Here is a 60,327-nt window from a genome sequence, read left to right on the forward strand (position 1 = left end):
CTTTGATTCCCCACTCCTCTCCCTGAAGCCTGCTAGGTGATCCTGGGCCAGGCTCCACTTTCTCTGTGGGGAGAAAAGGGCAAGAGGCCAGAGCAGCCGAAAGACTCACAAAATTGGGGGCAGGGAAGAAGAGGCAGTTGTCAGCTGCTTTGAGACTCCTGAAGGCAGCGGTGGCCAAACTTGCTTAACATAAGGAAAGGAAAGGTCCCCTGTGCAAGCACCAGTCGTTTCCGACTCTGGGGTGATTTTCACGGCAGCTTTTTACGGGGTGGTTTACCACTGCCTTCCCCAGTCATCTACGCTTCCCCCCCCCCCCCCAGCAAGCTGGGGACTCATTTTACTGGCCTCAGAAAGATGGAAGGCTGAGTCAACCTCGAGCCGGCTACCTGAAAACCCAGCTTCCACCGGGGATCAAACTCAGGTTGTGAGCAGAGCTTAGGACTGCAGTACAGCAGCTTTAACACTCTGTGCCACGGGACTCTTTATGCTTAACACAAGAGCCACGTAGAATAACCATCAGATGTTTGAGAGCCACAAGACTGGAAGGAAGGAAAGCAAATAGATGGGGGGCAGGAAGGGAAAAGGTGGAAAGAAAGCAACTTTAACTTAAAATGCATTCTCCGAGCTGCTGACTGGCTTGGTTTGAAGAAACGATTTAGAGAAAGAACTGCCTTCTCCAAGCCGGCTGAGAGGGCAGGGGGGCTTCGAGAGCCACACAACATGGATGAAAGAGCCACGATTTGGCCACCCCTGCCTTAAGGTAAAGTAAAATAGACTACAACAGCCAACTGTTCTTTGGTTCCCCATCCCTCCTCCCCATGATGCCTGCTGGGTGACCTTGGAGCAGTCCCCGTTCTCTCAGAGCTCTCTCAGCCCCACCTGCCTCACAAGGTGCCTGTTGTGGGGAGAGGAAGGACAGGAGATTGCAAGCCACGTTGAGACTCCTTAGGGTCAACGTGGGGCATAAAACCTAATTCTTCTCTAAGAATATAATAAGAATTCAGCTGCATCAGAACCAGTTTGGTGTAGTGGTTAAGTGCATGGACTCTTATCCGGGAGAACTGGGTTTGATTCCCCACACCTCCACCTGCACCTGATGATGTGATCTTGAGTCAGTCAAGAGCAGTTTCTGTCAGAGCTCTTTCAGCCCCACCTACCTCCCAGGGTGTCTGTTGTGGGGTGGGGAGGGAACAGAGATTGGGAGCTGCCCTGAGACGCCTTCAGGTAGTAAAGTGAGGGGTGTAAATCCAATCTCTCTTTTTCCTTCTTCTCCCTTTGATTCCTAGCTGGGATTGATTGATGCTACTCAATACCTTTAAGTCAGAGGAAAACAGAAAGAAAGCATCAAACCAGTGGAATGTCTGATAAGAACATAAGAGAAGCCCTGTTGGATCAGGCCAGTGGCCCCTCCAGTCCAACACTCTGTGTCACATAAGAACATAAGAGAAGCCCTGTTGGATCAGGCCAATGGCCCCTCCAGTCCAACACTCTGTGTCACACATAAGAGAAGCCCTGTTGGATCAGGGCAATGGCCCCTCCAGTTCAACACTCTGTGTCACATAAGAACATAAGAGAAGCCATGTTGGATCAGGCCAATGGCCCCTCCAGTCCAACACTCTGTGTCACATAAGAACATAAGAGAAGCCCTGTTGGATCAGGCCAGTGGCCCCTCCAGTCCAACCCTCTGTGTCACATAAGAACATAAGAGAAGCCCTGTTGGATCAGGCCAATGGCCCCTCCAGTTCAACACTCTGTGTCACATAAGAACATAAGAGAAGCCATGTTGGATCAGGCCAATGGCCCCTCCAGTCCAACACTCTGTGTCACATAAGAACATAAGAGAAGCCCTGTTGGATCAGGCCAGTGGCCCCTCCAGTCCAACCCTCTGTGTCACATAAGAACATAAGAGAAGCCCTGTTGGATCAGGCCAATGGCCCCTCCAGTCCAACACTCTGTGTCACACATAAGAACATAAGAGAAGCCCTGTTGGATCAGGCCAATGGCCCCTCCAGTTCAACACTCTGTGTCACATAAGAACATAAGAGAAGCCATGTTGGATCAGGCCAATGGCCCCTCCAGTCCAACACTCTGTGTCACATAAGAACAGAAGAGAAGCCCTGTTGGATCAGGCCAGTGGCCCCTCCAGTCCAACACTCTGTGTCACATAAGAACATAAGAGAAGCCCTGTTGGATCAGGTCAGTGGCCCCTCCAGTCCAACACTCTGTGTCACATAAGAACATAAGAGAAGCCCTGTTGGATCAGGCCAGTGGCCCCTCCAGTCCAACACTCTGTGTCACATAAGAACATAAGAGAAGCCATGTTGGATCAGGCCAGTGGCCCCTCCAGTCCAACACTCTGTGTCACATAAGAACATAAGAGAAGCCCTGTTGGATCAGGCCAATGGCCCCTCCAGTCCAACACTCTGTGTCACACATAAGAACATAAGAGAAGCCCTGTTGGATCAGGCCAATGGCCCCTCCAGTTCAACACTCTGTGTCACATAAGAACATAAGAGAAGCCATGTTGGATCAGGCCAATGGCCCCTCCAGTCCAACACTCTGTGTCACATAAGAACAGAAGAGAAGCCCTGTTGGATCAGGCCAGTGGCCCCTCCAGTCCAACACTCTGTGTCACATAAGAACATAAGAGAAGCCCTGTTGGATCAGGCCAGTGGCCCCTCCAGTCCAACACTCTGTGTCACATAAGAACATAAGAGAAGCCCTGTTGGATCAGGCCAGTGGCCCATCCAGTCCAACACTCTGTGTCACACAGTGGCCAAAAAAGCCAGGTGCCATCAGGAGGTCCACCAGTGGAGCTAGGACACTAGAAGCCCTCCCACTGTACCCCCCCCCCCAAAAGCACCAAGAATACAGAGCATCACGGACCCAGACAGAGAGTTCCAACAATACTCTGTGGCTAATAGCCACTGATGGACCTCTGCTCCAGATGCTTATCCATTCCCCTCTTGAAGCTGGCTATGCTTGCAGTTGCCACCACCTCCTGTGGCAGTGAATTCCACATGTTAATCACCCTTTGGGTGAAGAAAGACTTCCTTTTATCTATTCTAACCGACTGCTCAGCAGTTGATCCAGCATCCCACTTCACCCAGTGACCCAGTTCCTCTGGAGGGCCAGCAACAGCCTGGGCAGAGAGGCTGAGACTTCCCCTTGCGGTTGCCTCCTGGCTCTGGGATTCAGAGGTCTAGTGCTCCTTGAGGTGGAGGTTCCCCTCAGTCCCCTTAATGGGCCCCCTCCTCCCCAAACTGGAGCTGGCATCCCTAGGACCCCACGCCAAGGGCAGGGTACTCGGGGTCCTGGAGCGGCCCCTCCCCCCTCCCCGTCATTTGCAAGCGGGCTCCTGTCTTAGACTCGGGCCCCCCACAAGGAGCACCAGTGGGGCTGGGGGGGGGGAAGGTAACGAGGCTCTCTGGTTGGGGGGAGGGCGAAGCGTCCGCGACAGCAGCCCTCAAGCCCCTGCCCTCCCCCCGGGCCAAGAAGGGAGGCAGCAGTTGGTCCTGCCCCGGCCCCCCCCCCCGCCCCTACCTGGAGAGAGGCCGGGATGCGCTGCACGCACACCTGGCTGACCGGAGCAGCGCCGCGCCTGCCAAGAAGAGCAGCTCAGCGGCCGGCTACAAGTTTCGTTTCCCCAGAAAGCGAAAGCGAAACTCAGGCCGGCTTCTGCGGGCGCCCCTCCCTCTCCCCCTCCGCGGTCTCCTCTGGGGTGGCCCCGGCCCGCCGGCCGTCTTGGGCCCCTGCAAGCATCTCTCGGGCGGAAGAAGCAGCCGGGCGGGGGCTGCTCCTCTCGCGCTCCAAATGCCCTCCTTCGACGCGTTCTGCAGGGGGAAAGACCCGCCCGGTTTCCAGGGGGCGGCCGCGTTGGCCCGAAGCTGCGGCTGCAGCACCAAGTTCGAGCCCCGGCAGCCCCTCCAAGACCAGCCAAGTTTTCTTCCCGACATGAGCTTGAGAAAACCTGGGCTCCCGGGTGCCTGCCTGGACTCCCCCTGGAGCCAGCTCCCCCCGGGCCCAGTCAAGGCGCCTCCGAGCCCCCAGCAAAGGCGCCGCACTCAGTCTGGCAAACTCGGCCCCCGGACTGGTGGCATCACCCCGGCTCCCCTCCGAACCTGTGGTCAGGGGTGGCCGAGCCCGTGGGGGGCAGCAGAGGGGTTAAGAGCGGGAGACCCGGGTTCGAATCCCGCGTTGTGTCGCAGGGCGCCCTGGCCCCAGCCCCGCTCTCGCAGCCCCTCCGCCCCCTCCCAGGGCTGCTGGCCAGGCAGAAGGGAGGTGAGGAGGGCGAGGCCAGCTGCTTGGCGCCCCGCCCCGACCCCTTTGCAGAGAAAGGCGGGATTCAAAGGTATGAAAGAAAGACGTTTATGACAAAGAAGATGGGGGGGCTGGTTCCAAGGGACAGGCGACGGGGTGTGGCTCAGGGCAGCCCAAAGCTTATTTGGGGGCACAGAGAGGGCATCCAACTGCCCCTCTCCATTCCTTTTTTAAAATTCAAACTTTATTACAAGGATAAATACCAAAATATACATCTTTCTTCGTATACCAACCATTGGCAGCCCCTCTCTGTCAAGCATGCCATTTCTATATGCTATTTCCAATGGCGTTCTGCAGACAAGCCAGATACAAAGCAGAACATTCTTCATGCTCTCTTCCCTCCTCCCCCCACCCTTTCTCCTTCTAACCAACGGGTGCATAATAAATCCATCTGGACCCAGGATGTTTAGAGTAACCTTGTGTTAATGATGTAGAGTGCCTCTCCCCCAGATTCACACAGCCAGGTCTTATCAGTTCCCAGAGAATGTGTGAGAAAGGGCGATGTTTTTTATTAGCTGACAGTCCTTCGTCGCAAAGAGATACTAGTGGTTAGTGTTTCAACCCTGTGGTGTATGTCCCTTTAAGAGGGTTATATATAAGTTAAGATAGGGAGTAGGGAGTGAACCTTGCAGCTGTAGGACGTGGTTTTATGTTGTGTGTGTTGACTGACTTGGAGATAATAAAACAAACTTGAAGACTGACTGACCTGGAGGCTTCATTTAAGAGACATAATAAACCCTCAACTCAATTTGCATCTTTATGTTATCCTTTTGAAGTTATCTGTAACCTTTCCCTTTGAAGCATGCCTATAAGTTACTATGACATGCTATGTATGTCATTACTTCCAAGGAGTCCGTCCTTGGCAAGCTATGGAGTTTTAACAATAAAGCAACTTTTGATTGAAGAACAAAAGCTTGATTATTGCGAAATGTCGATGCTTGATACTCTCCATCATTCAGTGCCTCTTCTCATGAGAACCCCACAGACTTCTGGAGGGGCCCCCTCCCCAGGGAAAAGCTCTTGGAGCCTAAAGCTGTCTTTGGAGCAGGAGGGAGGGGCCCTGTCATTGGCACGGGGGAGGTCCAAATCTCTTCGGGAAGTACAGATGCAGATTATTTTATCTGCATTTCTCCAAGGGGCGCCCCCTTGGAAGCAGTGAAGGCCCAAACTAGGCTTGGGATTGGAAAGGGCAACGATCTCCTTGTAGGGCAGAGTCCAGAGAGATGGTGGTCCAGAGATCAACTGGAGCTGGGACAAAACTCCAGGCTGGCTTGCTGCTCTGATGCATTTGCAGGGTGGGACCCTTTGCAGCTCAAATCCTTTGGCCACCCAATGAGAAGGGAGCACTCCCTGGAGAAGCCCCTGATGCTGGGAAAGACAGAAGGCAAAAGAAGAAGGGGGCGGCAAAAGAGGAGATGGCTGGACAGTGTTACTGATGTCACAAACATGAATTTGAGCAGACTTCGGAGGATGGTGGAAGACAGGAGGGCCTGGCGTGACTTTGTCCAGGGGGTTGCAAAGAGTCGGACTCGACTGTGCGACTGAACAACAGCAACAACCCTTTGCAGACCACAACCAACAGGTTGAAAGTAAATCAGAAGCGTTTCTGACTCAACATTAGGAAGGACTTCCTGACTGCTAGAGCAGTTCCTCAGTGGAAGAAGAAGAACTGCAGATTTATACCCCGCCCTTCTCTCTGAATCTGAGTCTCAGAGCAGCTTACAGTCTCCCATATCTTCTCCCCCCACAACAGACACCCCATGAGGTGGGTGGGGCTGAGAGGGCTCTCACAGCAGCTGCCTTTTCAAGGACAACTCCTGCCAGAGCTACGGCTGACCCAAGGCCATGCCAGCAGGTGCAAGTGGAGGAGTGGGGAATCAAACCCGGTTCTCCCAGATAAGAGTCCTCCAGGCACTTAACCACTGTAGCAGGTTTGGCCAACGGTAGCTCTCCTGATATTTTTTGCCTACAACTCCCATCAGCCCCAGCCATCATCCATGCTGGCTGGGGCTGATAGGAGTTGTAGGCAAAAAACATCTGGAGAGCTACCTTTGGTCACCCCTGCTCTATACTAAACTGGAACAGGCCCCCTCCTCCGGAGGTGGTGGGCTCTCCTTCCCTGGAGGTTTCTAAACAGAGGCTAGATGGCCATCTGACAGCAATGTGGATCCTGTGAATCTAGGGAGAGGTATTTGTGGGTTTAGAGAGGTTCTTCAGTGGAACAGGCTCCCTCCTCGGGAGGTGGTGGGCTCTCATTCCTTGGAGGTTTTTCAACAGAGGCTGGATGGCCATCTGGCAGCAATGAGGATCCTGTGAATTTAGGGGGAGGGGTTTGTGAGGTTAGAGCGGTTCCTCAGTGGAACAGGCTTCCTCCTTGGGAGGTGGTGGGCTCTCATTCCTTGGAGGTTTTTAAGCAGAGGCTAGATGGCCATCTGGCAGCAATGAGGATCCTGTGAATTTAGGGGGAGGGGTTTGTGAGGTTAGAGCGGTTCCTCAGTGGAGCAGGCTTCCTCCTCGGACGTGGTGCGCTCTCCTTCCTTGGAGGTTTTTCAACAGAGGCTAGGTGGCCATCTGACAGCAATGAAGATCCTGTGAATTTAGGGGGAGGGGTTTGTGAGGTTAGAGCGGTTCCTCAGTGGAGCAGGCTTCCTCCTCGGGAGGTGGTGGGCTCTCCTTCCTAGGAGGTTTCTAAGCAGAGGCTAGGTGGCCATCTGAAACCAATGCTGGTTGTGTGAACTTTGGCAGATCGTGAGAAGGAGGGGAGGAAAGGTTGCGTCAGTGTCAAGGGCTTAGTTCTTGTGGCCCTTTCTTACATACCCAGGGAAATGCTGATGGCCACCTTGGAGCCAGGAAGCAATTTTTCTCCAGGCCAATTTGGTCAGCTGTCTTGGAGGGTTTTTGTTTGTGTCATCTTCTGGGCCTGGAGCTTGCAGGGGTCACTGGTGTGGGGGGGAGGTACTTCTGAATTATCCTGCCTAGTGCAGAGGGTTCGAATAGATGACCCAAGGGATTCCTTCCAACTGTCTGATTCTATGATTTCGCTCAGGTGAGCAAAGGGAGGTGATGGGAAAGACTGGCTCCGCCTGAGGCCCTGGGAAGCCGCTGCCAGTCCGAGTTGACAAGAGTCTACTTAGGTGGATGGATCGAGGGGAGTCTGGCAGTTTTGTGCGTGCTCCCCCTACACTCAGCAACGCAGATCCTGTGAATCTGGGGAGAGGGGTTTGTGAATATCCTGCATTGTGCAGGGGGGTGGACTAGGTGACCCTGGAGGTCCTTTCCAACTCTATGATTCTATGAACTTCCTGACGGTTAGAGCAGTTCCTCAGTGGAACAGGCTTCCTCCTTGGGAGGTGGTGGGCTCTCCTTCCTTGGAGGTTTTTAAACAGAGGCTAGATGGCCATCTGGCAGCAATGAGGATCCTGTGAATTTAGGGGGAGGGGTTTGTGAGGTTAGAGCGGTTCCTCAGTGGAACAGGCTTCCTTCTCGGGAGGTGGTGGGCTCTTCTTCCTTGGAGGTTTTTCAACAGAGGTTAGATGGCCACCTGACAGCAATGAGGGTCCTGTGAATTTAGGGGGAGGGGTTGGTGAGGTTAGAGCGGTTCCTCAGTGGCACAGGCTTCCTCGGGAGATGTGGGCTCTCCTTCCTTGGAGGTTCTTCAACAGAGGCTAATGGCCATCTGACAGCAATGCAGATCCTGTGAATTTAGGGGGAGGGGTTTGTGAGTTTCCTGCATTGTACAGGGGGTTGGACTAGATGACCCTGGAGGTCCCTTCCAACTCTATGATTCCTGACACTTAGAGCAGTTCCTCAGTGGAACAGGCTTCCTCCTTGGGAGGTGGTGGGCTCTCCCTCCTTGGATGTCTTTAAACAGAGGGCTAGATGGCCATCTGGCAGCAATGAAGATCCTGTGAATTTAGGGGGGGGGGGCGTTTGTGGGTTTCCTGCATGGTGCAGGGGGCTGGACTAGATGGCCCTGGAGGTCCCTTCCAACTCTGGGATTCATCTGACTTCCGCTGCTGCTGGAGGGCACGTAGGGGGAGAGGCGGCCCGACTCCTCGAGCACGGAAGGAGGGCGTGGGAGGCCCCCCCTTTGCGTCGTCTCCCGCGGGTGACTCAGTGGAAATCTCGACCCGACCCGTTGCTCCGCTCCGGCCCCGCCCTGGGAACGAACGGCGAACTACAACTCCCGCAAGGCTGTGCCCGAGAAGGTCGCTTCTGATTGGCTCCCGGGATCCGGGTGCTCGGGGTTCCCGCCCCAGCGCATTCATTGGATAAGAGCTCTCGCTCCCGGAAGCGGGTCTGCACGTGGGGATCATGGAGGAGTCGGTAAGGCCCGGAGGCTGCTGCCTGCCAGCGCGAGTGCTCTGAGCGGCGCCTTCTTTATGATATTGGATTGCTGTCCCGCCCGATACTTTGAATCTCAGCGGCTCACAATCTCCTTTACCTCCCCCCCCACAGGCACCCTGTGAGGTGGGTGGGGCTGAGAGAACTCTCCCGGAAGGCGCCTTTTCAAGGACAGCTCTGCGAGAGCTATGGCTGACCCAAGGTCATTCCAGCAGGTGCAAGTGGAGCACTGGCCAACCCTAATATAAAAGGTGTTGGGGAAAGGGGTCCTGGTGGGGCTGAGAGAGCTCTCCCAGAAGGTGCCCTTTCAAGGACAGGTCTGCGAGAGCTACGTCTGACCCAAGGCCATTCCAGCAGCCGCAAGTGGAGCACTGGCCAACCTTAATATAAATGGTATATGGGAAAGAGGACCTGGTGGAGCTGAGAGAGCTCTCCCAGAAGGTGCCCTTTCAAGGACAACCCCTACAAGAGCTATGTCTGACCCAAGGCCATTCCAGCAGCCACAAGTAGAGGAGTGGGGGATCAAACCCGGTTCTCCCAGACAAGAGTAGGCGCACTTCACCACTACGCCAACCTAGCTCTCTTTCCCTCCTTCCTTGCAGGTGGCGGGTGAAGCAGGCGTTGTGGACGAGCTGCTGGCCTTCCTGGGCGTTGGGAACCGGCCAGACGTGAGGAGGGAGGCGGTGCAGGGGCTGCTGGGCCTGACAGGCGGTGCGGAGGGCAGGAGGCTGCTGGCCGGGCGGCCGGAGGTGGCGGCATCCTTGCTGGCCTTGGCGGGCGACCCCTATGCGGCCCTGGCCCTGGACGCCTCCCGCGCCCTTGTCAACCTGGCCTCAGAACTGTCCGCCCACAAGGCCCTCCTGCTGGGGCTGCCCGTCCTGCTGCACCGTGCCCTGCTGGAGCCTCCCGCCGCTGCCTCTGGCGTGGAGGAGGAGGAGGAAGACGATGACCTGCTGGCTGCCTTGGCTTGTGCCACCCTTGCCAACCTCTCCCGGGACGAGGCCTCGTGCAGGGAGCTCTGGCGGGTCCTGCAGCAGGAGGCCAGCAGCGGGCTGGCGCCACTGGTGGAAGAGGCCCTCCATGTCCGAGGGGCCGGCGGCACCCGTGCCCCCCTGCAAGGTTACCTGGGCCCCCTGCTGGCCAACCTCAGCCAGCTGCCCGAAGCCCGAGTGGACCTCTTGGACAGATCCAGGCAGGTGGCACCTCCAGGCAGGTGGCACCCCCTGTCACCTCCAGGCACACACCCCTCCCTCCCTGGCTTGAAGGCCTCCTCTGCAGCATCCACTGACTTCTGCCCTCCTCTCCAGGTGTGTGGTGCAGAGGCTGCTGCCCTCCACCCAGCACATGGGCTCCTCCCTCTGGAGAGGCGGGGTGGTCGGGACCCTCCGGAACTGCTGCTTTGACTACGGTGAGGAGGGGGTGGGGTGGGGGACTCGGTCTGGGTTCCCCTCCCTCGAGTTCTGTCCTCCTGAGTACTGCTGGTGCCGGGAGCGTTCCCTCCCCTTCTTTGCAGACCTTCTGGAGGAACAGAAAGGGCTCTCTTTGCCCTGCTGCCTTGGCCGTGGGCTGGGTTGGGTTTTGTTCTTGTTGAAGAGCCTCAGGCCATTAGAATCATAGAATCCTGGAGTTGGAAGGGACCTCCAGGGTCATCTAGTCCAACCCCCTGCAAAATGCAGGAAACTCACAAACTCCTCCCCCCAAATTCACAGGATCTTCATTGCTGTCGGATGGCCATCTAGCCTCTGTTGAAAAACCTCCAAGGAAGGAGAGCCCACCACCTCCCGAGGAGAAAGCCTGTTCCACTGAGGAACCGCTCCAACGGTCAGGAAGTTCTTCCTAATCCTAAAATCATAGAGTTGGAAGGGACCTCCAGGGTCATCTAGTCCAACCCCCTGCACAGTGCAGGAAACTCACAAACCCCTCCCCCCAAATTCACAGGATCTTCATTGCTCTCAGATGGCCATCTAGCCTCTGTTGAAAAACCTCTGTTGTGCCTTGGACAGCCCGTATGGTCAAGAGTGTTGGACTAGGATCAGGAAGACCCAGAGTGGATTCCACTCCTGCCTTGGAAACCAGCTGGGGAACCTCTGAGTCTCACCTACCTCACATGCTTGTTGTTGGAGTCTTATGTAAGCCACTGGGGAGAATTAATGAAATGTGTATCCTGGTGCTCACTGACAGATTCGGATTCAGTCTCCTACGGCCCTTGCCAAGTAGTCCTGAGAGCTGTTTGAGTATTCCCATGTGTGCATTGTAGCCAGGAGATCTTTCGAATGTGAATTTCCTGCCTTGTCTGGCAGCCAAAAGTTCTAGTTCTTGGAGAGGGGAGACAAGTGGAGGGCCTTGGGGATTGGTCCTGGGACCTGTTTTGTTTCATATAGAAGCAATTTGGATGAAGGAATCAAAGGAAGGCTTATTAGAAGTGCTGATGATACTCAATTGGGAGGGGTCGCAAATATGGTAAAAGACAGAATTAGGATACAGGATGATCTTGACAAGCTGGAAAACTGGGCAGAAACAAAAAGAATGAATATTAGTGGGGATAAATTGATATGATCATCTTCAAGAACTTGCTGTGGCCCCAGAAAGTCAGACCAGAACCAATTAAAAGAGTTTCCGGCTCAATATTAGGAAGAACTTCCTGACTGTCAGAGCAGTTCCTCAGTGGAACAGGCTTCCTCCTCGGGAGGTGGTGGGCTCTCCTTCCTTGGAGGTTTTTAAGCAGAGGCTAGATGGCCATCTGGCAGCAATGAGGATCCTGTGAATTTAGGGGGAGGAGTTTGTGAGGTTAGAGCGGTTCCTCAGTGGAACAGGCTTCCTCCTCGGGAGGTGGTGGGCTCTCCTTCCTTGGAGGTTTTTCAACAGAGGCTAGATGGCCATCTAGCAGCAATGAGGATCCTGTGAATTTAGGGGGAGGGGTTTGTGAGTTTAGAGCGGTTCCTCAGTGGAACAGGCTTCCTCCTCGGGAGGTGGTGGGCTCTCCTTCCTTGGAGGTTTTTAAGCAGAGGCTAGATGGCCATCTGACAGCAATGAGGATCCTGTGAATTTAGGGGGAGGGGTTTGTGAGTTTAGAGCGGTTCCTCAGTGGAACAGGCTTCCTCCTCGGGAGGTGGTGGGCTCTCCTTCCTTGGAGGTTTTTAAGCAGAGGCTAGATGGCCATCTGGCAGCAATGAGGATCCTGTGAATTTAGGGGGAGGGGTTTGTGAGGTTAGAGCAGTTCCTCAGTGGAACAGGCTTCCTCCTCGGGAGGTGGTGGGCTCTCCTTCCTTGGAGGTTTTTAAGCAGAGGCTAGATGGCCATCTGGCAGCAATGCAGATTCTGTGAACTTAAGCAGGTCATTAGAGGGAAAGTAGGAAGGGCTGCCTCAGTGCTTTGTTCCTGTGGCCCCTTCTTACATGCCCAGGGAAATGCTGGTGGCCACTTTGGGGTCAGTCAGCAATTTTTCTCCAGGCCAGATTGGCCGGGGATCCTGGAGGTTTTTGCCACCCTCTGGGCCTGGAGCCTGCAGGGGTTGCTGGGTGTGTGTAAGGGGGAGGTACTTGTGAATTTATTGCATCGTGCAAGGGGGGTTGCACTAGATGACCTTGGAAGTCCTTTCTAACTCTTATGGTTCTTTAGCATTATGCAGGGGGCTCCAAGAGGCAGTGAGGTGGAATTATTTGTTACATGATTAAACAATAGCGATGGTGCCCATTTTCGGGAGTAGACTAAGCTCTATCTCTGGGCAGCGGATGGCCTCTTCCACCTGGGCCTAGGAGGGGCGGGAGTGTGGCATGCCCCCCTCTCTTCCAGGGCACCATGAGTGGCTGCTGAGTGATGACGTGGATGTGCTGCCCTTTCTGCTGCTCCCATTGGCTGGTCCTGAGGAGCTTCCCGAGGACGAGATGGAAAGTAGGTCCCATTTGGAAAGGGGGAGGAGGAGGCAGAAGTGGTTGGAGCAGGGACAGCACCATTTGCCTTGGGGCAGGCATGCTGGGGCCTCTGCCTGACTGTGGCCTGGGGATTGGGGCCCCTGTGCTGTGGGCCATTGTTGACCTCCCTCCCTCTCTGCTCTTGGCCGCAGAACTGCCCTTGGACCTGCAGTACTTGCCCCCCGAGAAGCAGCGGGAGCCGGACCCTGAGATCCGGAAGATGCTCCTGCAAGCCATCTTGCTGGTGAGTCCTCTTCTCAGTCCTCCAGGCTGCTGATGGGAGTAGGTGTGGCTCGGGCGTGCAGGAGGGAGGGAGCGCACCCAGTCTGCTCCCCGTGGCAGTTGGGTCTCTCACATATTGCGGGTTTTCTTCCTGTAGCAAATTACTGGTGAGCCTGATGGGATGGGGAGCTTGGCCCATCCTGGCTTTGGCACCAGAAAGGGGGTGTAGGCCCCACCCCACCCCACCTGGAGTGAGTGCTCTTTCCTGTATCCCTGGGCAGCTCACAGCCACCAAGCCAGGGCGGCAGCTGGTGCGGGAGAGAGGCACCTACTTCATCCTGCGGGAGCTGCACAAGCAGGAGGCAGACTCGGGAGTTCTGACGGCCTGTGAGAAGTTGATACAGGTATGTGGGGGGGGTGCTCAGAAAATGCACTCTTTGCTGGGCAGCTGTGCCTCGGTGTGGGGTGCCTGCTGGGGGGCTGGGAAGCGGGGGTCCTCCCCTCCCCTCCCTTGAGCCTGGGGTCCTTTGCCCTGAGCAGGTTCTGATTGGTGAGGAGCCAGAAGCTGGGATGGAAAACCTCCTGGAGGTGGAGATCCCTGTGAAAGTTGAGGAGCAGCTGCAGCGTCTGGATCGCGAGGAGGAGCAGCGTGAGCAGCCTGCCCCTGGCTCGCCAGCCACGCAGGCATAACAGGCCTCCCCTCTAGGAAGCCGCAGCCCCCCTCATCTCCCTGCTGGGTGACTCGGACTGAAGGAACCACATGAAACAGAGGCAGGATTTGCAGGACCTTCTGAACGGCTGGTTGGCACTTATTCTTGGGTGTGACCTGTGAAGGGTTGGCAACGACCTGGAGAACTCAGGAAAAGGAGCAGATGTGCCCGTCTGGCCCATGCTTGCCTGCCCTCCGTGGGTGGGAGGTCAGTGGCAAAGCCAATTCTCAGGCACTCAACCCCTGGAACAGGAATGCAGAACGAGGACTGCTGCGGCCCCAGTGACTGGCAGAGGAGGTAGTAATTCAGCACAGAAAAAGAAACGGCCAGGAAGAGAGGCGGGGAAACAAGGAGGGTGTGCTGGAGAACGTGCTGGAATGTTTGGCAAACCATACTGCCTCATACAGCCCAGATCGGAGGCTCCTTCAAGGCCCAGCAATGACAACTGGAACCAGGCCATCAGATATTTAAATGGTGCTGTTTTAAACTGAACTTTAGCAAATTGTATCTATCTGATGTTTTGAACCAGGCGTGGTCAAACTTGCTTAACCTGAGAGCCACACAGAAGAAATGTCAGAAATTTGAGAGCCACAAGAAGTGAACATCAGATGTTTGAAGGAAGGAAAAATAGATAGGAGGAGAGAGGTGGAAAGAAGGCAGCTTTAAATGCATTCTCTATGCCGCTAGCTGGCTTGGCCTGGAGAACTGATTTAAAGAGACAAAGTTGGCCAATGGGCTGGAGGGGGCTTCGAGAGCCACAGTTTGGCCACCCGTTTTAAACCTTCTTGTAATCCACCCGGAGTCCATTTGAGGAACATAAATTGAAATAATGAAATGAAAGGGCTGCCCCTCTTTCTTACTCAGTTTGTGGCCTCGTTTTTCTGAGCCGGGGGTGAGAATCGCTTTGTGGACCTTGACTGCTACCAGACTTTTGCCAAGGTGCTTTTCTAAGCACCGTGAGGCCTGGAGATCACAGAGGAGGCTGCCCCTTGTGGAGGGGGGGGGGCTCTGTGGGGTTGGAGCGAGCTTGTGGTCCTTGGAGCCACAGCAGCTGCTCTGCACCAGTGGAGGAAAGGAGGGCTGTGCAAAAAGCTTTAAAGCTGGAAGTTAGCTGGAGAACGGAGCTGGAGCAAGAAATTGAAGAGGCACACAGAGTCCGTGGGCAGGTGACTTGGTGCTCTTCTGCAGGGACAGGATCCATTGTCGTGGGTGTGTTTCTGTAGCAATGTAGGCTCCAGCTCCCAGGAAGGGAGGTGGTTGTTGGCAGGGCCGGTTCGCCCACTAGGCAAACTAGGCACTTGCCTAGGGCGCTGGGGGGATAGGGGTGCTGAATTGGCCTCCCCCCTCCTCCAGGTGCCCTAGGCAAGCACCTGGTTAGCCTGCTTTGCCTACGTCACCCGTCCCTTCCCGGAAAAGAGGGAGGAGAAGCGTCCTCCAGCGCCACCTTCGAAGAAGGATAAGATGCATGTCACATTACAGCCAGGGGGGCTGAGGCATGGCATGCTCTGATCATGTCGGAGGGGGAACAGAAGGGATGGGATGGAAAGGGAGGGGGCGGGGGCGGTGCGTTCTGATGGGGGCAATGGAGGGGGGCGACAGAGCGCTGCAGAGGGGAGGTGGTGGCAGGGGAGCCTGCCTGGAGCGCCGTGCGCCCTTGGGCCTGTGCTGGTCATTGGATCTTGGCCAGCCAGTGGACATGGAAGGCAGCCCCCGTGATGAGGCCAGGAAGCGATTGGGGTGTGTGGCACAAACACCTGAAGCTGCCTTGTGCCAACCAGACCTTCAGTCTACCCAGATGGGCAGCAGCTCTCCAGGGTCTTCTGTCGAGGTCTCCCACATCACCGTCCCACCTGATCCTTTTCACTAAAACTGCCGGGGGCCTTCTGCATGCCAAGCAGAGGCTCTGCCCCTGAGCTGCCCCAGCCCTTCCCCTTCACCTGCAAGTTTGACTTTGAGCTGAGCCCCTGAGGAGGGTGGAGACAGCAGCTGCAGGGGGCCACTGGGGGCAAGTGTAGAAAGCTGGAGAGCCCAGGGACCATCCCTCCCCACCTGATCAGCTGATGGGCAGGCCCTTGGAATGGCATGGGTGGGGGAGCCGGCTACTCCTGCAAGCCCCCCCCCCCCATGCAATTTAAACCACACTGGAGGGGGGCGGCCCTACACCCCCCCCCCCTCCAAATTGTCAGAGGGCCGTGCCCTGTGGGCCCCTGGTTAGCTACGGGCCTGGGTGGATGTTGAACACTGCTTTCCTTGGCGGGAAGTTTGGGGGGAGGAGAGTGCCAGGCTGGCTCCTCCCCCTGCTGGGTGTGGCCCCGGGAAATCCCACCCCCCCCCTGCCCCGGGAGGGGAGCAGCCTTCTGCAGCCCAGGGCAACGAGGCATGAGACAGGCACGCAGCACGCAGAGCAAGAATACACGGATGTATATCGCGAAACAGAATAACAGTGCTGGGGCCGCCGAGGCAGCTGGCTGAAGGGACCCCACTGCCGGCGCTTCCGCCTCCTCCTCCTGCTGGGCTCCACGTGTCTGCCGGAGGGCCGAGTGGGTCAGCACAGACAGGCCAGCAGGCAGCAGCCCAGGACTCGGAATAAGCTTTAATGGCGCTCCCACCCACCCTCCCCATCCGTCCGTGCGTGCGTCCTCCAGGGGAGGGCGAGGGGGCTGCTTGGCCGGCCGGCTCACGGGCAGGGCGTCATGGTGTAGAGGGAGTGGACCTGCTTGGAGAGGCTGGCGGAGGCGCCGCCACCCCCCAGCGCCGCTGCCCGGGCTGGGCCCTTCTCGGCTGCCCGCCTGCTGGCCACGTAGGCGCTGGCCGAGAGGGCCGAGCCAGGCTTGCGGAAGTTGGGCAGGTGGTGGAAAGGCTGCAGGCTGGTGAGCAGGCTGGGCCGGTAGAGGGCGAGGCGCGGGGGCCGCTCCGTCTTCCGCGGGGAGGGCAGCTGGAGGATGCAGTGGGCGGGGCCAGCCACCACCTCACTCTTCTTCTCCACCTTCACCGGCCGGGCGGGGAAGGCGCCGGAGGCAGAGGAGGCCCGCGGGGTGGGCAGGACTTGGCTGTCCTTGGCTGCCCCCTCTGCACTCTTGGTGGGGCTCTCCAGGCCTGGGAGCTGCGACGTGGAGCCTCCAGCCTCGGCTGCAAAGGTGACAGACAGACAAATGGGGGGCGGGGGTTACATTAGTCCCAAGCAGCCCCTCCACTGGTTGTAAAGTTCTCAGTCTGGATGGAGGCGATTCAGTGGGAGGCCTTGAATCAATCAAGACCTTGAAGGCGAAAGGCCTCAAGAGGGCAAGCCAACATTTCTTCCCTGGCGCGGCACCCTTCCTGAGTGCCAGCGAAGCGGGCAGGATCGTTGCCAGGTAGGGCTTTTGGATGGCATGCGATTCCCACTGCTAGAGGGACTGGAGGGTGGGTAGGCGCTGGTCCTTCCTGCAGAGGCCTCTCCACATCCCACCCATCTCTGAGCACCGGGGCAGCAGCCAGGGGAGCAAGCTGGCTGCGCAGAAGAGAAGAAAGCCACTGTGGGGTGGGAAGGGGGCTGGCCCTCCCACTAGGCAAACTAGGTGCCTAGGGCACCGGCCTTATGCGTGTGCCGAATTGGGCATCCCCCCACATGACTTGGTGATGTTATCAGTGGGGGGGGGCATCAGAAATTAGCCTTGTCTAGGGGGCCAGACAGTCTTAGGCTGGCCCTGCCCCTGGTGTTTTGTTGTTTCTTTGCTCCTTCCTCTGACTTTGTCCCTTTCCCAAGAAATTGCCCCCCCCCCCCCGCTCCAAACACCGCTGCCTGGGATTGAAAACTAACCAACCAGCAGAGATCCTCGGGAAGGAGATTAAACCAAAAAAATAATCCAGAAGCACCATGAACAAATAACTATAGTAATAATCAGTATATCTCTCAATTATAAATACTCCATTCACAATTTCCATATATTCACTGCACTTACCATTCATAAATATTTTTGTACAGCAATCAGTAATCCAATTCGTATCAACAGTCCATGCTCTCCCACTTCTTTGAGTAGGAATGATAGACTATTGATAGGAGGAAGCCGTAGGCAAGTTTCACCTTCAAGACCAACTAAGTTTTATTCAGAACGTAAGCTTTCGTATGCTCTTAAGCAGACTTCATCAGACAAAAGGGGAATGGCAAGCAGCAATTCTTAATATAAGTGGGCAGTGTGGAATCATGGGAATGTTTTTAGCAGATTAAAAGGATCGCAAATAGGGGTCTGTGTTTGTTAGTGTTAGGACAAAGCAGGGCTGAAACAACACTGGAGGGTGATAAAAAGCAGACTGCTGTTGTAGGTGCGAAGTGCCATAAATCTAGGTAACATTCTGGCTTTGTTAGTTTAAATAGAGGGCCTGGTTTCTCAAGAGGTTATAACATACATTATAGTTTGCCATTAGAAAAAAAAAGGAAGACATTAAAATACAGTGGAGGATGGATTAGTATATGCAATAAGACAGCCAATATCCCCTATTTGAATATTGATAGGAGGAGTAGAGACTGGCTCCAATGAGGTCTCCCTCAGAGGCCTTTAGTGATATCTTTCAGACCAACGCTCACTCTGATAACGTTGGTCTTAAACACAGGACTTCAATCTCTCTTTCTCACTTTCCCTCCCTGTCTTGCTCACTGTTTCTGGTCTGCTGCTACGGACATCCATTCCCCACCCCTCCCACCTTCTCTGGCTTTTCCCCTTCCTCCCTCAGCCAATCAAGGGAGGGCTTTCTCTGGCTCTTTCCCTCCATCTTCCTTGCTCAGCCAATCAAGGGAAGGGTTTCTTTCTCATCTGCAAAGCAGTGTGATGGGCAGCTCAGCCAATGGGAGAGTACGGAGAGCCAGAAACTGCCGGAACCAAGCTTGGTTGCCTTTCACTGACAGAATCAGCTCAGCAGACAAGTACTCTTGATTGATGGTTTGGTGGGCCAAAGATTGATGGAGTGCGCCTCCAACCAATGGGAGAGCTCTGTTTTGGAAAGATGAGAGGGCTTTTATATCCATAGGATGATATGTGTGTGTGTGAATATATGGAAATTGTGAATTGAATATTAATAATTGAGATATACACCAAGGATTGTTATAGTTATTTGTCCACAGTGATTTTTTATTCTTTTTGGGGATTGGAGAATGGCTGCACAGAGGGGCTGAGTGCGCTATGCCAGGGGTGGCCAACGGTCGCTCTCCAGATGTTTTTTTCCTACAACTCCCATCAGCCCCAGCCAGCATGGCTATGCTGGCTGGGGCTGATGGGAGTTGTGGGCAAAAAACATCTGGAGAGCGACCGTTGGCCACCCCTGCTCTATGCAAACTCCCGCGGGTATCTGGAGCACTGAGGCTCCCTGGGTGAGAGAGGCCCTGCTTCTCCCCTTCCCTTCCCTCGGCCTCCTTTCCTTGCAGGAGAGGTGGGGCTTTGCAAGGGCAACCCCCCCTCCTGTACCTTGTGCTGCTATTGACTTGTCCTGGCTTGTGCTGCACTCCGGATGGGCCCCAATGGAGCTCATCACTCGGTGGAAGATGGCAGAGGTGGCGGGCAGCATCCAGCGGTGGGTGGCCACTTGCTGTAGCCCCAGGCGAGCTGCCGGCTTCAGCTGGAGCAAGCCCTCGATGAGGTTCTGACATTCTGTAAGAGGGGATGAGAAGAAGAGCAGGCTGGAATTCCCTTCCCTGGGCAACAGAAGGCTTGACCGCTGCTCAGCTTTCCTTCCCTGGCTTCACCTGCCAAAGGGGGATTCTCCACCCGCCCCTGCTCTGCCAGGAACCAGGGCAAAGCTGATTGGGCCAGAAACTCAAGGACGGCCATGGTCTACGTCTGGGCTAGAGGGGCTGCAAGGCACTGCAGTCAGGGTGGCCTCCAAAGGAATTCTGGGCCCAGAATGCGGCAGCGGTGCTGCCAAGGAGTGAATGTATTTTGCTGGTGCTTTATAGGGCTTTGTTTCTTGGCCAGTTCTGGTGCTGGATCCAGCTTCTTAAGGGGAGGGGCTGCTGCTCAGGGGCAGAGTCTCTGCTTGACATGCAGAAGGTCCCAGGTTCAATCCTCAGCATGCCCTGTTTAAAAAAGGACCAGGCAGAAGGTGATGTGAAAGAACTCCGCCTGAGACCCTGGAGAGCTGCTGCCAGTCTGGGTTAGCAGAACAGATGGACCAAAAAGGCCTGATTCAGTAGGAGGCAACTGCATGGGTGTGTTTATAGAGCCAGTTTGGTGTAGTGGTTAAGTGTGCGGACTCTTATCTGGGAGAGTCAGGTTTGATTCCCCACTCCTCCACTTGCACCTGCTGGAATGGCCTTGGGTCAGCCAGAGCTCTGGCAGAGGTTGGCCTTGAAAGGGAAGCTGCTGTGAGAGTCCTCTCAGCCCCACCCACCTCACAGGGTGTCTGTTGTGGGGGGGAGGTAAAGGGGATTGTGAGCCACTCTGAGATTCTGTCGTAGAAACGGCAGCTGCTGTGAGAGTCCTCTCAGCCCCACCCACCTCTCAGGGTGTCTGTTGTGGGGGAGGGAGATCAAGGAGATTGTGAGCTGCTCTGAGACTCTTGAGTGGAGGGCAGAATATAAACCCAATGTCGTCGTCTTTGCAGGCCTTAAAGGGTTTGGGGCCAAAATAGCTGAGGGGCAACTCTGCTCCTGTACCTACCTGCCTGTCCATTAGAACCACAATCAGAGGCCCTCTTTGGCCACTCCTGCCTTCACCAATTGGGTATTTTCCCATGGTTGGACCCTAATTTGGAACTCTCCCCCCCACCCCACAAAGGATGTCTGTCTGCTGACATCTCTATGAGTTTTGAGGCAGCAGGCAAAGTATGTCCCATTTTGTTTTGGCCTCTGGTGGATGGCTATTTGTTCCTTCCTCTTCATGAGTTCATATGACATCCTAGGTTTTTTTAGTGGGTGTGGCTCCCATGTGGCTTTTTTCAATGTCTCTGAGAGTCGGTGGTGCTGTCTTTATTGACTTACATGCTGTTTTAACTTTTTATCCTGACTCTGAGCATGGGTGGGAAGCAGAACGAAAGCACATGCGTCTGAAAGCACTGAATCAGACCCTCTGTCTGTCCGAGGCAGTCTTGCCTACTCAGACTGGCAGCAGCTCTCTGGGGTCAGAAGCAGAGGAAGATCTTTCTCATCCCCGGCTTCCTGGTCCTCTTAACTGGAGGTGCCACTGGGGATTGAACCTGGGACCTTCCGCATGCCAAGCAGAGGCTCTGCTACTGAGCCACAGCCCACCTGATCCTCTTAACTGGAGATGCGGGGGATTGAACCTGGGACCTTCCGCGTGCCAAGCAGAGGCTCTGCCACTGAGCTGCAGCCCACCTGGTCCTCTTAACTGGAGATGCGGGGGATTGAATCTGGGACCTTCCGCGTGCCAAGCAGAGGCTCTGCCACTGAGCCACAGCCCACCTGGTCCACTTGACTGGAGGTGCCGCTGGGGATTGAACCAAGGACCTTCGGCATGTCGAGCAGAAGCTTTTGATAGAGCCACAGCCCATCCACCCCCATGTAATGGGGACTGCTAATACATGAACACAAGGGGGAGTTTGGTAGAAAAAGTCCAGCAGGAACTCATTTGCCAATTAGGCCACACCCCGATATCACCATTGTTTCACACAGGAACTCATTTGCACATTAGGCCACACCCCCTGATGACATGCCAGCAGGAACTGTGTTCCTGTGCGTTCCTGCTAAAAAAAAAAAAGCCCTGCATGAACACCCTGGAAGTTGCCTTGTGTGGAATGAGCCCCTTGGTCCATCCCAGTGGGTCTTGTCTTCTCAGACTGGCAGCAGCTCTCTCTCCAGGGTCTCAGGCAGAAGAGGTTTTTTACATCACCTACTGCCTGGTCCCTTTTATAACGAGGTGCTGCTAAGGGTTGAACCAGGGACCTGCAAGCCGAGCAGAGGTTCTACCACTGAGCCATGGCCCCATTTGGCATCAGCCCAAGGCTGTAGCTCAGCTGGTATCTCTCCAAGCTCGCTCCTGTCTCAGATGTATCCTTCCCATCCCTCCTCCTTATTGGGCAGCCAGATCCGACCTGCCAGCTGGAAGAGGCGGGAGAAGAGGAGCCCTGCCCATACCGCGGCCACGTCTGCTACTGTACCTGGTGAGATGGGCTGCCGGAAAGCCAGTCCCTGTTTGATCACGTGGATCATCTTGTGTGGTTGGCGCTCCTTGAAGGGGAGCTTCCCTGTCACCATGGCATAGAGGATCACCCCACTGTGCAGGAGAGGAAAGCCACCAGGGAGGGCTCAGGCCAGGCCCAGCTCCGGCTGCAACCACTGCCTCCCCCTCTTTGAACGTGCCCCAGGACAGCCAGGCCATCCGAGCCCCAACCCAGAGGAAGGCTTGCTGGCCAGCCTTGGGCAAGAGTCTGCAGCCCCAACAGCTCGGCTGCTCCCTCACTCCCCGGGCTGTGCCCCCCTCCCTCCCCCGCCTGCCTGCCCCACACTCACAGGCTCCACAGGTCAGCCAGCTCCCCATTGTACTTCTTGCTCATGAGGATCTCCGGGGCCGTGTAGGCCACGGAGCCGCAGAAAGTGCTCATGAGGGAATTCTTCAGGGAATAGCGATTGGCAAACCCAAAATCTGCAAGGAAGGCAGGTGGGGTCAAGGAGATGCGGCTCGTATCACACCACAGGCATAACAGTGGGGACGGATCTTGACATGCTGCCTTACTCTCTATGTGTCAGAGTAGTTTGCGAAAACATCCCCCTTGCGTGTAGAGCAAGTTTGGAGAAGTGTTTAAGTGTGCGAACTCTTATCTGGGAGAACCGGATTTGATTCCCCCCTCCTCCACTTGCAGCTGCTGGAATGGCCTTGGGTCAGCCAGAGCTCTCTTATCTGGGAGAACCGGGTTTGATTCCCCACTCCTCCACTTGCACCTGCTGGAATGGCCTTGGGTCAGCCAGAGCTCTCTTATCTGGGAGAACCGGATTTGATTCCCCCCTCCTCCACTTGCACCTGCTGGAATGGCCTTGGGTCAGCCAGAGCTCTCATATCTGGGAGAACCGGGTTTGATTCCCCACTCCTCCACTTGCACCTGCTGGAATGGCCTTGGGTCAGCCAGAGCTCTCTTATCTGGGAGAACCGGGTTTGATTCCCCACTCCTCCACTTGCACCTGCTGGAATGGCCTTGGGTCAGCCAGAGCTCTCTTATCTGGGAGAACCGGATTTGATTCCCCCCTCCTCCACTTGCACCTGCTGGAATGGCCTTGGGTCAGCCAGAGCTCTCTTATCTGGGAGAACCGGATTTGATTCCCCCCTCCTCCACTTGCACCTGCTGGAATGGCCTTGGGTCAGCCAGAGCTCTCTTATCTGGGAGAACCGGGTTTGATTCCCCACTCCTCCACTTGCACCTGCTGGAATGGCCTTGGGTCAGCCAGAGCTCTCTTATCTGGGAGAACCGGGTTTGATTCCCAACTCCTCCACTTGCAGCTGCTGGAATGGGCTTGGGTCAGCCAGAGCTCTCTTATCTGGAGAACCGTGTTTGATTCCCCACTCCTCCACTTGCACCTGCTGGAATGGCCTTGGGTCAGCAAGAGCTCTCTTATCTGGGAGAACCGGGTTTGATTCCCCACTCCTCCACTTGCACCTGCTGAAATGGCCTTGGGTCAGCCGTAGCTCTCTTATCTGGGAGAACCGGGTTTGATTCCCCACTCCTCCACTCGCACCTACTGGAATGGCCTTGGGTCAGCCAGAGCTCTCTTATCTGGGAGAACCGGGTTTGATTCCCCACTCCTCCACTTGCAGCTCCTGGAATGGCCTTGGATCAGCCAGAGCTCTCTTATCTGGGAGAACCGGGTTTGATTCCCCACTCCTCCACTTGCACCTGCTGGAATGGCCTTGGGTAAGCCAGAGCTCTCTTATCTGGGAGAACCGGGTTTGATTCCCCACTCCTCCACTTGCACCTGCTGGAATGGCCTTGGGTCAGCCAGAGCTCTCTTATCTGGGAGAGCCGGGTTTGATTCCCCACTCCTCCACTTGCACCTGCTGGAATGGCCTTGGGTCAGCCAGAGCTCTCTTATCTGGGAGAACCGGGTTGGATTCCCCACTCCCCCAAATTCACCTGCTGGAATGGCCTTGGGTCAGCCAGAGCTCTCTTATCTGGGAGAACCGGGTTGGATTCCCCACTCCCCCAAATTCACCTGCTGGAATGGTCTTGGGTCAGCCAGAGCTCTCTTATCTGGGAGAACCGGGTTTGATTCCCCACTCCTCCACTTGCACCTGCTGGAATGGCCTTGGGTCAGCCAGAGCTCTCTTATCTGGGAGAACCGGGTTTGATTCCCCACTCCTCCACTTGCACCTGCTGGAATGGCCTTGGGTCAGCCAGAGCTCTCTTATCTGGGAGAACCGGGTTGGATTCCCCACTCCCCCAAATTCACCTGCTGGAATGGTCTTGGGTCAGCCAGAGCTCTCTTATCTGGGAGAACCGGGTTTGATTCCCCACTCCTCCACTTGCACCTGCTGGAATGGCCTTGGGTCAGCCAGAGCTCTCTTATCTGGGAGAACCGGGTTTGATTCCCCACTCCTCCACTTGCACCTGCTGAAATGGCCTTGGGTCAGCCGTAGCTCTCTTATCTGGGAGAACCGGGTTTGATTCCCCACTCCTCCACTTGCACCTACTGGAATGGCCTTGGGTCAGCCAGAGCTCTCTTATCTGGGAGAACCGGGTTGGATTCCCCACTCCTCCACTTGCACCTGCTGGAATGGCCTTGGGTCAGCCAGAGCTCTCTTATCTGGGAGAACCGGGTTGGATTCCCCACTCCTCCACTTGCACCTGCTGGAATGGCCTTGGGTCAGCCAGAGCTCTCTTATCTGGGAGAACCGGGTTTGATTCCCCCCTCCTCCATTTGCACCTGCTGGAATGGCCTTGGGTCAGCCAGAGCTCTCTTATCTGGGAGAACCGGGTTGGATTCCCAACTTGCAGCTGCTGGAATGGCCTTGGGTCAGCCATAGCTCTCTTATCTGGGAGAACCGGGTTTGATTCCCCACTCCTCCACTTGCAGCTCCTGGAATGGCCTTGGGTCAGCCAGAGCTCTCTTATCTGGAAGAACTGGGTTTGATTCCCCCCTCCTCCACTTGCACCTGCTGGAATGGCCTTGGGTCAGCCAGAGCTCTCTTATCTGGGAGAACCGGGTTGGATTCCCCACTCCTCCAAATGCACCTGCTAGAATGGCCTTCGGTCAGCCACAGCTCTCTTATCTGGGAGAACCGGGTTTGATTCCCCACTCCTCCACTTGCAGCTGCTGGAATGGCCTTGGGTCAGCCATAGCTCTCTTATCTGGGAGAACCGGGTTGGATTCCCCACTCCCCCAAATTCACCTGCTGGAATGGCCTTGGGTCAGCCAGAGCTCTCTTATCTGGGAGAACCGGGTTGGATTCCCCACTCCCCCAAATTCACCTGCTGGAATGGTCTTGGGTCAGCCAGAGCTCTCTTATCTGGGAGAACCGGGTTTGATTCCCCACTCCTCCACTTGCACCTGCTGGAATGGCCTTGGGTCAGCCAGAGCTCTCTTATCTGGGAGAACCGGGTTTGATTCCCCACTCCTCCACTTGCAGCTGCTGGAATGGCCTTGGGTCAGCCATAGCTCTCTTATCTGGGAGAACCGGGTTGGATTCCCCACTCCCCCAAATTCACCTGCTGGAATGGCCTTGGGTCAGCCAGAGCTCTCTTATCTGGGAGAACCGGGTTGGATTCCCCACTCCCCCAAATTCACCTGCTGGAATGGCCTTGGGTCAGCCAGAGCTCTCTTATCTGGGAGAACCGGGTTGGATTCCCCACTCCCCCAAATTCACCTGCTGGAATGGCCTTGGGTCAGCCAGAGCTCTCTTATCTGGGAGAACCGGGTTTGATTCCCCACTCCTCCACTTGCACCTGCTGGAATGGCCTTGGGTCAGCCAGAGCTCTCTTATCTGGGAGAACCGGGTTTGATTCCCCACTCCTCCACTTGCACCTGCTGGAATGGCCTTGGGTCAGCCAGAGCTCTCTTATCTGGGAGAGCCGGGTTTGATTCCCCACTCCTCCACTTGCACCTGCTGGAATGGCCTTGGGTCAGCCAGAGCTCTCTTATCTGGGAGAACCGGGTTTGATTCACCCCTCCTCCACTTGCACCTGCTGGAATGGCCTTGGGTCAGCCAGAGCTCTCTTATCTGGGAGAACCGGGTTTGATTCCCCCCTCCTCCATTTGCACCTGCTGGAATGGCCTTGGGTCAGCCAGAGCTCTCTTATCTGGGAGAACCGGGTTGGATTCCCCACTCCTCCAAATGCACCTGCTAGAATGGCCTTGGGTCAGCCAGAGCTCTCTTATCTGGGAGAACCGGGTTGGATTCCCCACTCCTCCACTTGCAGCTGCTGGAATGGCCTTGGGTCAGCCAGAGCTCTCTTATCTGGGAGAACCGGGTTGGATTCCCCACTCCCCCAAATTCACCTGCTGGAATGGCCTTGGGTCAGCCAGAGCTCTCTTATCTGGGAGAACCGGGTTGGAAATCCCACTCCCCCAAATTCACCTGCTGGAATGGCCTTGGGTCAGCCAGAGCTCTCTTATCTGGGAGAACCGGGTTTGATTCCCCACTCTTCCACTTGCACCTGCTGGAATGGCCTTGGGTCAGCCAGAGCTCTCTTATCTGGGAGAACCGGGTTTGATTCCCCACTCCTTCACTCGCACCTGCTGGAATGGCCGTGGGTCAGCCAGAGCTCTCTTATCTGGGAAAACTGGGTTTGATTCCCCACTCCTCACTTGCAGCTGCTGGAATGGCCTTGGGTCACCCATAACTCTCTTATCTGGGAGAACCGGGCTTGATTCCCCCCTCCTCCACTTGCACCTGCTGGAATGGCCTTGGGTCAGCCAGAGCTCTCTTATCTGGGAGAACCGGGTTTGATTCCCCACTCCTCACTTGCAGCTGCTGGAATGGCCTTGGGTCACCCATAGCTCTCTTATCTGGGAGAACCGGGTTTGATTCCCCACTCCTCCACTTGCAGCTGCTGGAATGGCCTTGGGTCAGCCAGAGCTCTCTTATCTGGGGGAACCGGGTTTGATTCCCCACTCCTCCACTTGCAGCTGCTGGAATGGCCTTGGGTCAGCCATAGCTCTCTTATCTGGGAGAACCGGGTTGGATTCCCCACTCCTCCACTTGCACCTGCTGGAATGGCCTTGGGTCAGCCATAGCTCTCTTATCTGGGAGAACCGGGTTGGATTCCCCACTCCTCCACTTGCACCTGCTGGAATGGCCTTGGGTCACCCATAGCTCTCTTATCTGGGAGAACCGGGCTTGATTCCCCCTTCCTCCACTTGCACCTGCTGGAATGGCCTTGGGTCAGCCAGAGCTCTCTTATCTGGGAGAACCGGGTGTGATTCCCCACTCCTCACTTGCAGCTGCTGGAATGGCCTTGGGTCACCCATAGCTCTCTTATCTGGGAGAACCGGGTTTGATTCCCCACTCCTCCACTTGCACCTGCTGGAATGGCCTTGGGTCAGCCAGAGCTCTCTTATCTGGGGGAACCGGGTTTGATTCCCCACTCCTCCACTTGCTCCTGCTGGAATGGCCTTGGGTCAGCCATAGCTCTCTTTTCTGTGAGAACCGGGTTTGATTCCCCACTCCTGCACTTGCTCCTGCTGGAATGGCCTTGGGTCAGCCAGAGCTCTCTTATTTGGGAGAACCGGGTTGGATTCCCCACTCCCCCAAATTCACCTGCTGGAATGGCCTTGGGTCAGCCAGAGCTCTCTTATCTGGGAGAACCGGGTTTGATTCCCCACTACTCCACTTGCACCTGCTGGAATGGCCTTGAGTCAGCCATAGCTCTCTTATTTGGGAGAACCGGGTTTGATTCCCCACTCCTCCACTTGCACCTGCTGGAATGGCCTTGGGTCAGCCAGAGCTCTCTTATTTGGGAGAACCGGGTTTGATTCCCCACTCCTCCACTTGCACCTGCTGGAATGGCCTTGGGTCAGCCAGAGCTCTCTTATCTGGGAGAACCGGGTTTGATTCCCCACTCCTCCACTTGCACCTGCTGGAATGGCCTTGAGTCAGCCATAGCTCTCTTATTTGGGAGAACCGGGTTTGATTCCCCACTCCTCCACTTGCACCTGCTGGAATGGCCTTGGGTCAGCCAGAGCTCTCTTATCTGGGAGAACCAGGTTGGATTCCCCACCTTCACTTGCAGCTGCTGAAAAAGGCTTTGGGTCAGCCATAGCTGTCGCAGAGCTGTCCTTGAAAAAGATAGTATAGCATTGGAAAAAATGCAGAAAAGGGCAACTACAATGATTAAAAGGTTGGAACACTTTCCCTATGAAGGAAGGATAAAACGCTTGAGGCTCTTTAATTTGCAGAAATGTTGACTGAGGGGTGACATAATAAAGGTTTACAAGATTATGCATGGGCTAAAGAAGATAAAGAAAGAACTACTTTTCTCCCTGTCTCAAAATACAGGCTCACTGCATGAAATTGCTGAGCAGTTGGGTTAGAACTGATAAAAGGAAGTCACCCAAAGGGTGATTAGCATGTGGAATTCACTGCCACAGGAGGTGGTGGTGGCTACAGGCATAGCCAGCTTCAAGAGAGAACTGGATCAACATCTGGAACAGAGGTCCATCAGTGGCTTTTAGCCACAGCGTATTGTCTGGGGCAAGTGATGCTCTGTATTCTTGGTACTTGGAAGGAACAACAGTGGGAGGGCTTCTAGTGTCCTGGCCCCATTGATGGACCTCCTGATGGCACCTGGTTTTTTTGGCCACTGTGTGACACAGAGTGTTGGACTGGAGGGGCCATTGGCCTAATCCAACAGGGTTTGTCTTATATTCTTATGCCCGGGGAAGTGATGCTCTGTATTCTTGGTGCTTGGGGGGAGGCTGGCTCTGCCCCCCTTTTCTTCATATCATGCAAAGCTGTGATGCGTGTCGCCTCCCTCCCCTTCCCTGGAGCAAAAATTACCTGTTAGTTTAATGAAGCCACGTTCATCTAGCAAGATGTTCTCACATTTCAGGTCTCTAGGGGAAACACAAACGGCAAAAGGACTTGAACAGCATTTACTGGCAAGGAGCACGGGGGTCTCTCTCTCTCTGAATTCCCACAAAGACTTTGGCTTGGAAGTTTGGAAAAGCGCTTGTCCCCTTGGAGCTTCTCACCAGCTCCACACGCCAGCAGCAAGCAAGTTCTGCTCCACAGAGCCCCATCTCTGCACATGGCACGAGGCAGCCGTGCCTCCATCAACTTGTGTGGGAACATCATTCTTAGCAATGGGAATATCCGGATCTTTGCAGTGAGCCTGCCGTGCTGGAGCAGAGTGAGCAACGCCTGCAAGCAGGTAGGCAGGTCGCCAGCCAGAGTGTTCCATGTGAACTAGATGGGGAGGGGGGAACAGAGCTGTTCAGGGAAGCCCCCTTCCCCTGACTGCTGCTGCTGGTGTCCCTGGGACATTCTGCAGAAAAAGCCGGCACATTTTCCAGGCTGCCACAGGGCCTGTAGCTATAGAAGGGCCTGTGAGGGCTCTGCCCCCTGACTTCATGTTGAGTACCCCAACTCAGGGGCCACTGACTTCTCCTCCCTCCCCTTGCCATCACTGCGGGCCACCCCCTCCCTTCCCCAATTTAAATGCCATGAAGGGGGGAACCCAGGAGCAGCTGCTGCCCCTCCCACACAATTTAAAGGGCTCCCCAGGGGAGGAAAGCGGTGCCCCCCAACCTCTCAGTTTTCACCCCTGTGGCCCTTTAAGCAATGGTGGCAGTATAGTGGTGAAGTGTGCGGACTCTTATCTGGGAGAACCGGGTTTGATTCCCCACTCCTCCTCTTGCAGCTGCTGGAATGGCCTTGGGTCAGGCATAGCTCTCTTATCTGGGAGAACCGGGTTTGATTCCGCACTCCTCTACTTGCAGCTGCTGGAATGGCCTTGGGTCAGCCAGAGCTCTCTTATCTGGGAGAACCGGGTTTGATTCCCCACTCCTCCACTTGCAGCTGCTGGAATGGCCTTGGGTCAGCCAGAGCTCTCTTATCTGGGAGAACCGGGTTTGATTCCCCACTCCTCCACTTGCAGCTGCTGGAATGGCCTTGGGTCAGCCAGAGCTCTCTTATCTGGGAGAACCGGGTTTGATTCCCCACTCCTCCACTTGCAGCTGCTGGAATGGCCTTGGGTCAGCCATAGCTCTCTTATCTGGGAGAACCGGGTTTGATTCCCCACTCCTCCACTTGCAGCTGCTGGAATGGCCTTGGGTCAGCCAGAGCTCTCTTATCTGGGAGAACCGGGTTTGATTCCCCCACTCCTCCACTTGCAGCTGCTGGAATGGCCTTTGGTCAGCCATAGCTCTCTTATCTGGGAGAACCAGGTTTGATTCCCCACTCCTCCACTTGCAGCTGCTGGAATGGCCTTGGGTCAGCCATAACTCTTGCAGAGTTGTCCTTGAAAAAGATAGCATAGCACTGGGAAAAGTGCAGAAAAGGGCAACTAGAATGATTAAAGGGTTGGAATACTTTCCCTATGAAGAAAGGATACAAGTGTCAAGAGAGTGAAAGGACCAGGTGGTTGTTTGTCTTGGCAGGTTCAAGGCTCAGGGAGCAAAAGCACATCTGTGTGTGTGGCATTGATCTTCCAGACACCATGCGGGGGGGGGGGGGGGTCCTGGGTGAGCAGGTGTTTCTGTCTCTGCCCCAGCTCCAGCTGGCTACCTCAGAGAGGGCACTGGAGCACAGTGGCGCCCTGCTGTTTTTGGTCTTGGAGGAGTTCCTGAGCCCCAACCCCAGCTGTGCCTTCCCCCCTCTCCCACCCAGCTGTTGCTCTCACCTGTGGACGATGCCAACATTGTGGCAGTGTGCCACAGCGCTGACGATCTGGCGGAAGAGCCTCCGTGCCTCCTCTTCCTCCAGCCCGGGGAACTCCCTCCTGTCAGAGGTGGCGTTGATGTGCTCCAGGAGGTCTCCCCTGGAGGCCAGCTCCAGGACGAGGTAGGTGCGCTTGCTGTTCCGGTACATCTCGTAGAGCTGAATCTGCGAAGGAACCAAAGTTTCCTAAGATGGGGGCCAGAGGGCTGGCGCTTGTCAACCCCCCCCCCCCCCCCCGCCCGTGGTCTAGTCCTGAAGGGCTCCACTTGCTTTCAAACAGCCCATAGACGGCAAGCTGCTTGGCTCTTTGCTTCTTCTCCTGCTTTATTGATTTATTTTATTTAACAGATTTATATCCCGCCCTCCCCTGACAGGCTCAGGGCAGCTAACAACAGTTTTAAAACGTTAGCAATTAAACGTATCATTTTAAAAATAAAGTATATAATAAAACATTTCCATACATATTAAAAGTCCAAGATGGCAAGTTTCTAATTTCCATTACATTAGTGCAGTGAGATTGCTGGTGCTGTCAGGGAATAGCTATAGCTGTGTTGCTATAGTTCAGGGTGTCAAACTCATTTGTTATGAGGGCCGGATCCAACATAAATGTGACCTCGTCTGGCTGGGCCACGAGCATCACAAAAAGTAATGCCAGGTAGTGGAGATACAAACCTTTATAAAGAACACAGACAAACACAAAGATTTTTAAAAAACTTAAAACATGCTTAAAATATTAGCACTCACTGGTCTTAAAGGTGATTTCTTTGTATCTCTCCCATGGAATCTAGGGAGCTGGGCAAAGTTTTCCTTCTTTCCCAAGGGGACTGAGGGGGGAGTCTCAAGCAATAGAAGGAAAGAGGCTTGGCTCAGTAGCTGCGCTGTGCAATTGAGACAGCCTGGCAAAGCAAGCTACCCCTCCCCCCTTCCTCGCCAAGGGAGGAGCCTTAACCAACGGAGAAAATAAGAGGCTTTGCTCTGTAGCTCCTGAGCAGTTGAGCAAGTCTGGCAAAGTAAGCTGTGATGCAGAAGGAAGCAAGAGAGATGGAGAAGGAAGCAGACGGCAGCCAGAAGCAAGAGAGATGGAGAAGGAAGCAGACGGCAGCCAGAAGCCCTTTGGGGGCCTGATTTCGTCCCCAAGCTGTGTTTTGACATCCCTGCTATAGCTATTTGAGTATGGGATCACTGAGTTCATGCAGCACTTCCTGAGCACAGGGCCACAAACAGTCCTTTCAGCACATATGAGGTCTTGAAGACTCAGGAGCAGCAGTCTGTGCAAAAAGGACTAGGGGTCATAGTGGACCATACACTGAACTTAAGCCAGCAATGTGATGCTGTAGCTAAAAAGCGAATGCAGTCTTGGGCTGTATCAACAGAAATATAGTGTCCAGATCACACAAAGTGATGGTATCACTTTACTCTGCCCTGGTTAGACCTCACCTAGTGCTCAGTTTTGGGCACCACAATTTGAGACGTTAACTAGACAAGCTGGAAAGTGTCCAGAGGAGGGCAACAGAGATGCTGAGGGGTCTGGAGACCAGGTCCTGTGAGGAAAGGTTGAAGGCGCTGGGGATGTTTAGCCTGTGAGGTGATATGATCACCATCTTGTTTTCTGTTATCTCAGAAGGTCGGGCCAGAACCAAGGAGTTGAATTAAATCAGAAGAGTTTTCCACTAAACATTAGGAAGAACTTCCTGACAGAACGTGTCCTCAGTGGAACAGGCTTCCTCCTCGGGAGGTGGTGGGCTCTCCTCCTTTGGAGGTTTTTAAACAGAGGCTAGATGGCCATCTGACAGTCCAGAACTATCTAGCTGAGCCATTCGATAGGGCCAACATCCCCAACTCCCCACACTCCTGATTTCTTCTTGAGTCCCCAGCACTTCAGCCGGTGCCAGGAAGGGCTGTGGCTCAGCATCAGAGCCAGGAATAGGCCCCTGGGCCAACCTCAGTCTCCCTTCCTCCATTTTGTCCTCACCACACCCGACTGAAGTCACGGAGGCTGAGACAGAGAGAGTGACTGGCCCAAGGTTGCCCACAGTGTGTGGATCTGAACTCAGGGCTCCCCAAAACCCCAGTGCAGCTCTAACCAGTGCCCCGGACTGGATGCCAGCGGCACCTCCCCCCACACCCTCAACCAGAGCAGAAAAGAGACTCACAACATTTAAGTGCTTGTAGGTAACATTGAGGGAGTAGATTTCTCTTGGAAGGAACTTTTTGGTATATTCTACAGGAGCTTCTGCCGTTGAGATGATCTTTATAGCAACCTGAAAGCAGGAAGAGGAGGATGAGCATGGAGGAGTCAGAGAGCCCCTGCAAGGCCCCTCCCGAGCCTCCCCCTCCCCCAGCCAGGCACCCCCCACACTCCTGTGGGGTCTGTGAGAGTGGAATGTACCATCCCAAGCCCTGAAGAAGAAGAAGATATTGGATTTATATCCCGCCCTCCACTCAGAAGAGTCTCAGAGCGGCTCACAATCTCCTTTACCTTCCTCCCCCACAACAGACACCCTGTGAGGTGGGTGGGGCTGGAGAGGGCTCTCACAGCAGCTGCCCTTTCAAGGACAACCTCTGCCAGAGCTATGGCTGACCCAAGGCCATTCCAGCAGCTACATAAGAACATAAGAGAAGCCATGTTGGATCAGGCCAACGGCCCATCAAGTCCAACACTCTGTGTCACACAGTGGCAAAAAATTTTATATACACACATACACTGTGGCTAATAGCCACTGATGGACCTGTGCTCCATATTTTTATCTAAACCCTTCTTGAAGGTGGTTATACTTGTGGCCGCCACCACCTCCTGTGGCAGTGAATTCCACATGTTAATCACCCTTTGGGTGAAGAAGTACTTCCTTTTATCCGTTTTAACCTGTCTGCTCAGCAATTTCATCGAATGCCCACGAGTTCTTGTATTGTGAGAAAGGGAGAAAAGTACTTCTTTCTCTACTTTCTCCATCCCATGCATTATCTTGTAAACCTCTATCATGTCACCCCGCAGTCGACGTTTCTCCAAGCTAAAGAGTCCCAAGCGTTTCAACCTTTCTTCATAGGGAAAGTGCTCCAGCCCTTTAATCATTCTACAAGTGGAGGAGTGGGGAATCAAACCCGGTTCTCCCAGATAAGAGACCGCACACTTAACCACAACACCAAACTGGCCCTGGGAACAAAGATGGTTGAAACCACTGCAACAAATGCTGGGGGTGGGTGGGTTGGAATTCAGGAGGCATCAACAGAGAGCGCTCAGGACAAATGCAGACCCCGGTCCTTGTCTGTGGGTCAGTCTTTACTGCAGAGGGTGAATTTGTCCCCCCCTCCTGGTTGTACAGTGAGTCTGTCTCCTGGAGAAACTAAACAGGGACAAATGCGACCGATATACACAGCCCTCCCAGGTAACTGGGCATCTGGAGCAGCAGTCAGGTAACTGTCTCACCATTTCCACCTTTGCCTGTTTTGGGTTACTACACCTGTCGTGATGTTGGGCCTAGTGAGGCCTGCCTAGGAGTTACAAAAGAACCTACATTTCCCAGGATCCCTTCTGTCCCTCTGATTGGGTGGCCAGGTTTTGGAGGGAAACCAGCCACAGAGGAGTGGAGCCTGGGAGAAGAACGTACAAGGGCCAAGCCCAGGCAAGGGGTGTTCTTTTCCTGGAAGGCTGAGCTGGAGGCAGGCTGTACCTAGAGAACTTGCAGAGGGGAAAGAGCCCTCATCGAAGGCAAGGCATGACTGGTGGTTAGTAGAGTAGGGACTGTGTAGTTAAACGCTTTCTTTGCACCAATCTTTACTGTTCTCATATTCCCTTTAGCACTAAATCTTTGTCACCTTATTATCTGAGCATTGTAAATAAATGGTTGTTATACTCCTTGGGTCCGCACATCTTCTTGGTCACAGTGAAGAGATATTTCTTAATAAGGAAGACAAGGGTGGTTGGGTACTCTGGACCCTCCATACAGACCCTTACCAGAGTGGTGGCAGCCAATAGAAGGCCCTGCTAGGCCCAGCTGCGTGACAACACCTATGGAGCAAATCACTTCCCCTCCCTTCAACAGACCCCCTGTGAGGGAAGTGGGGCTGAGAGAGCTCTCCTGCTTAGAGAGCAGTGGGTAGGAGATGGCTGGGCTGGAATTCTTTTTCCTATCCTTCCCACAGAGCTGTCGTGATAAAGCCACCAAAACTGTGGCGATAACTGCTGGTGCCAGGTCTCTGCCTGCGGGTTTGCCCTTTAACAATGAGGGCAGCTGGCATTGTGTCTATCAGGATCCTTGTCACGTTCTTGCCAAGGAGTGAGTCCACCCAGTGCTAGATCTCTGCCAGCTAAAAGCACAGACATCACCAAGACTTAAGTCCTAGGTGCTTGGGAAAGCCATCAGTGCATGGGGCTGCTTTAGAGCTGTTCCTGTCCCCCCAGGGAAAGTATGAGGGTTGGGCTTTGCTGAAGCAGGCTCAAGTTTTTAAGGAGCACAAGATGGTCCAGCAGAGGAACAAGGGCTGCTCTTTAGTTTGGCTCTTTGCGGGGGAAGAGTGCTGGTTTCAGCACCTTGGACAGTTCCTGCATTTCATAATCCAAGCAGCTCATACCATAACTCAGATTGCCTTGTCTTCATGGCCAACTTCCCCCCAAGGGGATGGCGAGGAAGGGGGGGGGTCTGGGGAGATCGGCAGTTCAGGCCACCCGCTCCAGTGAATCAAGGCCTTCATTACTCATAGCTTTCAAATGCAAGAAGTGCAAAGAGTTCTCTTGAAGTCCCACCTCTTCAAAGCCTCTCTGCAGCTTGATTAAGCCATAATTCTGGCAATGCTTAGAGGACTTCGCTGGGCCGTGGCCTCCCACATCATCTCACTGAAAGGGGCCTGCCTCCTGGGCAAAGGAGCTACCTGGGGGGAGTTCTTTTGCCTTGCATTTACATCAGACCCCAAGTCACAAGAGCTGTGGAAACGGGGGTCAAGTGGATTATAATCCCAATCCACATTTTGATGAAGCTCCTTTCTTGGGCATCAGTAGAACAGGCTTCCTCCTTGGGAGGTGGTGGGCTCTCCTTCCTTGGAGGTTTTTAAGCAGAGGCTAGATGGCCATCTGGCAGCAATGAGGATCCTGTGAATTTAGGGGGAGGGGTTTGTGAGTTTAGAGCGGTTCCTCAGTGGAACAGGCTTCCTCCTTGGGAGGTGGTGGGCTCTCCTTCCTTGGAGGTTTTTAAGCAGAGGCTAGATGGCCATCTGGCAGCAATGAGGATCCTGTGAATTTAGGGGGAGGGGTTTGTGAGTTTAGAGCGGTTCCTCAGTGGAACAGGCTTCCTCCTTGGGAGGTGGTGGGCTCTCCTTCCTTGGAGGTTTTTAAGCAGAGGCTAGATGGCCATCTGGCAGCAATGAGGATCCTGTGAATTTAGGGGGAGGGGTTTGTGAGTTTAGAGCGGTTCCTCAGTGGAACAGGCTTCCTCCTTGGGAGGTGGTGGGCTCTCCTTCCTTGGAGGTTTTTAAGCAGAGGCTAGATGGCCATCTGACAGCAATGCATATCCTGTGAATTTAGGGGGAGGGGTTGGTGAGGTTAGAGAGGTTCCTCAGTGGAACAGGCTTCCTCCTTGGGAGGTGGTGGGCTCTCCTTCCTTGGAGCTTTTTCAACAGAGGCTAGATGGCCATCTGACAGCAATGCAGATCCTGTGAATTTAGGGGGAAGGGTTTGTGAGTTTCCTGCATTGTGCAGGGGGTTGGACTAGATGGCCCTGGAGGTCCCTTCCATATGATTCTATGACAGGTTCCCCAGTGGAACAGGCTTTCTCGGGAGGTGGTGGGCTCTCCTTCCTCGGACGTTTTTAAGCAGAGGCTAGATGGCCATCTGGCAGCAATGAGGATCCTGTGAATTTAGGGGGAGGGGTTTGTGAGTTTAGAGAGGTTCCTCAGTGGAACAGGCTTCCACCTTGGGAGATGGTGGGCTCTCCTTCCTTGGAGCTTTTTCAACAGAGGCTAGGTGGCCATCTGACAGCAATGCATATCCTGTGAATTTAGGGGGAGGGGTTTGTGAGGTTAGAGAGGTTCCTCAGTGGAACAGGCTTCCTCCTTGGGAGGTGGTGGGCTCTCCTTCCTTGGAGGTTTTTCAACAGAGGCTAGATGGCCATCTGACAACAATGCAGATCCTGTGAATTTAGGGGGAGGGGTTTGTGAGTTTCCTGCATTGTGCAGGGGGTTGGACTAGATGGCCCTGGAGGTCCCTTCCATATGATTCTATGACAGGTTCCCCAGTGGAACAGGCTTTCTCGGGAGGTGGTGGGCTCTCCTTCCTCGGAGGTTTTTAAGCAGAGGCTGGATGGCCATCTGACAGCAATGCAGATCCTGTGAATTTAGGGGGAGGTGTTTGTGAGTTTCCTGCATTGTGCAGGGGGTTGGACTAGATGACCCTAGAGGTCCCTTCCAACTCTAGGATTGTATGATCAAGGTTCACTCTACCCAGAGACCACAATTCAGCAGAGGAAAGTTCCCTGAGGCAGCATTTGGAGGAGGGTCACTGTGTGATCTTATTTATTCATTTTAGTAAATTTCTATTCTGCCCATTCCCTGTAGGGTTCAGGGCAGAGTACAACATATGACAAAACAATGAAATATAATAAAAACATTTTATAAACCGACAACTCAACAACATCCAGATTCCCATGACATCACATATTGCCCAGATCTGGCCTCTTTTACTGCAGCTTCTAAATCTATATCACAACTGGTTTGTGGTTTAGCAGGCAGCCAGTGCCCAGCAACTCAACCTGCATTAAGTCATGAGTTCCTGAGACTGAGGAGTTGGAGCAGAGACAGGTAAGGCCAGAAGGGACTCCACTGGTCCTCCAGCTCCCTGAAGCGGCTGGGCTGAAGAGTACAGGACTGGCCCTCTGCAGAGCAGCAGAGATCATGCCGGCTGTTTCTGCTTGCTTGCAAACTTCTCAGCCCCTCGTTCTCAGTCCCCAGCTCAAACCCTGGTGTCTGAAACTGCAGGGGGGGGGGGGGATCACTACAATTACAAGGTGCAGATCTACTCTGGAAAGTTACAACGCTTGCTACACTGTGCCAGATAAATCAGCCATATTAGATAACTTTGGTTTTGGAGGTCTGCCACTACATAACTATTCACTACCACTTAATGTGTGTGTAATGTCTGTTGTGTACAAAACATCCTGTACATAAAATATGGAACTGTCCTTGTCTTTACAGAAAGCTGGTCCTCTGCCTATGACAGACATGAAAAAAACTGAATGCTTGAGCTAACGGAGTGTCAGGTGGCAGTTGGGGAAAAGATAAAGTGAGAATAGAATCATAGAGCTGGAAGGGACCTCCAGGGTCATCTAGTCCAACCCTCTGCACAATGCAGGAAACTCACAAACACCTCCCCCTAAATTCACAGGATCCTCATTGCTGTCAGATGGCCATCTAGCCTCTGTTTAAAAACCTTCAAGGAAGGAGAGTTCACCACCTCCCAAGGAGGAAGCCTGTTCCATTAGAAATCGCTCTAACAGTCAGGAAGTTCTTCCTAATGTTGAGCTGGAAACTCTTTTGATTTAATTTCAACCCTTTGGTTCTGGTCCTACCTTTCAGGGCCACAGAAAACAATTCCACACCATTCTCTAGATGACAGCCCTTCAAGTCCTTGAAGATGGTGATCCTATCACCTGAGAAGCTGTTTTGTTAAAGAAGGCAGTCTTGTTGAACATATGAAGCTGCCTTCTACTGAATCAGACCCTCCTTGGTCCATCAAAGTCAGTCTTGTCTACTCAGGCTCTCCAGGGTCTCAAGCTGAGGATTTTCTCACCTATTTGCCTGGACCCTTTTCAGTTGGAGATGCCACGGATTGAACCTGGGACCTTCTGCTCTACCACTGAGCACCATCCCTCCCAAAAGGATTGAACATATGAAGCTGCCTCATACTGAATCAGACCCCCCTCGGTCCATCAAAGTCAGTCTTGTCTCCTCAGACTGGCAGCGGCTCTCCAGGGTCTCCAGCTGAGGCTTTTCACACCTATTTGCCTGGACCCTTTTTAGTTGGGGATCCCGGGGATTGAACCTGGGACCTTCTGCTTACCAAGCGGATACTCTGCCACTGAGCCACCGTCCCTCCCCAACCTGCAAGTGACAGGCAGCCACGAGTCTTACCCTGTCGCCATTGCTATTTAGAAGCATTTGTCGTTCTTTCAAAATGAGGCCCCAGCAGTCCCAGGAGTTCCTGTTCCTGCACTGATCTGCACCTGGTCCCAATCAGGGCCTTCAGCAACTTCAGAGAACTACAAATGCTTCAGAAATGGTGCTGGTGGCCATGGATGGACCTGTGGCCACTGGCACTTGTAATTTGGCCCTTTGGGAGGAGATACCCACAGGAAGCCAGACAGAGGGTCAGACTGATGAAGAGGAGGGTGGGTAAGAGGCTGTGCAAGGAGAGGGAGCCACCACGTTGTTTAAGAAAGTTTACAACCTTCCCGAACGAAGGACGCGAGGCTATTGCTGCTTCTGGTTTGACAAGCTTGCATCAATATGGGACAATTTGGAAACATAGCTTGGGTGCCTTCCTGCTGAATTTGGGAGCCAGAAATCTATCGCAAGACTCTTCTGCTCGGTGCAACCCATCCCTGGAGCTCGCCTCTGCTGCCGAGACTTCCCCCCCCCCTTTGAGCAGAGCCCTCCCCACCCGCCGGGTGCTCACCATGGAGTGCCTCTTGCTGCGGAGGTCTGAGGCCAGCTTGTAATTCTGCATCAGCTTTTCTTGGGTGGCGTAACCCAGGTAGACTTTAGAGAAAGCCCCCGAGCCGATCTTCTTGGAAGAGAGGAGGTAGCCGTTCTCCTTGCTCTCCCGAACCTGCTCCAGGAACATTCTCCGGTCAGCCTCACGCTTGGAGAAGCTCTTCATGGCACAGACGGCGCTCAGGAGAGGGCAGAACAACGGCCCTGCAGAGGTGGGCAAAAGAGCAGTCTCCGCACCAGAGCCGGGGGGAGCGCCAACTGAACCGGAGTCCAGGTAAACACATCCGCTCCAGGACGGAGGGGGGGCTCTAAGCGAGGGGCTCTGAGCACGACACCGTTCGCATCTTTCGGTTTGGCCGCCACTGGCCAAAGAAAGGGAATGGCGAGGCCGGAGGTTCCTTGTTGCTCTTCAGATGGAGGAGTTTCCACAGTGACGAGGGATGGAAGGGACCTTCCGGAAGCAGCATTCTAGAACCAAAGCATAACAACCAGTTTTAGAACCTCGGCCTTGGGGGGAGGGGCAGATGCAGCCCCGGAGCTGCAGCACAACAGTCTGCCACAAGAACCTCCTAAAAGAAATCGCTCCCCAAATCTTTTTACAACACACGGAATTACTTCCTGGTGAAGCATCTCAGAAGCCAGGTAGGTAAATGAGGCCCTGGGGCGTCACACAGCTAGCGTAGTTGGGCTAAAGTTAGTTTGATTGCCACCAAATCAGCTTAAGATCAGCCATGGATTATCACAACGATCCTGTGAAGCAGTGTAGACTGTGGTTGGCCAAGTTAACCCCCCCCCCCCCCCGCAATCAGTTCATGACTCGACTGGGGATTGGAACCAACCTCCTCATGTCCAAACTCAGCACTGCAGCCACCACCAGAAAATGGAAGATCTATTGGGGCAGCAGCAATACGGCTTAATGTTACACCCACTTACCGCTAGCTGAAACCTGGACATCATATGCAAAGGAGAGCGAATCATGGCCATAGGAACAGACAACCTGTGTTCGGATAGTGATAGCACAAGAGAAGAGAGGTCAGGATAATGGTTAGCAGAAAGTATTGCTGTAGAGAACACATCCAGAGCCAGAGGATGTAGTGATGGCGGCAGGCACAGATAGCTTTAAAAGGGGGTTAGAAAGACTGATGGAGGAGTGGTCTGTCAGTGGTTACTAGCCGTGGTGACTACAGGGAACATCCATGTTCAGAAGCAGTCAACCTCTGAATCCCAGAGCCGGGAGGCAACATCCAGGGAAGGCCTCAGCCTCTCTGCCCTGTTGTGAACCCTACGGAGGAACTGATTGGCCACTGTGTGAGGCAGGAGGCTGGACTAGATGGACCCTCCTGGTCTGATCCAGCAGGGCTCTTCTGATGTTCTTCTCAGGGGAAGGCCTCGGCCTCTCTGCCCTGTTGCTGGCCCTCCAGAGGAACTGGCTGGCCTCTGTGTGAGGCAGGAGGCTGGACTAGATGGACCCTCCCTGGTCTGATCCAGCAGGGCTCTTCTGAGGTTCTTCTCAGGGGAAGGCCTCGGCCTCTCTGCCCTGTTGCTGGCCCTCCAGAGGAACTGGCTGGCCTCTGTGTGAGGCAGGAGGCTGGACTAGATGGACCCTCCCTGATCTGATCCAGCAGGGCTCTTCTGAGGTTCCTCTCAGGGGAAGGCCTTGGCCTCTCTGCCCTGTTGTTGGCCCTCCAGAGGAACTGGGTGGCCCCTGTGTGATACAGGAGGCTGGACTAGATGGACCCTCCCTGGTCTGATCCGGCAGGGCTCTTCTGATGTTCTTCTCATGGGGAGGCCTCGGCCTCTCTGCCCTGTTATTGACCCTCTGGAGTAACCGGTTGGCCACTGTGTGAGAAGGGATGCTGGACTAGATGGGTCCTCCCATATCTATTCAGCAGGGCTCTTCTGATGCTCTTGTGCATGTGGTGTTTTTATTTATTTATTTATTTAATGACTTCTATCCCGCCCTTCCCAACAAGTGGCTCAGGGCGGCTTACAACACAGGAATCTAACATAAATAGGATTTAAGCATAAAGCATTTAAATTTAAGCATTAAACCATTTAAAACATTGAACCATTTAAAACATTTAAAACATTGGGGGCAGCAGACATCCAGTATAGCTACGTTTTGTGCAAGGCAACCCAAATGGAGTGGGCTTGTGGCAACAGCTACCCTTGTAAGCGGGGTCTCCGTTTAATGAACTTCAATGATTTAATCATCAATCAAGAGATGACTACTTTGTGCTATGAGAACAGACATTAACACACACACACACACACCACCCCTGCTCCTTGGTTGGCGAAGGATCTCCTGCTTCAAGTCGGCAAGGAGGGTTCATTTCCAGGTGGCTCCAGCAGATGGCATCAAGGCCCTTCTTTCCTCTTCTCTTGGGTACAGCAGCCCTCGTGCGTCCCCATTTGCAATACAGCATAATCTCTTCCTTTTTCTTATGCTCCTGTGGTATGCTGATGTTGAGTCAAGTCACCCTTCCTTCTCCCAGGGGCTAGGAAAAAAGATGGCCTGATTAGGAAAACCGGGATGGTGCCCCAATCCCCCTTCTCATCTTAGGCCCCTGAGCTGTGGGATGGGCCGTGTCTGCAAGAACTTGGCTGGTGGAGATGACTGATTCTAACAAGGACTGTGAATTGGATTTAGTGAACCGTGCAATCCTGGTGGAGGGCAGATGAGATCTGGTGGGCCGTGCTATGAGCACATCAGCTTTTGTGCAGTTCTCATCAACTCAGCCTCTTTGATTCATATCAAATAAGCTGCTTATTGAAAGAGATCACATGTTCACAGCAAAAGACGTTTTTATAAGAACTGCCCACTTATAGTGGGGCCAGATACTGAAACACTGTGCTTGGCAGTTAGTATAGGTAAGCATTTCAAACAGGCTCCCATATATAGCCTGGAGAGAAGGCGGCTGAGAGGTGATAGGATCACCATCTTCAAGTTCTTGAAGGGCTGTCCTATAGAGGATGGGGTGGAATTGTTTTCCGTGACCCCGGAAGGTAGGACCAGAACCAGTGGGTTGAAATTAAATCCAAAGAGGTTCCGGCTCAACATTAGGAAGAACTTCCTGACCGTTAGAGCGGTTCCTCAGTGGAACAGGCTTCCTCGGGAGGTGGTGGGCTCTCCTTCCTTGGAGGTTTTTAAGCAGAGCCTGGATGGCTATCTGACAGCAATGAAGATCTGTGAATTTAGGGGGAGGTGTTTGTGAGTTTCCTGCATCATGCAGGGGGTTGGACTAGATGACCCTGGAGGACTAGATGACCCTGGAGAGCCAGTTTGGTGTAGTGGTTAAGTGTGTGGACTCTTATCTGGGAGAACCGGGTTTGATTCCCCACTCCTCCACTTGCACCTTCTAGCATGGCCTTGGGTCAGCCATAGCACTGGCAGAGGTTGTCCTTGAAAGGGCAGCTGCTGGGAGAGCCCTCTCAGCCCCACCTACCTCACAGGGTGTCTGTTGTGGGGGAGGAAGATAAAGGAGATTGTGAGCCGCTCTGAGACTGTTCGGAGTGGAGGGCGGGATATAAATCCAATATCTTCATCTACCTCACAGGGTGTCTGTTGTGGGGGAGGAAGGTAAAGGAGATTGTGAGCCGCTCTGAGACTCTTCGGAGTGGAGGGTGGGATATAAATCCAATATCATCTTCTTCTTTCCAACTCGGGAGGTGGTGGGCTCTCCTACCTTGGAGGTTTTTAAACAGAGCCTGGATAGCCATCTGACAGCAATGAAGATCCTGTGAATTTAGAGGGAGGTGTTTGTGAGTTTCCTGCATGGTGCAGAGGGTTGGACTAGATGCCCCTGGATGCCCCTTCCAACTCTAGGATTCTAGATTTTTAAACATAGGCTAGATGGCCATCTGACAGCAATGAAGATCCTATGAATTTAGGGGGAGGTGTTTGTGAGTTTCCTGCATTGTGCAGGGGGTTGGATTAGATGACCCTAGAGGTCCCTTCCAACTCTATGATTCTATCACCCTCCCCTCCAGCTGCTAGGCGTCTTTCTACTTAAAAACAAAACTTCAAATAGTCTCCATGGCAGTCCTGAGAAGTGTCTGGTCTTCAAAGTGAGAGGAAAGGAATGCAGCATCTCTTTCATGGAGTCTCTGCGCACGAAGGTTTTGTGTAATAAACAAACAACCCCCTGCAAAATGTATTATATATGCCAGGAAGCAACAGCAATAGAAAGCTACTGCCACCAAATAACGTAAAATCATGGGCAGGAAACACTTCCTTGACACCCTTATTCTCCAATATTCTGGATGAAGAACAAAATTGGCAAAACACCATCGGGGTTTTAGAAGTGTATTGTTTTAATTTGTATTATTGTATTGCTTTAATCTATATGCTGTTTTTACTTTTGATGTACATCGCCCAGAGCCCTGCTTAGACTGGGATAGGATTTCCCAGGGTACATATGAACATATGAAGCTGCCTCCTACTGAATCAGACCCTCGGTCCATCAAAGTCAGTCTTGTCTACTCAGACTGGCAGCGGCTCTCCAGGGTCTCCTGCTGAGGTTTTTCACGCCTACTTGCCTGGACCCTTTTTAGTTGGAGATGCTGGGGACTGAATCTGGGACCTTCTGCTTACCAAGCAGATGCTCTGCGATTGAGCCACTGTCCCTCCCCAGTAAATCAAATAACAATCATGTAAAAAACTGCACCCTGGAAGTGGTGTTTTCTTCACTCTGCATCTAAACCTCCACCCAGCCCTCAGAGCGGCCTCCTCGTTGGTGGAGACGTGGAGGACAGTATTTTCAGGAACCAGGCATCACATGCTGTCCTGTCTGGTGGGCCACTCATCAGCTGAGGAGAAGCAACTGCTTCTGGGGCAGAGGTCACAGCTCCCCACTGAACAAGCATCACTGCTGTGGGACTTCGAGATCTCTCCCCACCCCCCCAACCTTTCTGGCTGGTCAGAGACCACAGGGCAGCAGTCAGTTTAAAATGCAGGCCTAGCTGCACATTACATTTCCCCACATCTGGGGGTGTCTGGGTTTCCCTGGTTTTGTCCCACTGGGAAAACCTTTGTGTACCCAGTCAGGACACACCATCGGAACCACATCAGGTCAGATGAAGAGTGCTGTAGGGGGAGGAAAGGCTGAGAGGAAAAGAGATGCCTGAGGGGGGACACGAGAGAAGTTTTTTAAATGATGCATGGGGTGCAGAGAGTGGACAAAGAGGACTTTTTCCTCCTTCTCCCAAAATACTAGAAGTTGAGGGCATCTAATGAAGCTGATGGGCAGGAGGTTAAGGAAGGACAAAAGGAAACCCTGCTTTACACAGTGAGGGATCCCAATGCAGAATTCACTGCATGACATGAACGGCTTAAATTGTGGATTGGATAGTCTCACAGAGTAGAGGTCTGTCAGGGACTACTAGCCCTTGGGCACTGAACGGAACCTCCACATCCAGTCAACTTCTGAACTCGAGCCAGGAAGCAACATCAGGGGAAGGCCTCAGCCTCTATGCCCTGTTGCTGGCCTCCAGAGGAACTGGCTGGCCACTGTGTGAGACAGGAGGCTGGGCTAAGTGGACCTTCACTGGTCTGACCCAGCAAGGCTCTTCTGATGTTCTTCTCAGGGGAAGGCCTCAGCCTCTCTGCCCTGTTGTTGTTCCCCCCTTGGAACTGAGTGGCCACTGCGTGAGGCAGGAGGCTGGAATGGATGGACCCTCCCTGGTCTGACCCAGCAGGGCTCTTCTGATGTTCTTCTTGGGGGAAGGCCTCAGCCTCTCTGCCCTGTTGTTGGCCCTCCAGAGGAACTGTGTGGGACAGGAGGCTGGGCTAAGTGGACCTTCACTGGTCTGACCCAGCAGGGCTCTTCTGATGCTCTTCTCAGGGGAAGGCCTCAGCCTCTCTGCTGTGTTGTTGGCACTCCAAAGGAACTGGTTGGTCACTGTGTGAGATGGGAGGCTGGTCTAGATGGGCCCTCACTGGTCTGACCCAGCAGGGCTCTTCTGATGCTCTTCTCAGGGGAAGGCCTCAGCCTCTCTGCCCTGTTGTTGGCCCTCCAGAGGAACTGGTTGGCCACTGCGTGAGACAGGAGGCTGGACTAGATGGACCTTTCCTGGTCTGATCCAGCAGGGCTTTTCTAATATTCTTCTCAGGGGAAGGCCTCGGCCTCTCTGCCCTGTTGCTGGCCCTCCAGAGGAACTGGTTGGCCCCTGTGTGAGACAGGAGGCTGGACTAGATGGACCCTCATTGGTCTGATCCAGCAGGGCTCTTCTGATGCTCTTCTCAGGGGAAGGCCTCAGCTTCTCTGCCCTGTTGCTGGCCCTCCAGAGGAATAATAATAATAATACTTTTTATTTGTATCCCGCCCTCCCCGCCAGGGCAGGCTCAGGGCGGCTCACAGCATACTTATATAAAATACAATAAAACCATACATAGTAATTACAGTTACAATTATAAAATCATCATTAAATCAATAACAACTTGCATTAAAATTAACATTGTGGTGCTATAACTTAGGTCCTTAATAAAATTCAGTGGCTAAAACATGTCCAGTGAAACTTTCTTGGCTCAGTATTAGGTGAAGGCTAGTTTGAAGAGGTAGGTCTTACAGGCCCTGCGGAACTGATCTAAACATCGCAGGGCCCGCACCTCCTCCGGGAGTTGATTCCACAGCAGTGGGGCTGCAATGGAGAAGGCCTGATCCCGGGTGGTCTTCAATCTGGCCTCCCTTGGCCCAGGGATATTCAGCTGGTTCTTTCCAACTGACCTCAGTGCTCTCTGGGGTTCATATGGGGAGAAACGGTCCCTCAAGTAGGCAGGTCCTCAGCCATATAGGGCTTTAAAGGTGATAACCAGCACTTTGTAACAGACTCGGTACACCACTGGCAGCCAGTGCAGTCCGCGGAGACCCGGCTGTATGTGCTCCCATCTTGGGAGCCCACTGTGTGAGACAGGAGGCTGGACTAGATGGACCCTCCTTGTGGTGTTCTTTTCAGAAGGCCTTGGCCTCTGTGTCCTGTTGTTGTCTGTCCAGAAGAATTGGCTGGCCACTGGTCTGACCCCGCAGGGCTTTTCTGCAGCTGCCTTGGCCCCAATTCAAATTGAGCCCCCACACGCATGGGAATTTAGTTCCCAGCAAGGCAGCTGCAGTACTGTCCTAGTTGGGCCCACAGAAGACTATGAAATGTGAGAACACACGGACATGTGAAGCTGACACTAAACCAGACTGCCGATTCATCAAGCTAAGTCTAATCTACTTAGAATGACGGCGGCTTTCTGGGGTGTGAGGTTGAGAGAAGGCCTTCCCATCACTTGCCACCTGACCCTTAGCTGGAGAGGCTACCGGGGACTGAAGCTTGGACCTTCCATGTGCTAACGCAGAGGTTCTTCCATTGGGCCACCACGGCTGCTCCCCGCAGGGATGCATGAGGCCCTTCTGGCCCTGTGAATGGGTCTTCTCCCGCTCCCCCACATCCTCTCTAAAGCCAGGGCTTTTTTTTTTGTAGCAGGAACTCCTTTGCATATTAGGCCACACACTCTTGTTGTAGCCAATCCTCCCAGAGTTTGCAGGGCTCTTCGTACACGGCCTACTGTAAGCGCTTGGAGGATTGGCCGCATCAGGGGGTGTGGCTTAATATCCAAAGGAGTTCCTGCTACTAAAAAAGCCCTGTCTAAAGCTGTGTGACCCCCACCCCCCCATGTGTAACCGTGCTTGTGAGAGGAACCCCCACTGGCAACTAACCAGGAAAACAGCTCAGGAGGTGTTCTGGGGCCTCTTGAGGGACCAGCTCTTCATGCTCTGATGGGATTGCAGAGGCAGCTATGGTGGCCTGTGGAGGCAAAGCCAACACACTTGCGGCATCTTAAACTGAATATCCTCCTAACTGTAGCAGAGGCTTTGTTGTTTTTTGTTGGGGGGGGGTTGTATTTTGATGAGGAGGGACATGTCTTCTCCCAAACAGGTTTGTACCTGAGCGAGGAGGAGTCTTTTCTTCTGTCTCAGCCAGTCTTGTCCCCCACAGAGCCGGATTAACAATTAGGCCAAGGAGACACTGGCCTATGGGCCCCGGGATGGCTTTTCCTCCCATTTCCCCCCCAGCTTACAGCCCTCCCAGCCTGCATGTGCAGCCAGCAACTGAGCTGCTCTTTGCCCGACTTGCCTGGCGCGGCTGCTGCTGGCGTTGTCGCCAAGTTTGCCTCTCTCTGCCTCTCCCCCGCAGCTTAGTGGAAGGGGCTTTTAAAAGGGTGCCTGCAGGCTGCAGTGGGGGTTGTGGGGCAGGCACTCTGAGATAACCTGCAAGGGGCCTCCACAGGGTCTAATCCGGCACTAGTCCCCCAGCTGTGGGTTGGGTCTTTGGAGCTTTTCTCCTGACTCCACTGCCCCTCTCCCCCTGTAGCATGGGCGGAGGGGTAGAGTTCAATTCTATATTGCTGGGCTTAGCTCCATGGTTGGGTTGTGACCGAGGCTGAGTGGTGTGTTGGGGCTGCTCCCCTCATGGGCCTGGCTGGGGCGAGAAGGCCCTGAGAAAAGTGGGGGGGGGCAGCAGGGCGTCCTCCTGGAGGCTGAGTGACCATGGCAGCAGGGGGGTCTTTTGTGGGTGCGGCTGTGCAGCCCGCTCAGGCCTGCCTGTGGGAATTCAGCCCCAGGATCCGGTGGCAAGGAGTGCCACGGGCGCTGCCCCAAGAGGAAGGCGTGGAAGACACTCCTGCAGCGAGGCGGGGCCGGGAGTTCTCAGGTGGGGGGGCAGGACCCGTCCCGAGACGGAGCTGGCAGGCTGCCCGCCTCCTCCTCCCCGCAAGGGCAGCCCTCCCGGGGGCGGGGCCCAGGAGCAGGCTGCTCTCGAGGGGGCAGGGCTGGCGAGGCTTTGGCGCGCAGGCGCACGGGGCTCCCCTTGAGGCCGCGCCCCCTATTGGGAGGGGCTCCAGCTGCTCTGGGGAGGGGCCTGGCTCCAGCAGGGGAGGGGCGGGGCCGGGCGGAAGCCCCGCCCCCTCGGCCAGGTGAGAGGCGGGGCCTTAAATACCCGGAAGCGGCGGCCGCGGGAGGAAGGAGCCCCAGCAGCAGGTGAGCGCGGCGGGGACCTGGGCGTGGGTGGGTAGAGAGTAATGCAATGCAATGCATGAAACCCCCCGCCCCCACCCCCTGCTCTGTGCTGGAGGCCTGGCTCCTGCCCTAGCAGGGCTTGCTTGGGGGGGAAGGAGGGGGCTGCAGCTGCTGGTGCCCTTGGGCTCGCCTCCTCCTGCTCTCCTGCCCGGGCTCCCGAGCCCCTCCCCCTCCTGCTGGCCTCTCAGCCCCCCCCCCCCCCATGTGGGGCTTCCCCTGCAGCTCTGGGGGCGGTCTCTCCGCCCCCTTCCTGGTCCCCCCACCCAGGCCCCTGCTGGTGCCCTTGGGCTCGCCTCCTCCTGCTCTTCTGCCCGGGCGCCCGAGCCCCTCCCCCTTCTGCTGGCCTCTCAGCCCCCCCATGTGGTGCTTCCCCTGCAGCCCTGGGGGGTGTCGCTCCGCCCCCTGCTGCTCCCAAGTCGCCTTGCCCCGCCTCAAACGCTGGCTGGCTGGCTGCAGCCTCTGCTCTCTCTTCCACCCCCCCCCTTCCTCAGCCCCCTTTGGGCTGCAGCCTCCCCTGCAGGACCAGCTGTTCAGTTGAATTGGCAGAGACTGGCCAAGAGAGATCTTGGGGTCGTGGTCGAGAACTCACTGAAAATGTCAAGGCAGTGTGCGGTTGCAATGAAAAAAGGCCAACGCCATGCTGGGGATTATTAGGAAGGGGATTGAAAACAAATCAGCCAGTATCATAATGCCCCTGTCTAAACTGGTGGTGCAGCTTCATTTGGAATACTGTGTACCGTTCCGGTCACCGCACCTCAAAAAGGATATTATAGCATTGGAAAAAGTCCAGGAAAAGGCAGCTAGAATTATTAAAGGGTTGGAACACTTTCCCTATGAAGAAAGGTTAAAACGCTTGGGGCTCTTTAGCTTGGAGAAACATGTGGGGTGACATGATAGAGGTTTACAAGATTATGCATGGGATGGAGAAAGTAGAGATAGAAGTCCTTTTCTCCCTTTCTCACAATACAAGAACTCGTGGGCATTCGGGCATTCAATGAAATTGCTGAGCAGTCAGGTTAAAACGGATAGAAGAAAGTACTTCACCCAAAGAGTGATTAACATGTGGAATTCACTGCCACAGGAGGTGGTGGCAGCTACAAGCATAGCCAGCTTCAAGAGGGGATTGGATAAAAATATGGAGCAGAGGTCCATCAGTAGCTATTAACCACAGTGTGTGTGTGTACACACACATATATTGGCCACTGTGCGACACAGAGTGTTGGACTGGATGGGCCACTGGCCTGATCCAACATGGCTTCTCTTATGTGACACAGAGTGTTGGACTGGAGGGGCCACTGGCCTGATCCAACATGGCTTCTCTTATGTTCTTACATGACACAGAGTGTTGGACTGGAGGGGCCACTGGTCTGATCCAACAGGGCTTCTCTTATGTGACACAGAGTGTTGGACTGGATGGGTCACTGGCCTGAGCCAACATGACTTCTCTTATGTGACACAGTGTTAGACTGGAGGGGCCACTGGCCTGATCCAACATGGCTTCTCTTATGTTCTTATGTAACATAGAGTGTTGGACTGGATGGGCCATTGGCTGATCCAACAGGGCTTCTCTTATGTGACACAGTGTTGGACTGGAGGGGCCACTGGCCTGATCCATCATGGCTTTCTCTTATGTTCTTATGTGACACAGAGTGTTGGACTGATGGGCAACTGGCCTGATCCATTATGGCTTCTCTTATGTGACACAGAGTGTTGGACGGGAGGGGGCACTGGCCTGAGCCAACATGGCTTCTCTTATGTTCTTATGTGACACAGAGTGTTGGACTGGAGGAACCATTGGCCTGATCCAACATGGCTTCTCTTATGTGACACAGAGTGTTGGACTGGAGGGGCCACTGGCCTGAGCCAACATGGCTTCTCTTGTGTTCTTATTCCTTGGGCTGTTCCCTGCATGCTGCTAAATGTGGGGGGGGGGGGGGGAGCTTGGCTCTGGCACATTCTCCACCCCCTTCTCACAGCGTGTGCCTAGGCTACATTGGAAGAGGCTGTCTCTTCCGAGAGGTGGCCCAGGCCTTCCCAGAAGTGGCTGCTGCCCTCTTCTCTTTGCTCGGGCCTGCCGCCTCCTCCTCCTCCTCTCTGAAGTCTCTGCCCAGATCTCCTGACTGCAGGGGAGGCTTTTTTGATTGCCCCCTTTTCCCTGGTTCTTTGGCTGGCGCATGATAGGATATCTCAAGAACTTCTTGTCTTTCTCTTTGCAGGCTGCAAAAGAAGGGAGTGAGCGCCTGTGCCCCCCTCCTGCGGGTGTTTCTCGGGTGGCCCCTGCGAGAGGATGAATGCGTGGTCCTGCTCTCGAAACATGTCCTGGCACTCAGGCACACAGAAGGAAGCCTCTGCCGGCTGCATTGGGGCCTCATAAACGTGGAAAGCAGATTTGGGGGCTTCCCTTCTTGGATTGTCACTTGAGCCCCAGATCGCGAACCCGCACAGCGACTGTTGGGCTTCCCTGGCGTAGAGGAGCATTTGTTTGGGGAGCGTGTCCAGCCTGGAGGCCAAGATAGGGTCTTCTGGAGCTTCACGTTTTGAGAAGCAGGACTCCCATCAGTGGGCTGGAAACCCCACGGACCAGGAAGATGACGGAAGTCCCGGGTGAAGAGTAAGTGTTGCGGGTAGAGGAGGGTCTCTGGCCCTGCCCTCAACTCTTTCCATGGCTTTGGGTTTGGCTGTGTGGGGGTGGTGGGCTTTTGGGAGGGGGCTTGAGGGGTGCTTCAGGGGGATGGTGGGCTTATGGGGGCCTTCTGGTTGTAAAAGTGATGCCTCTTATGGAGCCCTGTGGGTGGCTGTTTCCCCTTCTCTCTGCAGGACCCAAACTTGTCTCAGGGAAAAGGGTGTGTGTTTCCTGGTTCTGTTACAGGCCTCATCCCTCCTTTGTGGTAAAAAGGTGGCTTTCTGAGTTGCGTTCCCAGGGTGGGCCCCCTCGTTCAGGCAGAATGGAGAAGGTGACCGAGGGCTGCTCCGGTCTGAGTTTGCCTGCAGAAGAGAAGGCTTTCCTACCCTGCTTTTTTTATACCCTAAGGGCAGGGGTGGTCAAACATGCGGCCTAGGGGCCAAGTCAGGCCGCCAGAGGGCTGCCTATCAGGCCCTCGAACATCTGGCTGTCATCTGCTTCCTTTCCCTTCTCTCTTGCTTCCTTCTGCATCCCAGCTTGCTTTGCAAGGCTTGCTCAATTGCACAGGAGCTACAGAGCAAAACTTCTATTTTGACTGAGGCTCCTCCCTTGGGGAGGAAGGGGGAAGGCAGAGCTTGTTTTTCCAGGCTCAATCACACAGCAGAGCTACTGAGCCAAGCCTCTCTTCCTTCCCCCTCCTGGACCTCTGGGGAAGGAAGGAAAGAGCCAGAGCTGCTTTTGCCCAGTTCCCTGGATCCCGTGGGAGAGATACAAAGAAAGCACCTTTAAGACCAACAAGTTCTAACGTTTTAAGCATGTTTTAAGGTTTTCTTAAAACCTTTAATTGTGTTCGTCTGTGTCTTTTATGAAGCTTATATCTCTGCTACCTAATCTTAAATAAGTATACAAATGGCCTGGCCCAGCATGGCCCGGCCCAACCTGACACAGCCTGGCCCAACAAGGTCTCACATATATCCGATCCGGCTTTCATAACAAATGAGTTTGACACCCTTGCCCTAAGGTGTCTCAAAACGACTTAGTCCCTTCCCCTCCCACAACAGGCACCTTGTGAGGTGGGTGGGCTTAAGAGGGTTTGGAGAGAACCGTGACTGGCCCAAGGTCATTCAGCAGCCTTCATGTGTTGGGAGAAGATGAAGAAGATGATATTCGATTTATATCCCACCCTCCACTCCAAAGAGTCTCAGAGCGGCTCACATCTCCTTTACCTTCCTCCCCCACAACAAACACCCTGTGAGGTAGATGAAGATATTGGATTTATATCCCGCCTTCCACTCCGAAGAGTCTCAGAGTGGCTCACAATCTTCTTTCACTTCCTCCCCCTCAACAGACCACCCTGTGAGATGGGTGGGGCTGAGGGAGCTCTCACAGAAACTGCCCCTTTCAAGGAGAACTTCTGCCAGAGCTCTGGCTGACCCAAGGCCATTCCAGCAGGTGCAAGTGGAGGAGTGGGGAATCAAACCCGGTTCTCCCAGATAAGAGAGCTCTGGCTGACCCAAGGCCATTCCAGCAGGTGCAAGTGGAGGAGTGGGGAATCAAACCCGGTTCTCCCAGATAAGAGTCCGCACATTTAACCACTACACCAAACTGGCTCTCCTCGTGAACCCAGCCCTCCAGATTGGTGTCAGCTGCTCTTAACTATGCTGCAGCTCAGTGTAGGGTGGCCAGCTGGAAGCCTTCTTGGCTTGGCAGCTCTGCTGACAGTGACCTAGAAACTGCTGCCTCCTGGCTCTTGAGGCTTTGGTATTAGGGGAAGGAGAGCTGCGCACAACTGGGCTGCTTCCAGGCGACAACTTCTCGATGAAGCTTGCTTCAGCACCCTGACTTAGCACTTCCTCTCTTCCGGGGGTTTTGAAATAGGCTCAGCCTGGCATCTGAGCAGGGCACGGGGAGCCTTCTGCCTTCCTTTGCACCCTCTTGTGCGGAACAGTCCTCAGGTCCAAGACACTGTAGGCAAAGCTCTCTCCAAGGCAATGAAGAACCAAGGCGGTCCCAATCAATGCTCCCTCTAAGCTGCGGAGCCTTGTGAGCAAAAATTCTACTTTGTGGCTACTGACATTAAAGTTGTGAGCTCCTGCATCAGTTCGTTTGCTCTGGGGTCCTTTTTCCTGAGCTAGGACAAAAAATGTGTGAGCTGGAGGCTGAAAAACTGAGCTAGCTCACACTAACTCAGCTTTGAGGGAACACTGGTCACAATGTTTGCACATGACCTTTGGGACCCGCCTCTCCTGTATGTGCCCCAGAGAGCACTACATTCAGGGTCCCAAAATCTTCAGATTCCTGGACTGAAAGAAGTTCAACTGTTCACCGCTAGAGCCAGAGCATTTTTGACAATAAGCCCCGCTCTGTGGAATGCCCTCCCCGAAAACACCAGGGCCCCGTGGGACCTGCCACAGTTCTGCTGGGCCTGGAAGAACGAACCGTTTTAAGCTTGCCTTCAGTAGTTAAGCGGAGGTAGCAAGTGTCCCACAGCATTGGCATTCCCAATAGACAAATGTAGATATTCGGAAACATTGGCGTGCACCTTGGATTTTATGGTTAAAATGTGTGGGTTGTAACTGTTAGCCGCCCTGAGCCCATTGGGGGAGGCAGGGTATAGATTTGATAAAATAATAAATAAAACAATCAGACCCAACTACCTGCTTTTGGTGCTCCCCAGTGTTCCCTTTATGCTGAGTTAGTGTGAGCTCGCTCACAGTTTTTTAGCCTCCAGCTCACCCCTTTTTGTCTTAGCTCAGGAAAAATGGCCCCAGAGCAAACTAATTTATGAAGTAGCTCACAACTTTAATGCTAGTAGCTCACAAAGTAGAATTTTTGCTGAGAGGGAGCATTGGTGCTCACCTTTGCTGCAGCTGCCCTCTTGTAACCATACTCCATGAGCGTGTGTGTGAGTGCATGCCCTCTGAATCGCCTCATTAGTGCAGGCTGGCTCTTTGAGTCCTTTTGGAAAGTTGGAGGGTGGGGGGGAGGTTTTGTCTCTGATTCTTTCCCCCCTTCCCAGCATAGGTCCCTTGGCTGTATTTGGGGTCTGCTTTGATTTCTCCTCTGTGGGGGGAGTTTGGCAGACTTTGTGCTGCTGTGCTCAGCCGGGCTTACCTTTGGCTGCCTTCCTGGTGCATCTTCTGCTATTCTGACTCCATTGAAGCAAGCAACTCTTTTAATAAGTTGGGCCACTTAGGAGTTCATCTTGGCTGCGTGCAAGAGATGCATCTCAGGAGCCCCTCTCCTGGTGTGTGCCTGCCTCCCGCCTTCTCTGTGCTCCTCCCTCAAAGGAGGCTCGTGGTACCTTCTCTGTCCTGAGAAAAGAGCAAAGGAGGGCTTTTGAGAGATGCTTCCTGTGTGCAATACAAGCTGACGGGCTAACGTGTCCGTGACAGCAGCAGGTGAACACATGGAATTCACTGCCACAGGAGGTGGCGGCAGCTACAAGCATAGCCAGCTTCAATAAGGGATTGAATCATCATATGGAGCAGAGGTCCATCTGTGGCTATTAGCTGCAGTGTATTGTTGGAACTCTCTGTATGGGGCAGTGATGCTCTGTCTTCTGGTTGCTGGGGGGGGGGCACAGTGGGAGGGCTTCTAGTGTCCTGGCCCCACTGATGGACCTCCTGATGGCACCTGGGTGTTTCAGCCACTGTGTGACACAGAGTGTTGGACTGCATGGGCCATTGGCCTGATCCAACATGGTTTCTCTTATGTTCTTATGTGACACAGAGTGTTGGATTGGAGGGGCCATTGGCCTGATCCAACATGGCTTCTCTTATGTTCTTATGTGTCACAGAGTGTTGGATTGGAGGGGCCATTGGCCTGATCCAACATGGCTTCTCTTATGTTCTTATGTGACACAGAGTGTTGGATTGGAGGGGCCACTGCCTGATCCAACATGGCTTCTCTTGTGTTCTTATGTGACACAGAGTGTTGGACTGGAGGGGCCATTGGCTTGATCCAGCAGGGCTTCTCTTATGTTCTTCTGTGACACAGAGTGTTGGACTGGAGGGCCATTGGCCCTGATCCAACATAGCTTCTCTTATGTTCTTCTGTGACACAGCGTGTTGGACTGGATGGGCCACTAGCCTGATCCAACATGGCTTCTCTTATGTTCTTCTGTGACACAGCGTGTTGGACTGGAGGGGCCATTGGCCTGATCCAACATAGCTTCTCTTATGTTCTTCTGTGACACAGCGTGTTGGACTGGATGGGCCACTAGCCTGATCCAACATGGGCTTCTCTTATGTTCTTCTGTGACACAGCGTGTTGGACTGGATGGGCCACTAGCCTGATCCAACATGGCTTCTCTTATGTTCTTCTGTGACACAGAGTGTTGGACTGGAGGGGCCACTGGCCTGATCCAACAGGGCTTCTCTTAAGTTCTTAACTGCTCCACTCAATCATACAACATAGAGTTGGAAGGGACCTCCAGGGTCATCTAGTCCAACCCACTGCACAGTGTACCTCCTCATACTGTGATTTAGCCTTGGCCTGGCCTTGGATGTGTTAGGTGAGCTTTTGAGCATCCCTCATCTTGAAAGAAGAGCCCATGGCACAGAGTGTTAAAGCTGCAGTACTGCAGTCCTAAGCTCTTCTCACAACCTGTTCAATCCCTGGCGGAAGCTGGGTTTTCAGGTAGCTGGCTCGAGGTTGACTCAGCCTTCCATCCTTCCGAGGTGGGTCAAATGAGTCCCCAGCTTGCTGGGGTGAAAGTGTAGATGACTGGAGAAGGCAATGGCAAACCACCCCGTAAAAAGTCTGCCGTGAAAACGTGAAAGCAATGTCACAACAGACAGTGTCAGAGTCGAAACGACTGGTGCTTCACAGGGGACCTTTCCTTTCCATCTCGAAAGAACGAAGCTGAGGCCGTCCTGCTGCAATTAGCGGGAAGGGGCTACAACAGTTGGGAGGCGGCTTTTCCCTCCCCGGCCAGCATCTCTGCAGGCTGCCCTTGCAGGGGCTGACAACATGCAGCTGACTGTTTCTTGGGGTGCTGAGGCTGATCTTGCTCTCCAGTTGGAGCCTGCAGACTGACTCCTCAGTTCTGGGCATTATCTTGGTCCTCCTTTCCCACATTGGTGGCTGATTTGTTAGCTGCCAGGAAAGACGTGGCTGTTGGCCTCGGGGTGGGGAGGAGAAGTGAGGGCAGGAGCCGTCCAGAGTGCTCCTCTGGGCCAAGAGCCCTTTAAGCTCTCTGAGGGCAGGAGCCTCTTCTGAGGTCAAGAGTCCCTGGAGGGGGAGTTGCCAGGTCCCCTTGAAGGCTTCCTGGAGGCCTGGAGTGGGGGAAGGTCTGTCAACAAAGGCAAAGGCCGGATGAGGCACTGCAGGCCTCTCTGAGGCTGATCAGCTTGTCTGAAGGGAGGGGGGAGTGCAGATGAGTCAGTTGGATGACTGCAGCAGGGGCTGCTGCTGATTTCCCCTCCTCACCTGCTCCTCAGGTGTGCAGATGAGAGACAAACTGTGGCAGTATTGGCCAGGGCAATGGCCATGAGGGGGATGCAGCTGGTTGGTCAGGTAGCCTTGGTGTGGTGGTGGTGTGTAGAGAAGAAGAAGAAGAAGAAGAAGAAGAAGAAGAAGAAGAAGAAGAAGAAGAAGAAGAAGAAGAAGAAGAAGAAGAAGAAGAAGAAGAAGAAGAAGAAGAAGAAGAAGAAGAAGAAGAAGAAGAAGAAGAAGAAGAAGAAGAAGAAGAAGAAGAAGAAGAAGAAGAAGAAGAAGAAGAAGAAGAAGAAGAAGAAGAAGAAGAAGAAGAAGAAGAAGAAGAAGAAGAAGAAGAAGAAGAAGAAGAAGAAGAAGAAGAAGAAGAAGAAGAAGAAGAAGAAGAAGAAGAAGAAGAAGAAGAAGAAGAAGAAGAAGAAGAAGAAGAAGAAGAAGAAGAAGCTTATGCCCTGCCCTTCGCTCAGGGTCTCAGAGTGGCTTACAGTCTCCTTTCCCTTCTCTTCCCCACAACAGGCACTTTGTGAGATAGGTAGGGCTGAGAGAGCTCTGACAGAAACTGCTCTTGAGAGGAACAGCTCTGCGAGACCTTTGACTGACTCAAAGTCACTCCAGCAGGTGCAAGTGGAGGAGTGGGGAATCAAACCCAATTCTCACAGATAAGGGAGCTCTGGCTGACCCAAGGCCATTCCAGCAGGTGCAAGTGGAGGAGTGGGGAATCAAATCCGGTTCTCCCAGATTAGAGTCCGCACTCTTAGCCACTACACTGGGAGTGGCCAAACTTGTTTAACATGAGCCACATAAAATAAATGTCAGACGTTTGAGAGCTGCAAGACATGGAACCCAGTACAAACAATGCCTTTGTTGTTAAAGAAAATTAAAGAGTACGGTGAGATAGCTGGCTTTTATATTAATAAAGAAAAATTGAAAATTCTTACTAAGAATATGATACTAAACAAACAGAAAGAATTACAAAATGCCACTGGATGTGAAGTTGCTTCCAAAGTAAAATATTTAGGTGTGGAGATGACGATGAAAAACATTGACTTATATAAGAACAACTATGAAAAGCTCTGGCATAAAATAGAAGGTGATATGTTAAAATGGAATAAACTAAACATATCTATGCTGGGAGGATATCTGCAGTTAAAATGAATGTTCTACCAAGGATGTTTTTATTTCAAACTATCCCAATAGTGAAAGATAAGAAACAATTTAACCTGTGGCAAAGAAAGATTTCAGAGTTTATCTGGGCGGGCAAGAAACCAAGAATCAAAATGAAAATCTTAACAGATGCGAAAGAAAGAGGCGGCTTCCAATTACCTGATTTAATGCTATACCATGATGCAGTTTGTTTGGTATGGATTAAGGAATGGATGACCTTGATCAACAAAAAATTATTGGTGCTAGAAGGACATGAAAATATCTTTGGCTGGCATGCGTGTATGTATTACGGGAAAGAGAAGATGGATGGGTTTTTTTCACATCACTATATAAGGAGGAGTTTGCTGAATACTTGGAAAAAATATAGTAAGTATGGAGATGAGAGGAAACCACTTTGGATTGTGCCAGCAGAAGTAATAAGTATGCCGCAAAGTGTAAGGGAAGGGAAATGGGTATCATACGAACAACTGCTAAAGTTTAAGGGGGGCAAAGTTGAAATGAAATCGGTTGAAGAACTGCAGGACAAATTTGATTGGTTTCAGCTGTTACAAATTAAAAGCTTGATAGAGAAAGACATTAAGAGCACAGGTATAAGACGAGAGAAAACAGAAATGGAGAAAATGCTGCTGGGCGAGAATGAAAAATTGATCTCAAGGATGTATAAACTGTTATTGAAATGGTCTACAGAAGAAGAGGTGGTGAAGCCTCAAATGATTAAATGGGCGATTAACTTTAATAAAGAAACAGATGGAGACGTGGGAACACCTATGGAAGAATTCAATGAAAATATCAACGTGCTATAACATAAAAGAGAACTGTTTCAAAATGCTGTACAGATGGTACATGACACCTAAAAAGCTAACAGAAATGAGTAATCAAGCTTCAGATAGGTGTTGGAAATGTAAAAAACATGAAGGTTCTTTCTACCACATGTGGTGGACTTGTGAAAAGGCGAAACCATTTTGGACAATGATTCAACAGGAGATTTCGAAAATCTTGGGTTATAATATTAAGAGAGCACCAGATGTCTTTCTGGTGGGATTACAAATGGAAAGCTTTCCGAAGCAAGACAGAACATTGTTGTGGTATTTGCTTTCAGCGGCGAGAACATTGTATGCGCAAATGTGGAAGCAAGACAGAATACCTGAAAAATGGGACTGGGTCTTAAAGGTTCTTAATTGGCGTGAAATGGACAAACTTACTAGAATCTTAAAAGACAACAATTTGGAGAAGTTTAAAGAAGACTGGAGTAAATTCCAAAGTTACGTGGAAATACAATGGAGGGTGAAGAGTCATTTAGTAGTTTATGACAACATCAATTGAACTTTAAATGATAATGAACAATCGTGATTATTGAGTTAGTAGAATATAGTTACATGGTAATTATGCATATATGAGTTAAGATAAGATTAAGACAGCTGGCACTCTGGAGTTGACTTTATAACTTTGAGCTTTGTGTTTAATAAATACTAAGTGAATTATAGAGAAAGGGCTATTGAAAGATAACTCTTTGTGTAAAAATTTTATAACAGTGAAAAGATATTTAGTAGTTCAACATTAATTGAACTTTTAATGTTAAGGAGGTATTATGATATTGTGATAAAAGTATTAGTAGAACATAGCTATTTGGTAAATATATATATATGAGAGTAAAGATAAGACTAAGATAGGGGGAACTCTGGATCTGAATTAATAATTGTGAGCGTTGTGTTTAATAAGTGCTAAGTGATTATTAGAGAAAAAGTTAGTGAATGATAATTTTATTTCTTTCTAAAGATTTTATAATTGTGAATTTACCTTTAATATGCTTTTAATTTGTTTTAAGTACCGGCGGAGGTCATGAATAAGAGTGTGTGTGGGGGGGGGGGAAGGAAATATGTAATATATTTGAGAAGTATATTTGAATTTGAATAGATGAATAGATGAATTCCAATATATTGCAAAATAAAAAGTTTGGTTACAGAGAGCTGCAAGACATGAATGTCAGATGTTTGAGAACAGGAAGGAAGGAAATAAATGGGGAGGGAGGGTGGGAGAGGTGGAAAGAAAGCAACTTTAACTTTAAATGCATTCTCCAAGCCACCTGCTGGCTTGGTGCTTTAAAGAAACAAATGTGGTGGGGGCTTCAAGAGCCACACAATATGTGTGAGAGAGCTACACGTGGCTCCCAAGCCACAGTTTGGCCACCCCTGCACTACACCAAATTGGCTCTGAGAGGAAAAGGAGCTCTATGGAGGTTAGAAGAGAATCATAGAATCATAGAACCCTAGAGTGGGAAGTGACCTCCAGGGTCATCTAGTCCAACCCTCTGCACAATGCAGGAAACCCACAAACCCCTCCCCCAAAAGGGCTGGGCTGGGCTTGGCTCTGGGGTGCTCAGGTGCAAGCCCCCTCTCAGCCAGGAAGCTCACTGGGTGACCTTGGGCCAGTCACATGCTCAGCCTGACCTCCCTTGCAGGCTTGTTCTGAGGATGGAAGGTGAGAGAATGACAGAAGCCAGGAGGGCGAGGTAGGCACACTTGAACGTATGAGGCTGCCTTGCACCAAATCAGACCTCCCCCCCCCCCCGTCTTTTGCATCAGTCTACTGATGCTGCTGGGGGATTGAACCTGGAACTTCCTGCATGCCAAGCAGATGCTCTGCCACTGTGCCTCAGCCCCTTTGCACAAATAAAGTTTAAACCAAACTGTCATTTTAAAAAACCCCACCATGGTGCCCCTTCTGTGCATCGCCTACTGCCAGGCCTTGCTGTGCCTCCTCAAGATGTCCCAGAAGGGCCCCCTCCCCACTGCATGGAGTAGGAGCCATGGTGCCCCTGGGCTGGGCTGGGCTCTGTGCCAGAAGGGGGCAGGCTGAAGACCACAGTGTTACATGGGGGGAGACGGTCCTTCAAAGACGGGGCTCCCAGGCTGCAGAGATCTTTAACGATCATGACTGGTACTTTGAATTGGCCTGGGAAGCCAGTGGGCGGCTAATGCAACTCTCTCCAATCTCGGAGTCATTGAGTTGGAAGGGACCTCCAGGGTTATCTAGTCCAACCCCTGC

General features: G+C 53.2%; 2 protein-coding genes across 2 annotated transcripts; one reads left to right on the forward strand and one right to left on the reverse strand.

The window, feature by feature from the left end:
* The first annotated feature begins 8,634 nt into the window (after positions 1-8,634).
* Positions 8,635-14,342, forward strand: HGH1 (HGH1 homolog). The gene is made up of 7 exons (XM_060243036.1): positions 8,635-8,646; positions 9,267-9,856; positions 9,972-10,072; positions 12,457-12,555; positions 12,728-12,819; positions 13,079-13,201; positions 13,338-14,342. The coding sequence occupies exons 1-7, from the start codon at positions 8,635-8,637 to the stop codon at positions 13,485-13,487; spliced, it is 1,167 nt and encodes a 388-aa protein (XP_060099019.1). The 3' UTR covers positions 13,488-14,342.
* A 1,842-nt stretch (positions 14,343-16,184) lies between these two features.
* LOC132574665 (testis-specific serine/threonine-protein kinase 5-like) lies at positions 16,185-39,512 on the reverse strand. Its single transcript, XM_060242902.1, has 8 exons — positions 38,960-39,512; positions 32,454-32,561; positions 30,263-30,465; positions 28,420-28,475; positions 21,945-22,077; positions 21,593-21,708; positions 18,946-19,128; positions 16,185-16,636 (listed from the first exon to the last, which is right to left on the reverse strand). Exons 1-8 carry the CDS (start codon positions 39,161-39,163, stop codon positions 16,185-16,187), a joined length of 1,455 nt encoding a protein of 484 aa, XP_060098885.1. The 5' UTR covers positions 39,164-39,512.
* Positions 39,513-60,327: the final 20,815 nt, after the last annotated feature.

The sequence above is a fragment of the Heteronotia binoei genome, chromosome 7, assembly GCF_032191835.1.
Source record: "Heteronotia binoei isolate CCM8104 ecotype False Entrance Well chromosome 7, APGP_CSIRO_Hbin_v1, whole genome shotgun sequence".
Classification (NCBI taxonomy): Eukaryota; Metazoa; Chordata; class Lepidosauria; order Squamata; family Gekkonidae; genus Heteronotia; species Heteronotia binoei.

What these genes read in the sequence shown, in the direction of transcription:
- LOC132574665 (XM_060242902.1), bottom strand. Translation starts at nt 39,163, where the DNA reads ATGAAGAGCTTCTCCAAGCGTGAGGCTGACCGGAGAATGTTCCTGGAG. An exon ending in TGGCTTCATTAAACTAACAG is followed by an intron (nt 22,078 to 28,419) that starts GTAATTTTTGCT and finishes CCTTCCTTGCAG; the next exon opens with ATTTTGGGTTTGCCAATCGC. An exon ending in CAAGTCAATAGCAGCACAAG is followed by an intron (nt 16,637 to 18,945) that starts GTACAGGAGGGG and finishes TCACCTTTGCAG; the next exon opens with CCGAGGCTGGAGGCTCCACG.
- HGH1 (XM_060243036.1), top strand. An exon ending in GACCTCTTGGACAGATCCAG is followed by an intron (nt 9,857 to 9,971) that starts GCAGGTGGCACC and finishes CCTCCTCTCCAG; the next exon opens with GTGTGTGGTGCAGAGGCTGC. An exon ending in TCCTGCAAGCCATCTTGCTG is followed by an intron (nt 12,820 to 13,078) that starts GTGAGTCCTCTT and finishes ATCCCTGGGCAG; the next exon opens with CTCACAGCCACCAAGCCAGG.